This window comes from Telopea speciosissima, chromosome 11 (assembly GCF_018873765.1).
Source record: "Telopea speciosissima isolate NSW1024214 ecotype Mountain lineage chromosome 11, Tspe_v1, whole genome shotgun sequence".
Lineage (NCBI taxonomy): Eukaryota > Viridiplantae > Streptophyta > Magnoliopsida > Proteales > Proteaceae > Telopea > Telopea speciosissima.
Window position 1 is genome coordinate 20,810,691 of NC_057926.1, and position 72,089 is coordinate 20,882,779.

Consider the following 72,089-nt stretch of genomic DNA (forward strand, 5'->3'; position numbering starts at 1 on the left):
AGAGAGAAAAGGGGATGCACAATCACGCAATCATAAATAGTCCATGGTGCATGTCATTAGTAATTCATTTACCACCTAACACACAATACTAAGTCAATGGGTATATCCTACTGCAATAACTCGGGAAGACACTATGGATCCTTCCATTCTCACCACAATGCAACCTCAATTATTACTATAGGGCCCGCACCGGTCGTAGCCATCACCACCCAGAGACAGACCCCGATAACCATTACTACCCCTGCCTGGCCTCTCTAACTCTCCACAGGCAGCAGGTGCTCTGGCTACCCAACACCTAAACCCTCGTTGGTAAGGGTCGTTGCATAGGGAACTGAGCCTAACCATAGATATACTACATGAATCCTATCGTGTTGAGAGGTATATCCAGGTGTGTCAACGTCCCATTTCATCTAACACCCGGGTACCAGCACAACACGGTGCATATAGGCAAGAATGAGATGCAAAGATATAGTTCCACGTAATACGGGGGTTCCGGTGCCAGTACTTCCTAGCACCGTAACCCAATACAAATCCATATCATCCTAATCATCATCATCATCATCATCGAGTAAGAATAAATGCAAATATGCAATCATGTTTGAATGATAATGTCACAATATAATTCATAAATACATGAAAAAACAATAGTAAACAAGTTCAGACAGTCACCCAAACCCAATCACCAATTACTTCAAATAGAATTTGTATAAGCTCAACGATTCCCGCTCAAAATCACTCCATTGCGTATATGTTGGCGCCTATGGAAGTGAATAAGAGTGTGAGAGAGTGTAGGGGAGGCCTCATAGAGAAACCCCACAGTTTACATAAGTTATAAGCCTTGAAAACTGCATCGGAGGCAACGTTGGACTCAGCAGAGATCTGCCTCTGACCTTGAATCCGACCTTCACTGCAGGCTCTGGCCACATCGGAGGCAACGCCAGACTCAGCAAAGATCTGCCTCCGACCTTGAGTCTGACCTTCCCTGCAGGCTTTGGCCACATCGGAGGTAATGTCGGACTCAGCAGAGATCTACCTCCGATGCAACCCAGGTGCGATTTCAAGGTCCTTACAAGCCCAGGGTTGTCCCATTTGGTTTTTTAAGTCTCAAGGGACAAGGGAGGGGGTATCCTATGGTCTATTAAGGTCTTAGAAGTACCCATCATCAAATGATTGAGGGATTTAAAGGATCAAAAGCTCAAAATCTAGATTTGGGGTTTCCTTTGGTAGTTAAAACTCTAGAATCAAAATAGGTTCAGTAGGAGGTTAAAATAGAGGTCTTTATAGGACTGAAATACATTAACGGAGTCCCAAAAACATAGCTTAGGCTAAGCCATTTGGCTCTAAGAGGAAACCTAAACTCAAGACTGAAACAAGGAGAGCCATCTAAGCTCAAAACTAAAACATGGAGGGTCTCCTAAGCTCAACCGAAAAGAGAAAAGAGAAGGGAGAGAGACAAGAGTGTTTTTGGCCTACCTAATTTGAGGTACACAAGAGGTTCTCCTTGTAAATCCAAGCTCAAGTAGTCGATCCCACCTTCTTCTCCTTCTTCTCCTCCTTGCTGCCTTCTCTCTTCAAAGCTCTCCTCTCCTTTCACGATTAGGTTAGGAAAAAAAATTGAGAAAGACTAAGGAATAGCCTTAACTCTCATATCTATAGATGTGCGTTACTAAGGCCTGTTTGGCTAGGGCCTCTTAGCTATAAATCTAGGGCTTGTTTGGGTAGGGTAGTTTAAATGCCCACTTAGGTGTTGTTTGGGTAGGGTCTTTTAATGAACCATAAACATATTACCCATCTAAACTCATTACTCACCTAAACTCAATTAAACACCATTAAGACACAACTTGGGCCCAATGGGCTTCATTTTAGAATAAAGCTTGGGTCTTATTTGGCTAAGGTCTTTTAATGTCTAATGTACATTAACCTATTTCAAGCATGACTTAGGCCCAAGGGCCCACTTAAGAGGTCACCAAAATAGAAGGGAGGCTAGGGTAGTAGTCAACCACGACAAGGCACCAACAGCATCCTCGATAATGGGCATGTTGGCCCCACATAAGGTCTCACTCAAATTAGTCATAGCAACAGCATCGGATGCAGGGTCGAATGCACATAGGGCCCTGCATCTTATGCAATAGAAAGGGTAGATAAAGTATCAAAAAGGTCTGGGCTTGGACCCACATCTCAGACTTTAAGGGGAAGGAAACAAGCAAAAAAATAGGTTTAGTAATTTACCATTTGACCATCATGGCGAAAGACACACCGGCAAACAAGGCAGCATAGTCTACTCACCACAAGGATAAATAATAAATAAATAGGCTCTCGGGTACGGGTGTAACATTCCCCCAACCTTATAAGAAATTTCATCCTCAAAATTTGACGTGCCTGGGGATCCGAATGGATGAGGATACTTCGACCGCCCAACAACTCCTTGTCTCTAAGCAAACGATCAAAACAAATCCTAGGCTCAATTGGGTTAAAGGTTAATGTGTCTAAGAGTCCAGGAAGGTTCAAACTTCAGATACAAACCATAAGGAAACAAAAGGTCTAACTAAACCTCTGTACTACGCCCAATATTAAACTTTCTTTAACTAGGGTCGCAAGGTTAGGTTTGTACTACTTTTCTTACAAGGCTTTGCTTTGAAGACTTTCACTTCTGATTCCCCAATACTTAAGTCAACTTTAGAATGAATTAGAATATTGATGGAATCTCCTATTGTTCACTCCTAATACGGAGGGAATGCATTGGTGACCCATTACTCCACTCATACCTATTGTTGAGTAAAGTTCTGTCGAATCCTTCAGTTCCAGTTTTTAAAGCCAAACAACCACACAAGACTACAAGACCAACTCCTGACAAAATAACTTACAACAAGTTTCATCTCAGGAGCTATTACTCACTTCATAGCCTCTATTCTAGATCGACTCTCCTAAGCGATGCTCAAGGTCAGGCAAGATTTAAGAATTAGCTCTCTAGAGGATCACTCAGGGCCAATACTGAAATCTCCAACTAATACTTCCAAGTGGTGCTCAGGGTCGAACAAGACCAAGGGTGGACACGCCCAAGGGTACTTGGAACTAAAACTCAGACTCTCTAGCTGTTTTCTCAAGGAAGCCCGAGCTAAAAACTAAGGCCGCAAAATAAAATGTACCTCTCTCTAAAGACTAGGCTACTCAATAAAACCTTTCGTGAGTCACTTACTGACAGTTGGACTAGGTACAGAGAGTTACTACAACAACGGTGACCAAATAAACTAGGTGTTAAACCTTATGATCAACAATACAAGCATAAGATAACACAAGAGGATTTGACCAAATTCAACATTGACATACTCGCAAGACAAGGCTAAAACACGAATAAGGGGAACAATAAAGTGCAAAAGGATTGGAGGAGGGTTGGTCATGAAAAGTCAGCAAAAATAGGTTTAAGGAGGGATTGGCTGCAGCCAGTAACCTGCATCCGATCGTAAATCCGATCCGAGCTACAGCATAGAAAACATCGGATGCAAGATCAGATTAAACCAGAGTGTGCATCCGATGTCAAAATTTTCTTTTAGAACACAGCCCGTAGCTTGCCCTCTCATTCAAAATTTTTTTTTTCTATGTTTGGGGTTTTTGTTAAAATTTTCCCTCCAAGAGTGTTTGGATTCTTTCATTTTACCTAAGGTAGGGTCATTTGCACAACCCATTCATTTCTTAGCACTGCTGTCCACGATTCTAGGGTATGGCTTGGGGGAAGCCAAACCCAAAATTGAAAATACCCCACTACTTTGGCCAAAATCGTGGAAGGGTTTTTATAAAAGCATTATTTCTAATAGTTTGCTAATGCTCAACTCTTTGTAACCTCATTTATGCTCTTACATTTTTTTCCCAGGAGTTTAGGTAAGGATTTTGGATTTTTTTCCCATTCTAAACCGAACTTCTTTCCCTTTGTTGGAGATATATTTAAATTATTCATTTAAGGTTGTTAATAGCCTTGTTGATTGCTTGTTTGAAAATATTTGCACATCCTAAATACATTCTAGCACTACCATTTTCAAAACTAAGTAAAGGTTTGGATGAACTAAACCCAAAAATGAAAAACTTGTACTGTTTGGGGAAAAAGTGGCAGAGGTTTCTTTAAGTATATTATTTTCATTTGTTTGTTCATGATTAAATGTTAAAACTCCCTTTAAGCCATTAAACCATTCACCCCTGTGTTTTAGGCCAAGATTTGTAGATTTTAAATCTTACTTTGTGCAAAAGTTCCTACACTGTTTTGGAGAAAAAGTAATAGGGCATATATAATTTCTGTTTTTCATTGTTTACTAGCTAGATGGATTGCATAATATCTCCACCATGTACTTGATCATTTATTCTATACCTCATACTTGGATTTGGGGAAGGGTTTTAATCTTAAACTAAGATCTTATTGATCCCACTTAATTCAAATGTAGTGGATTGTATTCATGCCTCTTGATTGGTTTAAGTTCTTTTTTTTTTTCTACAAAGCTTATCTTCACTTAAGTGCACACTTACACCACCTATCCCAAGTTATGTTTTCAATTGAACATAAGAGGAAAGTATAAAATCTTTGGCATGTTTTCCTCAATTCCCTTAGTCTTAGTAAGGGGATAAAAATTCTCTTTTTGCTGTATATTTTTTTTTTTTGAAAAGAAAAATGGATAAAGGAAAACTTCATTAGGGTTTGGAATTATAATCCCCCCCCCCAAATCTGAAAACACTTCTACTGTTATAGTCTAGATGATTACCTAAATTCATAACTTTCTTTTTCCTTGTTTATTTAAGAACAATAGTTTGAAACACTATTCAAGTAATTGAATCATTCATTTAAGAATCTAAACTAAGACTTTGGATTTTTTTTATACATATTATAGTTAAAATTTTTGCTCTGTTTTGGGAAGAAATGTAGCATGTGTTTGTATGATCACCTTTTAGGATTTTCACTTTATTTAAAGTATGAGTAATCCTAGTCATACTCTTGGTTGTTTACATTACTTCTAGATCAAAAATTTAGAATACAAAAAAAGGACTGTTTCTTTCTCATTCAACTCTTGGTAAAATGTGGTGGATCCATGTATTTGGTCATTAAATATTTTTATTTATTTATTTATTTATTTTTTCCACTAATTTTAAACTTGATTAACACAAGCACACACTTGCACTACTTGCTGTATTTTCTTTTCAGGCATTAGATCAAGCATATAAGTGAAATAGGGAATTAATCCCGTATTCACATTGGGCCCCATTGCTGTTTTTTTTTTTTTTTTTTCTCTTGAAATAAGATAGGTTTATGTTTTGCCCTACTGCTGTATCTATACATATATATCCCTTTGTATATATATAAGGTTCAAGGTGTGGGAAGTCCTAGTCATGTTCTTAGTTATCCCTATGACTTTCTAGGTTGAGTTTGAAAAGAAAACCTCAACTCAAAACTATACTTGATTTCCCCTAGCATTTCTAGGTTAAGATTGAAAGAAGAACTTCAACATTAACAAGGTTTTTTATTCTTTTCTCTCTTTTTCTGATTGTACCTGTATGACTTAAATGTGATATTTACATCATTAATAAGTAACCCCATCTTAATCCTAGCATGGACATTTTATCTAATTCCCCTACATATTCGGTTTATGCAAGAGCTTTGATAGAATAAGCTCAAAATTGAAACCTTACTGTTTTGGGGGAAACAACCTTGTGGTAGGAGTACTCCCATCTTTTATTGATCATTTCATAAATTTGCTATTTAAACCCAACTACACGTCTTTGGACCATTAAGATAGGTTTCTTGAGGAAAGCTTAAAAATTAAGATCTCTCTCTAGAGGTGAATTCTTTCTAAGTCTTCTTGGCTAAGGTGAGAGAATGATAGCTCTTCAAATTTGTATTCATGTTTGTCTTCGTTAAATTTTTTTTTTTTTTTTAAAGTGTATTGGTATAATATTACTAAGGGAATAAAACTCTCTATTTCCTCTTCACATTAAACTTAGGAGACAAGGCACTTCCCATTGATGTATTTTGAACATGGATTATGATAGGCATACATATTTTTGTCTACTCATTACAAGCCATTACTAGGTTTCAATATTGGGGTTCAAGCTTTCATTCCAATTAACCACAGCTATACTCTTTTCATAGACATCATTGGAATGTATTAGTTGACTGAATCATCCGAGCTTCATTCAGGCATGCCACTTTACAATTGTTATACTTGTCTTCTTGGATTGGATTTATAGTGGTAAGTATCCCATGTTATGATTCCATTATGCTTTACATAAAATAGGATTTCCATTGTGACTAAAGCTGTATCAAACCATACCCAACTGTTGCATAAGATTATGGTGTACAAAGGATCACTAATTACACTTGAGATTCTCCAAATTTTGCTGCTTTGGCATACTTATAATCACCCCATGATTTGCACCACTAGCTTGGTATGTCTTATGTTATTGGGTTACAAGTGGGGTTGAAATAAAGGTTCTCTCTTTAACTAACTAGTCCTCTAGTTGTAATGGCTCTTATATTACTATTTTTCTTGGTAAGCAACATACACCCAACATGCTAAGTTTTATGGAAATCTATCCTAATGACTCTCCCTAGGTTGGATTGCATGGTAAAACCTTTAACCACTTTGTGTTATACCCATTGTTTAATATGCAATAGAATAGCATAATCGTTTTTGCTATACACTGGAGGCAAGGGGAGGTTTATGTAGCAACAGTTGAACTATTAATAAGATCCATCCTCCTTGTTAAAGCACACTGTTATCCTATTATATGCTATTATTGTAAACTATTTTTCATAACAATGACTTCTCCCTAACTTCACACACAAGCCAGTTATTCTCTTGAAAGCTTTTAAATTGAAATCTAGTGGAGTAGAGTAAATCATGAATCTTCACTAGACTCTAGTTGGTACAGAGCATCACGCTCTGATACCATGTTGTCACACCCCTATCCCAACAAGGGATAAAGTACAATATCAGGGTATGATTGGGGTGACACGTGTCATCCCACCTCACCGTCAGGATCTCGATGCAGTGGCCAACTCACAGTCATAAACTAATATTAAAATACAATAATATCAGAGTACGAAAGACAGAAATATTACATTCCAAGATAGGTCAAAGTTTGCGGAAGCGTAAATGAAATAATTATAAGATGTTCATTGGCTAATGATAATAAGTAACATAGTTACAAAATTCCTATGACCATCAAGTAGCTACCAAAAAAGTAAAACATAAAAGTTTATACAAAGCACAAGACTCTCAACAATAACAAAAGGGGAACGATCCCAAGTAACAGTACAGCCCGTAGGCACAATCATCATGGGCAACCATCGTCATGATCCTCAATCACGGTCTCTGGCTCTATAGTAATCATCTGCATCAAAATCTAAAAAGAATGTGCACATGGGGCTTAGCTCCACCGAACTAGTGAGAGAGAAAAGGGGATGTACAATCACAAATAGCCTATGGTGCATGCCATTATTAATTCATTTACCACCTAACACACAATACTAAGTTAATGGGTATATGCTACTGCAATAACTCGGGAAGACACTATGGATCCTTCCATTCTCACCACAATGCAACCTCAATTATTACTATGAGGCCAGCGCCGGTAGTAGCCATCACCACCCAGAGGCAGACCCCGATAACCATTACTACTCCTGGCCTGGCCTCTCTAACTCTCCATAGGCAGCAGGTGCTCTGGCTACCCAACACCTAAACCCCTGTTGGTAAGGATCGTAGCATAGGAAACTGAGCCTAACCATAGATATACTACATGAATCTTATCGTGTTGAGAGGTACATCTGGGTGTGTCAACGTTCCATTCCATCTAACACCCGGGTACCAGCACAACACGGCACATACAGGCAAGAATGAGATGCAATGATATAATTCCATGTAATTCGGGGATTCCGGTTCCAGTACTTCCTGGCACCGTAACCCAATACAAATCCATATCATCCTAATCATCATCATCATCGAATAAGAATAAGAATAAATGCAAATATGCAATCATGTTTGAATGATAATGTCACAATATAATTCATAAATGCATGAATAAGCAATAGTAAATAAGCTCAGACAGTCACCCAAACCCACTCACCAATTACTTCACATAGAATTTGAATAAGCGCAACGATTCCTGCTAAATCACTCCATTGCACATATGTTGGCGCCTATGGAAGTGAATAAGTGTGAGAGAATGTAGGGGAGGCCTCATAGAGAACCCCCATAGTTTACATAAGTTATAAGCCTTGAAAACTGCGTCGGAGGCAACATCGGACTCAGCAGAGATCTGCCTCCGACCTTGAGTCCGACCTTCACTGTAGGCTCTGGCCACATCGGAGGCAACGTCGGACTTAGCAAAGATCTGCCTCCGACCTTGAGTCCAACCTTCCCTGCAGGCTCTAGCCACATTGGGGGCAACGTCGGATTCAGCAAAGATCTGCCTTCGACCTTGAGTCCGACCTTCCCTGCAAGCTCTGGCCACATCGGAGGCAACGTCGGACTTAGCAGAGATCTACCTCCGATGCAACCCAGGTGCAATTTCAAGGTCCTTAAAAGCCCAGGGTTGTCTCATTTGGTTCTTTAAGTCTCAAGGGACAAGGGAGGGGGGTATCCTATGGTCTATTAAGGTCTTAGAAGTACCCATCATCAAATGATTAAGGGATTTAAAGGATCAAAAGCTCAAAATCAAGATTTGGGGTTTCCTTTGGTGGTTGAAACTCTATAATCAAAATAGGTTCAGTAGGAGGTTAAAATAGAGGTCTTTATAGGACTGAAATACATTAACGGAGTCCTAAAAACACAGCTTTGGCTAAACCATTTGGTTCCAAGAGGAAACCCAAACTCAAGACTGAAACAAGGAGAGCCATCTAAGCTCAAATCTAAAACATGGAGGGCCTCCTAAGCTCAACCAAAAAGAGAAAAGAGAAGGGAGAGAGACAAGAGTGTTTTTGGCCTACCTGATTTGAGGTACACAAGAGGTCCTCCTTGTAAATCCAAGCTCAAGCAGCCGATCCCACCTTCTTCTCCTTCTTCTCCTCCTTGCTGCCTCCTCTCTTCAAAGCTCTCCTCTCCTTTCACGATTAGGTTAGGAAAGAAAATAAGAAAGACTAAGGAATTGCCCTAGCTCTCATATCTATAGATGTGCCTTACTAAGGCATGTTTGGCTAGGGCCTCTTAGCTATAAATCTAGGGCTTATTTGGGTAGGGTAGTTTAAATGCCCACTTAGGTGTTGTTTGGGTAGGGTCTCTTAATGAACCACAAACATATTACCCATCTAAACTCATTACTCACCTAAACTCAATTAAACACCATTAAGACACAACTTGGGCCCAATGGGCTTCATTTTAGAATAAAGCTTAGGTCTTGTTTGGCTAAGGTCTTTTAATGTTTAAAGTACATTAACCTATTTCAAGCATGACTTAGGCCCAAGGGCCCACTTAAGAGGTCACCAAAATAGAAGGGAGGCTAGGGTAGTAGTCAATCACGATAAGGCACCAACAGCATCCTCGATAAAGGGCATGTGGGCCCCACATAAGGTCTCACTCAAATTAGCCATAGCAACAACATCGGATGTAGGGTCGGATGCACATAAGACCCTGCATCCTATGCAATAAAAATGGTAGATAAAGTATTAAAAAGGTCTGAGCTTGGACCTACACCTCAGGGACTTTAAGGGAAAGGAAACAAGCAAAAAAATAGGTTTAGTAATTTACCATTTGATCATCACGGCAAAAGACACACTGACAAACAAGGCAGCATAGTCTACTCACCACAAGGATAAATAATAAACAAATAGGCTCTCAGGTGCGGGTGTAGCACAAATGATGTGAAATGAATGCATATGACCTTTGACCTTCTTTAGAACTTTTCTTTAGAACCAAGGCTTACGAAGGTCTTGAATGTTGAAGTCAACCTTGGATGATCGTAATGGAGACTACTAGGCTTCAATCGATAGAACTTTTGAATGACTTTTCACCTCTCACAAAAGTAGTATTTTAGACTATAGTGGATAGGTGAATAACTCACACATGTTCTCTATTTATAGGCTCATTTAAGGCTCTAAAAAGATGTGCATAATGTGCACTAACGGATCTATTTTTGGTCCATTTGGTAGCGCCACATGGCAGTGCCGCACCCAGCCAAGAATCTACCCCACGGAGCTGTGTGGGCAGCACTGCAGGGGACCTAAACAGAGATTTTTTTGTCGGACGGCGTCGTAAATTTCACCGTAGCACCGTCAGATGGGATTTTTTCCTACAAATATCTCCCTCCACCCCTCATTTCCACATTCCAAGTTCCCAACAGAGGGGGGAGCTCCTATGCTCCAACCTTCTGCCTATTTCCCTTCCCGAGCCCTGCTTTCCTTGTCCCGGGGTTCTCCCCCAACTCCTAGCTTTCAAGCTAAGCCTAGTTCCTTTGTCCGAAGTCCGTCAACCCAAGCCCGAGTTTCCAACCCTCCTTCACACCCAATCCCAGAAAAGTCCTTATGGCCTAGTTATTCTTCCCAAGAGCCGAGTGTCTCACTCCCATAACTACCCGACATTGTTACTCTGTCGAAGTAGTTTTCCATTTCACTACCTGACACTGTTACTTTACTGAATTAGTTTCCCATTTAATACCCGATGTTGTTACTTTATTAAATTAGTTTCCCATTTCAGTACCCAACACCGCTACTCTATCCGACAGAGTCCACCTCAATACTCGACGTCGTTACTCTGTCCGACAGAGTTCAACTCAATCGTCGTAAGCCGTTACTTTTTCTGATAAAGGATAAAGTTAGTCATTTGTTTCCACCTGAGCTAGGGGATGTTGCCCATACTACACTTTTCATAATTGCATTGGTTTAAAGCGTCCAGGTATACATTTCTATCATTAATATTTCATTTCAGTACAATATAGTCCTTTAAGCATTCTTACATAGTGTATAGTAGTTAGTATAAATTAGTTTAATTTTAATTAAGCAGTTTGTGCATTATTTTAGCTATACATATAAAACTAGGACATTTATAAAGGGAGAATATTCAAAAATCAACATCTAGTAGAAAGATCGATTTACCTAGGCGAGGTGGGTGCCTAACACCTTCTCACTCTCGTAAGTTGACCATTTACCCCGAATCTCTGACCAGGCCAAAGGAAGTCATATAGCCCTTTACAGGGCTACACCAATGGGTCCTATGCCCTAATCCTAGGTGGTGACTCCATTTCACTTGATTGTATGACCCTCATTCCCAATAAATCATAACCATTGAGAAGACGCATTCCTTCTCTTTCTCCAACCGAGGAGCATAACCAAAATCCCATCCTCCAAACCAAGTGCTAGAGAATGTGTGGTTCCGAGAATGGATCCTCACACATGTGAGACCAAGCTTGTGTTGCTAGAGCTAGCTTTATCAATAAGACAAGTATAAATGTTGTTTCTTCTACATCCTTTCAACACTACTTTATCATTTACAACTAAGCAATGAGATACATCGAAGTTTACCTTGTAACCAACACTACAGTGTTGACTAACACTTAGTAGATTCTAGGCAAGTTTGTTAACAAGATAAACATTTGAGATAATGGTACCTCCGATATCGATGTTTCTGATGCCAATTATCTTTCTTTTATCATTGTCTCCAAATGTTACCCATCCTCCATCATATTTTCTCAGTTTTATGAAGAGTTTTACATTTCTGTCATGTGCTTTGAGCAGCTACTATCAATGTACCATTCAACTTGACATTTGCTCTTTAAGTATACTTACAAAACTGAGTTTCAAATATACATTCATTACAAGAAAAATGGTCTTTTGCCACCGTTTTTTTGCGACGATAGAAAATTTCTGTTGTAAAAATTGTGTTTTGCCATAGGTAAACCTTAAAAAGTATGAGCTTTCACGATGGTAACAAAATACCATCGTATTTAATAACTTATACGATGGAATTATATTTCTGTCATTTGTACTGAGATAGTATACGCAAAAACATTTTTCCCTTGCTAGTATATTATATAATACGACGGAATTATTGATCCCATCGTTAAAAAGTAAATAAATACGACAGAAAAAAAAAATTTCCTGTCGTTAGTTTATTATATAATGCGATGGTATATTTATTTTCCTATCATTTATAGCCTTTTAATTTTTTTCTAATCTATCCATTTATATTTTCGTTTCCCGCTAAGAATACCCAAGTCCTCATTTCATTCCAACCCAGACCCTCATTTCTATTCAATTTCTCCTCACATTTCACCCCACTCCCTCGAGATTCACTGCAACTCTGTATCTTCTCGAATCTGAGCAGCAACGTCTACATTCATTCCTCCCAAAACCCTCATTTCTCTTCAGTTTCTCCTCACATTTCAACCTGCTCCCTCTAGCATCACTGCAACTCTGTATCTTCTCGAATCTGTGAGCAGCAACTTCTTTATTATTCATCCCAAGACCCTCGTTTCTCTTCAGTTTCTCTTCACATTTCCCCCCCCCCCCCCACTCCCTTAAGCTTATCTGCAACTCTGTATCTTGTCGAATCTGTGAGCAGCAACATCTGAATCTTCTCGAATATGTGAGAGAGCAGCAGCGACAGCATAGAGGCGTGCATTCCTTATCACCAACCCACAGGCCTCTCCTCAATTCACTTCACTCCATTCCCTCGAGCTGTCTCTTTTTGAACTGACTATCGCATTTGGGTGAGAAATAACGCCAGAGCAACGACAGCCGCACCAACAAGCATCCTATTCTCGATTGGGTGATCGGACATAGAGTTCTTCTCTGCAACTTTGTCGATGCCATTAAAGAGGTAAGAAATAGGAAATCTCTCTCTCTCTCTCTCAACTAATGTTTGGAAATACCCTTTTCCAGTTATACTACGGTGTGCACCTTTTTGATACTCCGGATTTTTTCTTGATTTGGCTATCGAGGCAACAACTCAACATAATAGTAATTGAGCTGTGTTCTTTGGTTCTAAGCCTGACCCTTATTTGGTGATATGACTTATTTCTTGTTGGATTTTCGATTCTAGTATTGTTCCTAAAACTAATATTGATTCTTTGTTGAATGAGAAGCCTTATATGATTTTAATTGAATGCAAGAGACTTATTTCTTATTGGATTTTGGTTTCTAATATTGCTGTTTTTTATTTTTCGTTTGTTATTTGTGGTAGTTCTGGTTTGGGAAAATTTCGTTGGAACTTAGTTGCATCCTCACAGATTAGGCTGAGACATGGGGTGGCTTCTCCACTCTTGGATGACTCAGATTGCAGAATCTGAGGTTGGAAAACTCTCTTTTTGTTAGGTTATTGTAGTGTGAATTCTACTTTGCGGGAATTTTTTTTTTATTATAATAGGAGGGCCTGTGAGTTTAACCTTTGGAAAGATACCATGCTCCCTATGGATTTTGGGTGAACTAATGCGACAAACACATCTTAAGTTGTACACGAAATCCTTCCCTTTAAAATCGGAAATTGTCATTCAATTTTCTCAATTTTTATTACCTTTTTTCAATGAACACTTTCAATTTGGTATTCTGGGTTCTTTTCTATTCAATTGGAGCTATTTCTGCTTTTTTCTTGTGTGATCATATCATTGACCCTGTAGTGTTGATTTTGCATAAAGCAATAGTAGGATGCTGAAACCTGGATGAAAGCTGTATATTGAACTTGTAACTTATTTTCTAACCTTAAGAAGAAAAAAATCCTAATTTATATAAGAAGTCCAAGGTTTTCAAACTGTTAAAACTATAAGAGTTAAGTTTGTAAATGTTTTCTCTAGTTTTCTTATTGTCTTAACCCACATGTGGTTTGTCTTATATTTTGTAGAATTATTTCCTGAAAGCTTTTATGTCTTCTTACGTATCTTCATCCTACAAAAAGGAATCCAAAATGCACAATTAGTTGGAAGAAGATTAAACTCAGAAGGGAACTAAATAATAATTACTGAACAAAAAGTAGAGGTAAGGGAAGGTAGAGAAAAATAAAGTGGCAGAGAAAAAGAGAGAGAAACTGTACATGGAAAACTCACACAAATGTGGACCAGCTTGTAGAATTTCTTAAATTATTTTAAAAATGAAAATAAGCCAAAGAATGTTCATAACTAATTTTTTTGGGATCATAAATATAAAATTTAATCAAATCCATCACATTTTATAGTCTTTTTGGCCAAAAACCAAAACAAAGTAATCCTATCCATCTGCAAGACAAAAGGAGATTACAGAATTCATGTAGATGAAGAAACAAGAACCTTTTTCAGACAAATATGCAAGAGAGAGAGGGGGGGAGAGAGGTCTTACTTGTTGTGGGGCAGGTGTAGGGCATGGACAGCAAAATTTGTGAGGCTAGGGGAGGGGAAGGAGAAGAAGAAAGAGCTTCTTTTAATTCTATAGGATGAGCAGCAACCATCCTTGGATGAAAAACCTGCAGATTATCTTTAAGAATAAGCTTACACATTCTCTCTCTCTCTCTCTCTCTCTCTCTCATGTTGTTCTCTTGTCCATGTGATGCATTTAGTTTTGGGCTCTACTCATCTCTTTATAGAGACTGTGGTATGATATCTTCATCAGCAAGTCTCAAATTATTCATGTCACTGATCCTTTTCCTAGTAATAGGTGGGAGCATTTAGATGCTAAATCAGTGCTTGAGTTTTTTTTAGAGTTGGGGGGCGAGGGAGGATGAGCTCTGTTTTTGAAATATGGGGGCGGGGGGAAGGAAAGATGAGCATTTTCTTTGCTTGAGTAGCTATTTCTTCCCTAAATACCCTTCATTTCATTTATTTATCAAGAAGTATCTTTTAGTTTATTTCCTAAATTAGTGTTCAAATGTGAACCAAAAGATAATGTTTTTCCATAACACATGCCTCAAACTGGTTACAGAAAGTAAAAGTATATGTAGTTAATATACATGCTTGGAAGAAAGTCAATCTTGTGATCATGGCATGCCTCTATGACACATCAACTTGGACTCCAAAACATTTTGCTTTTAAGATTCTAGGTTTTCGCCCAGGCCTAATTGAAGTTTGTCATTGGATACATGAGAATGGAGTGGTTTGGACAAAGACTCTAAGTTGAGCAGCAATTGAAGATTTGATTATCTTCCAGTTCTCTTGTTTATGTTACATGTTACTGTTTATGCTATTTGAAGGATAAATAATGACCTATTTGTTTGCTTTTTATGTATTTCATTAAGGATGCATGGACATATATAGATGGCTGAAATAATACATGAATGCATGTCAATACATTGGAGGGTGTTTGAATAATCAGATATGTTGCAGATAAATACAACAAATACATTAGCAGATCGAATCATACCAAACCCATGGGAAAAAAAAAACCATAACATAAGCAGAATATTAGAATGAGATATTTATATGGAATAGGTAGGAAGCATTGAAGGCTGAAGCCATCATATATTCTGTCCATAAACTCTAAAAATATGGAAACTCCTGACAAAGAAATTAATACGAAGAACAGAAGGGAAGAGATAGGAAAGTGAAGTCAATTCAATAATCCACATGAATTGCTAGTCTGGAATCCACCAGATTCTCCTGTTGAATTCAAGACGATTCCTACACAGAATCCACATCTGAATACATAGTTGTATATTCTGAAATCCACACACATGAAACAACTTCATCAAGATTCTATTAATTCATTAATCAAATCGTGGGTGGGGCTGCAACACTTCTATATATTTATAGAATAAGGGAATGCTGGTGGATTCAAAATAGGAAAAAACAAATAAAAACAAATTGGGAAACTCCCTAAAATAAAATAAGGGAAAGTTGTCTTGCACTCTACATATATTTCTCTTTCGACTCATATTTAGGTTTGAAGTAGATTGAAATTTGTGAAATTTTTACTTGTTCTCTTGTTAAACCAATCTTTGTCTTTAAGTTTTAACTTTCTACTTCTTCCTTTGTTTATGGGTTTATTGACTAAGTTCCTTGAATTAATATATCTTCCATTTGCTCCAGCAAAAGGAATGTTGACTGATAAATGCTCAACATGATTTTAGTTCATTTGAGATTGGAAAGTTGGGAAAACTGCCTCAGCAGATGGGATGTGGATATCTATTGTTGCTGGTTGTGCATACATCTAGGCTTGTCCTGTGGGTGTGGATGGTGTTCCATCCTTGTTCCTATTGGAGGTGGATATCATATATCTCCACTTTTTTTTAATTAATTCCTAAAAAAATTATAGTATTTGAGACTTTAATGAATGACAAAACTTAGGGAATGTTGGATTCCCCATGGCAAACCAAAACCAAAATCACACACCTAATCCTATTAACCTCTCTCTCTCTCTTCCTTTCTTTTTGGGATTTTAAATTTGTTAATCTTTACTTTGTTTCAGATTTTAAATCCTTCTAATAGTAGAACAAAATGCCACCTAGCTTTTTCTATGGATATGTATGATTGGCACATTGGGATTTTCCATTGCTTTTTTCGCTTTTGAACATATCCAGATTTGGGTTGCTTCTGTTGTCATTTGGGTTTAAATTTCTTCATGTGTATATGTTCTTTTCTTTACTCTACTGAACCAGTGGTCGGAATGTTTCCCCTCTCTCTATAAGTTGTTTGCTCTCTCCCAAAGGTGTCAACTTTGAAGGTAATTCTTCCCGGCCTGGTTTTCTTGGTTCCTACAACATTCTTGTCTTTTCATACTTTTCGGAAAAGTGGGAAATGAATAGTCTTTTGACAAGGCTTCTTTGTTTTTCGGTCATTGTAGTTGAAACTTTAATGGCTATAAAAGCTTGCTTGGAGGATCCTCATGGTGTTCTAGATGATTGGAATGGAGATTTTGTTGACCCATGTAGCTGGACTATGGTCACCTGTTCTTTTGGAATTCTGGTCATTGCATTGTAAGTACTATTATAGAAAACCAGTTGTGCTTCATTTGTGAGTTTCAGAAGTAATAAGAGAATCAGGAAGAGTCTTTACACAAGAACTTGAAATTGCTAGCATCTTGAAAATTTCCTTATTTATTTCTACCATTTCTATTTAAACTTAAATGTTGCTCATCAATACTTTTTCTTAAGTGATTGAGAGCTACCAAGTTGGAACTTCCCATTCTCAAGTTGGTTGTAAACATTTCACGAGAATGGTAAGTTCCTATTAGAATTTATCAATCTCATGTTGATTGTACATTTCATAGGAAGGTGTTGAATCAAAGCAGGATTTTGAGAGAATTGCCATCCTTATATGCACTAACTTGCAAAATCCGAAAGTTACAGTCTTCCCATTTCTTGTGTCCCTTTTGGCATCAAGTGATTACTCTCAGAAGTCAGTAGTCCTGTTTTCCTATCTAAATTATAACTTGATGAATTTTATTGCTTTCAGGCAGCTCTATAAGCACCAAGAGTTCTGAATCTTAATAAGAAGAAGTATTTCTTTGGACTATATGGTGAGGACCCTCTTCTCTGATTCTTCTAATTAAGCTGATAATTTCAGTTTGTACTAAGAAGATACTTTCATTTAAGAACTATTATCCATTGTTTTTTATTGCAGGGATGATGTGTTTTTGGAGCCAATTAGACCTTTTAGCTTAATGAAGGTGAACTAAATGAGTTGTAAATATAGATATTGACAAATTTAGGATGTTGTGTAATAGTATTTTATTCTTGAAAAAATTTTGTATTTGCCATTTATTGAAATGAAAGTTGTACATTCTTGCATCTATGTGATGATGTTTTTCTCCCCTTTTGAATTGTAGATGTATTTACAAGAATTTATTATGTAAATTAAAATATATTTTTTGAATGTTATATTTATTTACGATGGAATTTTATTTCCATCGTATAAATACAAGTGTAAGCAATGAATGGGCCGTCATAAATGGGCTATTTACTACGGAAATTATTTTTTACTACGAAAATTATCCGTCGCAAAAGGCCAAATTTGTTGTAATTATTGGTACCCATAATCTCATGGATTCGTCATTGTTAGGATCAAAAGTTCCTTTAGGTATCCAACCCTTCTTATCATTATGGTTTTTATTTGAAACATAATTCTTGGGTCATTGATATCTAGGATCACATATATTAAATAGAGATGGTATTTTTTCTTGTCTTTGTGATCTTTGATGATCAAGAGAGTTTTAGGGTTTTCTACCTATTTGGGATCTTTGAGGTGCATAAGATCTATAAGAGCCATATTGTCTCGGATAATAGTTGTATATGACCTATGAGCCTGTAGACGTCGAGTCTTTTCTTTCCATCATGTATGGAGCTTGAGGCTGATGGAATTGTCTTTGTGGCCTTTGAGGTCTATTTTTCCTTTGGGAAGTGTATTGGAAAGCATGATAGTTTTGAGTTCTATACCTTTGATTATCTCTTCCTTTGTTTCTTGAGGGAGGTGCATGAAAAGTTAATGTTTGACCTTGTTTTGCTCTCTCCTCTTTTATGTATACCATTTTTTCTTTTCCATTGGCATGTTATGGGATTCTCTCATTGTAGTGAAGTCTTTCTTTGTCTTATGGTGTCTTTTGTGGTGTACTAAGAAGAGCGTCTAAGGACTTTTGTCCTTTAGTGAAGGTAAGCAAAGCCGATATCAATTTTTCTTTTTCCTCTTCAAGTTTGGCAATATAGGCATGTAAATCATCTACTGTATTATGTAAATCTATGACTTCCTTTTCTAGTATAGAATTTGAAGCCTCTAGTTTACGGCTTACCTCATAGAAAGTCTCAAATCCTTTTTCAATATCGTTCTCATCTATATCATCAGTGTCTATATCATCAAGTGAGTCACTATTTCTAGAATTAGAATTGAGATAGATTGAACTTGCCTCCATATCATCTTCAAGTGCCATAAGAGCTAAGTGATCATGTCATTAAGAGATAAAAAATAAACCTTAATTAAATTAGTTAGAATAGTGATAAATAGGGATTGAATTCACGGGGAATTGAAAGGCTAAATTTACTAAAATGATATGAAAGTGGTTTTGAAAAACAATTTGTAAAATTTAAAACTAAATTAACGACTGATTAACAAAAGTGAGAAATTATGAGAAAGATAGCCTTTAGGTTCTAAATCCCCTTTGACATGACTACTTAACTCTGGCACATACTTTGGTTCATTATAACTACAAGCCTAATGCAACCACACAATGATAATTTTAGTTCATCCTAGTTATAACATATCTTGCTGATCACTATTGTCTTTCGCATACACTTAGCATGCTTAGTTCAGTCAATTATAAGCTATCATCAATGTAACCAAAATTTTGATAAAAACTATTGTTTGAATAGAAAATATGAATCACAGAAGCACATTCTTTAAACTAAATAATTCAATTAAAATCACCCACAAAGGGATGCTCAACATCAAACAATCAAGTATGGTTAAACCAGAAATTAAATAACAATTATCAAAGGTTGATCTACACCTAAAAGCAAAGGGAACTTAGCCACTCATGGTGCTAATTGACAGGGGGCAGCAACAGTGATCTTCCATGGAACACAATACACAGGTGGAGAGTTGGAGCAATGTTGATGGCGGCAGCGGTTGTAGAGATGATGGTGTGGCAACTAATGATGGTGTTGATCTCTGCGCAATGCTATCCAGAAAAATTTGCGGAGGAGAGAGAGATTAGAAAAAGAAGAAAAATTATGGAGTGATGGAAGGGGCTGCCTTTGTGAGGATCCAGACTCTCGGAGCCAGGCGAGTTTTTTTTTCACAGCAGTTCGGATGGGTGTTTGAGGGGTTATGCTCCTCGGTTGGAGAGAGAGAAGGAATGCGTCTTCTCAAAGTTCATGAGTTATCAGCGGATGGGGGTCATACAATTAAATTAAATGGAGTCACCATCTAGGATTGGGGCCTAGGACCAATTGGTGTAACCCTGTGAAGGGCTACAGGACTTCATTTGGTCTGGTCAGACATTCGGGGCAAGTGGTCAGGTTACGAGAGTGGGAAGGTGTTAAGCACCCACCTCACCTGGGTAAACCAGTCTTTCTACTAGATGCTGATTTTTTAATATTCTTCCTTCATAATGTGGAGCAGCCTAGTGGAAGCTGCGGGTCGGGAGAATCGAGAACACTTTAATTCGTCATGGAGTTGATCAATCGAACAAGCACTAACAGTTGCAGGGGGGAAACTCTTCTTGAGATCCAAGACTAATGTCTTAATTTTATTCAACCTTCACTACCTTCTGCCATTCATGGAGGATTACATATAGGCTTAGAGCTGAGTACATGTAAGGAAGAAAAGAAAAATAAGAATCCAATCTTCAATCAGCCCAATATACTCTCAATCAAAACATAAGAATCCAATCTTCTCTTCAATCAGTCCAATATACTCTCAATCAAAAAAATGAGAATCCAATCTTCTCTTCAATCAACCCAATATACTCTCAATCAGAAAATAAGAATAAAAACTTCTCTTAAATAGAAATTCCCCGATTGGCAAGTTTGACACACTATTGGAAATTTCATATTCAAATCTTCCATGTATAGATCGTCATCCAATAGGAAATAATTCTATAGAAGCTTCAATGCTTCATTGCTTCCATAATAAGAACCACTTTAGTTAGGAAACTATGTGAACCAAGGTTTCCATTAAAATCCTGTTCCAATTAGGAAAGTGTATCTCCATAGCAGATCCCGTACTTTCCATAATAGGAACCTTCCAATTAATGTAGGGTATTGCTGAGATGGTTGATAGGAACTTCCAACAATAGAAGATGCAAATCTGGCCTGCATCATAATGTCCTATTTCTACATGTACAACTAAAATGATGCACACACTACTTAATTAAATTAACTACTGTACACTACACAGTCATAATTTAGAAGTCTACATTGCTATGGAATTAAAATTCGATGAAAGAATTAAATACCTATATGCATTACAACCAATGCAGTTATACGAGACGAACCGCGTCCCCCAGCTTAGGTGGAGGAAAAAGACTGGCTTTATCCTTCGTCAGACAGAGTAACGGCGTGGAAAGTAATTACTTGGATATCGGGCAGAATAATAACGTCAAAAAATAATTGGAGAGTACATACCTGGATGACGGGCAGCGTAACGGCGTACGGGTGTCGGGTACTCGGACCTCGCACAAAATAACGGCATTGGAAACATTCGGAACCTAGACTTGTTCAAATATTGGGCAAAGTAATGGTGCACGAGTGTTGGGTACTAGGACCTCAGACTTGACGGCGTCAAAAAGCACTTCAGAAATCGGGCATTAGGACAATAGGCAGGGTGACTAGGCCATGGGTGGCCCAGGGTTTTGGGAGAAAAACGGGTTAGGGAAGGCGGGTCCGGAGGACCCGAACTCCAGACAAAGGGACGAGGCTCCAAAGCTCGAAATCAGATAGGGGTAGGGTCTCGAAACTAGGAAAAAGGAAAAAAACTAAAAACTGGAGCTCTGGGGTCCCCCCCCCTCTCCTCAACTTGAGACTTGTTGAAATGAGGGGTGGGGGCTATTTATAGCCAAAAATCCATCTAGTGGCACCGTAGGATAAAAAAATGTCATTTGGGGTACCCAACGGCACCGCGACACCCCCGTGCCATGCCACTAGGGCAGGCCCTCCAAGCTGCAGCGCTACCGGGTAGTACCGCTGCCAGGTGCAGCACTGTCGTGCAGTGCCGCAGTTGCGCACGATGCCTCTGGGTCAGGGGTTCAAGGGAAGGCATCGTGTGGGGTCATTCTGGGGATGCGGGGGGGACCACGGGTGGAAACAAGGTGGAACAGTGGGTGTCCGAGTCACTCCGAAGGAAAAGAGTATTTAAAGGGCATTGGTAGTCTTTCGCGTCCAGTTGTCGTCATCACTAGGGGTGGCAAAATCTAGCGTCTACAGTTTGCCCCTCTTTGGTTAAGACCTGTGCCAACAGCTGAAGAGCAAAGACAAAAGACTTCTTGATTTTGTCACCAGGAGCATGCATCACTGCCACTTTGCTTGTAGGTGGCGGAGTTGAACGATAAAACTGTATTTCAGTAAGTCATTCGACAAAGAGCAACTGTTACCGTCACTTTGCTCATAGGCGACGGTCGTGGGGTAATCGATGGATCTACCCATGACTAAGAAGAACTCCTCGCAATTGGCTTAAAAATAGCTAAAATGGGGGAAAAGGGACCTTAAAAAATTGGGGTGAGACCCTCAAAAACCCCTCTTCCTCAGTTTTTTCGTGTTTTGGAGGGTTGGAGACCCTCCTATTTATAGGGGTGAACCCCACATTCGCGGCACCGTGGACGCCCTCCGCGGCGTCGTGGAGGAAGATCACTTAGCGCCATAAATGACATCATCTAGATGACCCAGGTCTAAAGATTCAATATCCAGATTTTGGGCTTTTATGGGCCTTTTGGCAGTTCTCATGGGTTTTTTTTAGGGTTCTTCTAGGGATTTAAAGGTCATGGGTGCAATTCCTTCCATTCGTGTCCTATTTGTCATCATTGTCAAGGGTGGTGGCAAAATTTCAGTGTCTACACCTTGAAGCTTGGGTTGGCCTGCAACCAAGCCAAACTAAAAATACAGCAGTTTTGGCTTGGGCCGGTGGATTGTGATCAGTCGCCCCTGCTATTTTTGGTACACTGTTGCACCTATGACTACCCTTTGTGCCCTTTGTCACACCCCACTTCCCACTACCAGGGTAGTGTGGCTAAGATGCACTAAATGCACCCAAACACACCCTAGATCACGAAAGTAGTAGATAGCCCTAACAAACCCTAACCCAACACATCTAACATCAGTATAACTGTTTGTGTTTTATCCAAATACCATCTCAAAGTTTTCAAGCAGATATAATAGCAAATCTATTAAAATTATTACATCTCAGGGTAAAGTTGTCAAGTAAGTTGGGATCAAGCCCACCGAATACATCTCAAGACAAGATGATAGTAAAGAAAAAGAGTCCATGAGGAATCCATCCTCGATCACATCACTGAGCCTCGTAGGCACAATCATCGCATCCACAATCGTCACTATGTCCATCAGACTTGGAACCCACCAATCATCTCCATAGTACATCGTATCAGTAGCACCATCAGTGCCCAACCTACATCAACATCTTAAAAAAAGGTATACACATAGTATGAGCTTCACTAAGCCTAGCAAAAGAATTAAACCACACAAGCATGCACAATAATTTATGAATAATATAGCACATGATGCATGGATTCATTTTATTTAATAATAACCTAGCAACAATACCAAGTCATGGGTATAATGCTATTGCAACACTCTAGGTAGCATCCTTAGCTCATGATTGGTGGAGCCCAACAATGGAAAACCCGAGTTGCGAGTGAGAGCCTACAGTACTGGACTCCTCCAGGGATTGTTCGCAAACCCCCAAGTCAATCCCCATACCAACCTCGGTCCCAAAGATACAATCAAAAGGAAAATTATCCTCTCCAACTCCTTAAAGGGTGGCAGTGCGGCAACGCTAGGTGGAGATGTCAACACTTGGCAGCTGTTACATCCAACGGTCCATATCAATGAGATCTGATTGTTGGATGCGGCAGCTACCAGGTGTCAACATCTCCACCTAGCACTGCCGCACTGCCACACTTTATGAATTGGAAAGGATAATGATCCCGGTCGAAACCCGAACTTGGTCCACTTCCAGAAGAAATAATCATCATACAACGGATGTGGTATCTCGGTATATCTCATCAAGCATACCACGTAGGGTTGTCCAACACATGAACCCCTGTTAGAAAGGGTTATAGCATAGAGTTGTTTCAATCTAACCATCATGCATATAATATTAAATGAATAGCATGAATACATATATGCGTAGGGGCTGAGATCATGGTACCGGAACATACATCGACCACACTATCCTCCGGTCTCCCCTACCATATATATAGGCATACCAAAAGCATGGCAATACAGTACCGGAATTCCCATTGGCCACATTGTAATCCCATTTCCATCCTAGTGCAAGATGAAAATCTATTATCCACTTGGCAATCATGGGCCCGACATTACCCTCGGTTTCTGGATCCCAATCCACATGCATGATGCTTTAATAACTATGATATCATCAATCAATATGCAAATAACCAATGAAATACTTCAATATGTCTCGAACAGGAGTTTTAAATGATAAACAGAAATGATACGCAATGATACATGATGCCTATTCAATAAAATAACCTAAGCATGCATGATAAGGAAATTTGACGAACAGTATGCAAGCATTTATCGGACTAACTAAAATGGCATAAACATCCCATAAATTAAATCAATGGTTAATCCACTTACTATCTCCTTGTATTTGGTGATTTAACGCCATACTTCACCTTCCAATAGCACCCGCTAAGCCTCACCGAAGGTTGAATCGAATCCTAGATACAAAACAACAACCATAACCTTATCCCAACTAAATGGGGTTAGCTATATAGATCTGATAGAGGTTAAAATAATAGTAGGAAAAAAGAGAAGTAAAAAGCAGTAAAAAGAAAGAAAGAAAAATGAAGAAGTCAAAGTAGCATCCCAGAGACATCCTCCTACAACGGTGGGTCAGCTACACAAGTCCTTGTCCTCCAAACAACTCTATTTGTAGTCATAGTAGGATTGAGCCCTATCAGACGCATGTCCTTTCTTACCACTTCTCCAATAGTCATTTTAGGCCTGCCCCTACCACTTTTAGCTCCATTCCAAACTGAATCTAGTCACTCCCTTACTGGTGCATCCATGGGTCTCCTTTGTACATGACCATGCCACCTCAAGCGACTCTCATGGAGTTTATCCTGGATTGGTGCAACACCCAATTCGGTTTTAATAACATCATTTCTTATTTTATCTCTCCTAGTCTTGCCGCACATCCTCCTCAACATCCTCATCTCCGCTAGACTCATCTTATCTATATTACTCTTCTTAACTGCCCAACACCGCTCCATATGTCATAACTGGTCTTATTACTATCCTGTAGAATTTTCCCTTGAGCTTAATAGGCATGTGTTTTTCATATAACACTCTCGATGCACCTCTCCACTTCATCCATCCTATCTTAATTCTGTGGGAAACATCATCTTCTATATCGCCCTCCTTGTTAAGGGTTGATTTCGAGTATCTAAAGCAATCACTTTGTAGTAGCTCTCGCTCCTCAAGTTTCACCACTTCATCACCTCTACTAGTTTGACTAAAGTTACATATCATACATTCTATCTTGGTTCTGCTTAACTTAAAACCTCTTGATTCCAAATTGGATCTCCATAACTCCAGTTTCGCATTAATCCCTTCCACTGTCTCATCTATCAAAACAATATCATCCGTGAATAGCATACACCAAGAGGGACCTTATCTTGGATGTGCCTAGTTAGGTCATCCATGATGAGTGTAAACAAATAAGGGCTTAGCGCTGATCCTTGGTGTAACCCAATTGTAATTGGAAATTCATTACTTTGGCCCTCTGCAGTTCGAACACTCGTCACCACGCTTTCAAACATGTCCTTAATTATATCCACAAGATTACTTGAGCTCCCTCTCTTCCTTAGGACATGCCAAATGAGTTCTCTAAGGACTCTGTCATAGGCCTTTTCTAGGTCGATAAAGATGATGTGGATGTTCCTTTTATAAGCTCTAAAAATTTCCATAAGTCTCCTTAGAAGTTAAATTGCTTTTGTCATGGATCTCCCTGGCATAAAACCAAATTGATTCTCCGATATATCAGTATCTCTTCTTAGATGTGCTTTAATGATTTTTTCCCATAGTTTCATGGTATGACTCATTAGTTTTATGCCTCTATAGTAATTGCAGTTTTAGATATCACCTTAAAATCGGGACTACAGTACTTCTCCTCCAATCATCTGGCATTTTTTTGGTACTCAAAATCTTTTTAAACAGCTTGGTTAGCCAAGATACCCCCTGACTCCTAAGCTCTTCCACACTTCAATTAGGATCACATCTAGTCCCGGTGTGTTGCCCATCTTCATCTTTCGTAGGGTCTCTTTAACTGCGGCCTCACCAACTCGTTGTAGATGTCCATGACGTGTGTTGACTCCAATACTACTCCTTTCCACTTCGAATCATAAATAATAATTATAAAAGAACTATTTAATTAACAACATTCTTAATCTATTAATTTAAGATCATGAACCCAAGAAGTTCCAATTTGATCAAGGGTTTGGTCCTCAAGGTGTGGCGGTTAACAAGGGGTCAATGGGTATCACTTAGGTGTAGCAATGCACAAAAATTAGGGAGGCGATTGATGGATGATCTGCCTCCAAATTCTAAGAGTCTAGCGCATACTCACGACACTTGGATCCCATCATCCCACATAAATCCCAGGTTCACATACCATTCTCGTATCTCATAACATATCCATAACCATTCACCAACCACGCACATATCCCATCACATAATCATATAACCGTTCACATTACCAACTCATGTTCATGATCACAATCACATTCTCGCAATAATAATTGAAAGTAAATGTAAATCCAACATAACTAACAATCATCAAGACCGCTACCCACATGAAAATTCCAAGTCCCACACCCACATAACATAAGGATTTGCAAAGTAAACAGGTATAACATGTATATGAATGGAAAACACACACATTATGAACATAAACACTCTAAAAATTAAGTCAAGCATCCAATTTCTTCACCTTGTGTTTCAAGTCAAATATCTGATTCTTAGCCTGAAACCCTAGGCACCGGCACGTCCTCGTGTGTCATAGGGTGCCCTAGTATAGGTATAACATTAATTAAAATGCTAAACAGATTCTCCAAAAGAAGGAAAACCAACAAGGGGTCCATAAAGGTCAATAAGGGAAACTGGAAGATGTACTTGGCACTATATCTGCCGATTTCCATCTGCCGGTTAGAGGCAGAACCAAACCGGCAGATTGGTCTCTTGGGCACATCTATCATTTATGTCCGACTGCATCTACAGTTTTTAGTAAATTGTACATTTCTTTCCTTGGTTTTGTGAGGTTGTGATTTTAGCTCAAAAAGGGCATACCTAAGGATCCTTCAAGCATTTCTAGTCATGAGGCCCACCTCAAACATGGGTTAAATGCTCGCCTATTAGTTGGGTTCCCAACCTTGGGGTTTTTAATGGATTCCATAACACAACATTAAAAGATAAGTACATGGAGTTGTATAGGGAGGTCCAAGGATTCATTTAAGATCTACAAGCTTGGCTTAAAACATAGCCAAGGAGGATTTGCTAGCAAACCCTAAAATAAACCCTAATTTACCCATCTCCATTCTAGGATTGCATGAATGGTCTAGATCATTAAATGGAGGTGAAGATGGAAGCATCCTAGGTTCATTTAACCCATCAAGCAGGCATTATACCTTCCATTAATGGTTTCTTCAATAGGATGGTGAAACCATTGATGGTAGTTCACTTACCATATAACCCAAGAGTGAAGAAATCATGGAGGGGAGAGAGAGCTAGGGTTAGGAGAGGGGCTTACCAAATGGGGTGGAGAGATGAGTGATTCCTTCTCCCCCTTCTTCCTTCTTTCGCCTTCTTCTCTTCTTCCTCTCCCAAAATCGATTTGGGGCTGTCTTGTAAAGAAATACCCAAATGCCAAGAGATTCCAAAGCCTAAAGGGTTTAGGGGCTGTTTGGTTGTACTTAAAACCCTAAGGTCTCTTTTGGCTTGTTGGGCCTTGTAATACAACTTAAGCCCACAACTCAAGTTTTAACTTAATAAAAATCCTCCTAAGGTCCTAAGCCCATGATTAAATAATGTAACCTATAAACAATTAAACTACTACTGTAATAACACACAAGTACATTCTTAGCAACTCACCTAGTTGAAGACTTCCTCTGGTATTCCGCTGAGTTTCCCTCAATGCACATGTCGCATCAGCACTCAATGTCAATGTTACAAGGTACTGGGTTTTTCTCGCGGAACTCCTCTCTTAGGGCTATTGTTAGGAGGTTAATCTATTAAATCATCATCGATGAATTTTCCCCAATCGCGGTTGATAAATCTGTCCTCAACCACTAACCCCATGTGCCGATCAACGAACCTATGAATTGGCTTAACAATCATAGCAAACAATTCACCGGCGTAAACTGCCACCTCGTCTACATGGAAAATAGAATAAAAATTAATTAGTACGGCCTTGAATGCGGGTATAACACTAAAATCCACAACCAGGCTCTTCTGACAAAATTTGCTTGGAGACTTTGATTTCATCTTACCTCTACTTGGTGTCTCTTTTTGAAAAGCCTCCATTTTCCACACTCGGAGTATCCTTGGGACAGGAAGTTTCTAAAAGTAAGGTTGATTTGGCGCATGGGAACTAGTGAAAAGATCAAGATATGGGGAGATAATTGGGTTCCCTCCATACCTTGGTTTTAAGATTCGACACACCAAACCTGAAAATTGCTCCTTATCTTGGGTCTGAGAGCTAATTGACTAGGAGAACATAGTTTCGAATCGAAATCTGATTAACTCTATTTTTCACCATGAAGACAGAGATGCTAATCTTGATCATTCATCTCAGCCTTTGCCATCATGAGGATTTGAGGACTATCAAATCTGGGTGGCTCAAAAGATGGAAATTTTTTTGTGAAGTCAGCGTACCATTACGTTTACAATCTGGAAGATGAATCCATGTTATCTCGTCCCTTTACTTCAGCGAACATTTCCAGACAATCTCCTCAAGCACTGTGGAATCAGATTTGAAACTGCAAGTCTCTACCTCAAATCAAAAGTTTCTTACGGAAAGCAACTGCTGGATGCCTAGCTTCAGTATGGCCTCATTCCATCGGAGAGATCTATCGATCCATCTTGTCCCAAGTGTGGAGCCCCTCAGGAAAAAATCGACCATATTCTCCTATCCTGCCCATTGGCTCAGGCGGTTTGGTTTGGATCTCACATCGCTCATATGTCGTTACAAAATTCCATCCTCTCAGGTCATGATTGGATTTCAAGTTGGGCCTCTCTATTAGTATTAGGGACATTGGAATCGAAAATTTTGATATCCCTCTCTACATTCATTCCTTGGTATATTTGGAAAGCTAGAAATGAATTCATATTTAGAAGTAACCAAGAACCCCCCCCCCCCCCCAACCAGCTCACCCCCTAGAGGTTCTTATGAAACCTCAACAGGCCTTCACAGAATTCTCCAAACCATTTCCCCAGCTGCATCATTGAGCTCTGACAAATCAGCCGGAGGGTTGTGTTTTGTGATAAGGGACCATAGAGGTTATCTCTCTTGTGCTAGATCTGATCCGGTGAGCTTTCCATCAATTCTGGAAGGAAAAGGTTTATCCATCAGTTCTGGTTCGATCAAGCCATTGGGGAATGCATTGATTTTCTTGAAGTGAATTCGAACAGCAAAGACACCATCTAATTCATTCATTATTCTAGGAGAACCCCCCCCCCCCCTTCTAGTGATATCTCCCCTATTGTAAACGACATCAGGCATCTCAGTTCTTCCTTCCAGTTTATTTCCTTTTCTTATGTACCTAGAGAGACTGACAGCATTGCTGACGCTTTAGCTCGGAAGGTTCTATCCATTATGAGCAGGATAGATTTGCCTATTTCCACTCCTTGGCTCCAAGAGACATGTCTCTTGGAACTCTTGGAAGCCTCAGCCTTTGCATGTTCCAATAGATCGTCTTTTTCCCAAAAAATAAACATAAAAAGCAAAAAAAGGTATATATCCTATTTATATATATAATTACACCTTGCATCTACCAGAACTGGAACATGAACTGATCGCCCCAAACCAAACCTACCCTGACCTTTGAATTGATTAGTTCAGGCAAAAGGTTTATCTTTAGGGGGGTAAGCTAACTCAGGGTAAACACTCAAAAAGTCTTGAAAAATGGTCATGGTTCCACAGAACATGAACCTGCCAGAGGACAACTGTGCTGACCTACCCAACTCCAACTTGAAACCTAAGTATGCTGTGTATTAAACTGCCTCATTTGTAGTGAACCCAACCACCCATCCATAGGACTGCTACAGATGGATCAGCCCTTTCCCTTACAAAAATTTCAAGCTTCATTAGATCTTGGAGCTATATATCATAGGAAGGGTGATGCCTCTCCTTGATTATAACCATCCCTTCCCATAACACGCACATTCACACATTACATCCCAAACTATCAATATCACCATCATCAGAAGATCTCTTATTCCGACTGCCCTTGTAACTTGACAGATACTTAGTAGTGCCGAGAAGAGGAGCAATGTCGCGCTCACTCTTGATTGCCTTCTCTCCATGGGTGCTAAGATGGTCACATCGTACCAGTATTTGTAGCACATCCTTCATAGAAGGCCTAGTAGAAGGTAATGTACCGGTACAGATGAGGCCGAGTTTGAAGACCACACTCATCTCATCCAAATTACAAGGTTCCTTAATCCTCTCATCAAGGGCATCGATGATCGATTTGCCATCTTGGAAGTGACGCCATGCCCACTCAGCCAGACAACCATGCTCATCTCCACCGTTGGCTTCTCTTCCTGTTGCCAATTCCAGCAGCACCACTCCAAAGCTGTAGACATCAATCTTCTCATTCACTTTGGTTGTGTATCCAAATTCTGTAGACCCAATTACCAAAGTATGTCTTAGTATTAACACAAGGAATTCCAGGTTTTGCTGTTAAGGAAAAATTCAAAATTGAGAACAGAGTGAATTTCGAAATTTCGAAAGCTACACTCACCTGGAGCAATGTAGCCAAAAGAACCGGCGACGGCAACAGACATTGTGTTAGGCTCCCCTGGCTTAAGCAACAGCTTGGCAAGCCCGAAATCTGCGATCCTTGCCTTGAATTCAGAGTCTAGTAGTATGTTGCTTGACTTGACATCACGATGAATTATCGGCGGAGAGCAATCATGGTGCATGTAACAAAGCCCTTGTGCGGATCCAACAGCAATCTGCAACCTAGTAGGCCAATCCAAAACAGCAGGATGGACTGAACCAGACCGTATCGATCCTCCGTTCTTGTTGTGGAGCCATCGATCCAAGCTCCTATTCTCCAAGTATTCATAAACAAGAAGCTTCGAGTTCTCATTTGAGATACAGCACAACAACTTCACTATGCTGGAATGTCGAATTGTTCCCAATATCTGAACCTCTGCTTCGAATTCCTTATGCTTCTGATCTGAAATTTTGCAATTCCATATCTTCTTAACAGCAACAGCTTCGCCAGCATGATTGAGAGGAACACGATAAACTTTCCCCGACCCACCACTGCCAATTAGATTACTCTCAGTCAAATTGAACAAGATGTCTGATTCTGTGAAGCCCAACCTCTGAAATGAGGTGACTTTCCATGTAGCAAGCTCATTTCTTAGCTTTCTCCTCCTGAAGTCTCTGATCAAGAACAGGGTGGATAGAACAATAACAATAAACATAACCCCTGCGAGACCTAGAAGTATGGCAAGTAATCGGGACGATAAAGTTTTCGAACCTTTGGAGATCAATTTGCAGGACTGAAGGTTTAGGTTGTGGTTATCAGCACAGAGGCTTGGGTTGTTCAAGAAGCTTTCATCATATGCCTGGTTTTCAAATGCAGATGGGATCTTTCCTGTGAGTTGATTTGAAGAAAGGTTGAGGTAAGTGAGCCTCAAGAGGCCAATTTCAGTCGGAATATCGCCGGATAATTCATTTTGCGATAAGTCGAGACTGTTGAGATCAGGCAATAACCCAATCTGAGATGGGATTTGGCCAGAGAGTTGATTTCTACTAAAATTCAATGTGGTCAGATACTTCCAAGAAACTATCCCAGATGGAATTGGACCAGAAAGATTATTCCCATCAAGACAAAGAGTATTAAGTTGAAGTAAGTCTGCTAAACCTGAGGGAATATTTCCGGAAAAGAGATTGTTACTTGCGGTGAAGACCTGAAGATTCCTTGAAGCAGAGATTTTTGAAGGAATTCTGCCGGAGAACCTATTGTTGCTTATCTCCAATCGCGATAAATTCCCCGCAAGCTCGCTCGGAAGCTCGCCAGAAAACCAGTTGTCCTGTATCATCAAAGTCGACAAACTCTCCGACGACCAGAAAGATCCCGGAATCATGCCGGAAAACCTATTCCTGTAAATCTTTACCGTCGTCAAAGTACTGCAATTCGCAAACGATTTTGGCAATCCTCCGGTGAAGTTATTTGAATAAGCCGAAACGCCGATAAAAACCCCACCTGCACATAGATTTTCCGGCAAGCTCCCAGTAAGGCGGTTGTTGTCCACCTCAAGAGTTTGAAGCTTTGAATGAAGGCCTAATTCAGGAGGAAGAACACCAGTCAAGTTGTTCCAGAAGAGCCGGATTTCTTGCAGCGTCGCAATTCGGCCTAAACCCGCCGGAATCTCACCGGACAATTGGTTTCCATACATATCAAAATACGTCAAGTTCTGCAACTTTCCAAAATCTTCCGGTATCCTTCCGATCAATCTGTTGACGGAGATATCTATGTAGCTCAAATTTACAGTTTCGATGGTACTCGGTATCTCACCAGACAAATGGTTAAAATAAAGATACAAATGAGTTAAATTCTTCAATAGAAGCAACCCACTTGGGATCGTTCCATTCAAGTTGTTATTCGATAGATCCAACAATTCTAGCTCCGCCAATTCACCAATTGTCTCCGGAATCTCTCCAATCAAATTGGTTGTCACCATTAAAAACGTCTTTAACTTTTTCAACTGCATGAACTCCACTGGAATTTTTGCCGCAGTGAACGGATTGCCAGACATAACAAGAGATTCGAGGTTCGCCAAATTCCCGATTTCCGGTGGGAAAGAGCCATTGAAGAGATTATAATCGAGAAACAGATGCTGCAAATTCGATAACAACCCGATCGCCGGCGGAATATTACCAGTGAAATTGTTGGCTCCGAGGTTGAGATATTGGACACCGGAGAGCTTATTGATGTCGGCAGGAATTGTACCGATGAAGAGGTTTTGAGAGAGGTCGAGGTAGTTGAGATTGGAGCAGTTGTAGAGAAGGGTTGGGAATTCTCCAGGGATGTTGTTGTAGGAGAGGTCGATAAGGGTCAGCTCCTTGAGGTTGCAGATGAACGGTGGAATTTGTTCGGCGATGCCTGTGCTCTTGAGGTAGAGTTCTGTGACTGAACCGCCGGAGCAGTAGATTTCCGGCCATCTGCAGGGGTCGCTTGAAGAGTTCCAGTGTTGGAGTGATGAGGGATTTCCCCAGGATTGCTTGAGTTTCAGTAAGATGGAGAGTTCTGAGTTGGAGTTCTGTGATATTACAAGGAAGGGTAAGGAGAGGATGAGGAGAAGGAACAGAGGTAGAGGAATTCTAATAGAAGGTAAGCATATTTTTGACATCTTAGGTTAACTCGTTTGTTTCGTTGAGGTGTTTAGGTTTCGGAGCTGGGCCTCGTCCACTCTCCGACGAAGTTTACGTGTGAATGAGGAAGAAGGCTTCTGCTTTTTAACATTGGAGGATTGTGGAAATGACACTGAGAATTAACTTATTTACAGTTCTTTGCCACTACTATAGCAGTCAACTTGAATAGAATTCTGCACTTTTTTGTTTTTTTCTTGAAAAAAATTACATGATTAGCTATTTTTGGATTTTCATTTACAAAACTATCCATGTTATGTTTGAGTTAACAAAAATAAACAAAAACAAGCTTAGCTTTACAAAACAGTGACTCTCCTTCTTTTCTCGATAGTTTCCTTCTAAAAAAATCTCTTTTTTATTCTTTTGTTACTTGGGGTAGCAGAGAATGGCGGTGGTTAGGACAAGGGTAGGGTTGCAGGGAACGGAGGATGCCTGGGTGAGAAGATAATGATAGAGATAAAAATATCTAAAAAAGTAAATGTGGGAGGGAGAGACACCATTTTGTCAGTTTTATAAACCTTAACTTGTTGTTGTCTATTTTTATTTACTCAAACATAAGGTGAACAGTTTTATAAATGAAAATCCAAAAGTAACTAATCATGTAATTTTATTTTTTATCTTTTTTGTTTGGTTAAAATAGAATCGTGTACTCGTGTTACATGATAGCGTTTCTATTAGGGGTTTTTTTTATCACGTGCCGTAGGCAACCCTGCACTCAAGCTTAGTGCGATGCTTATGACTGCGCATTCTCAGAGATTAATGCCTTTCTATGGGACACGGTAGTTATTTCATGCAATTTTATGCCTTGATGTAGGGACCGTACACTGCACACGATTGGTAGTTTTATTTTTTATATTTTTTTATTATGTAAGTCCCACCTTTTAGGATTTAAAGTCCACGATTTCTTCCATTAGATCATGGTTTGTTTTAAGTCAACCCGTTAGATCAGAATATTTGATCAAATTTAAGTTAGGTTTAGGGATCAGTCGGTGCTGCGGTTTAAAGGTAGCTTTCCTCGTCACTTTCAAAGGAGCAGGTTGATTTAGTTGACTAGTCGGGTAATGAGTAGGGTCCACGTTGTGTATCACATGGGTAGAGGAAGAAGAAAAGGAAGATTCGGTAAGTTATCTATTTAAGTAGTCATCAAAAGGAAAGTCGGGTTCAATCGGGTCGAGAATTTTGTGAAAAACATGGAGTTCTAAATCTAAACCAAGAATTTACTTTATTTTTTTTGGTAAACACAACCAAGAATTTACTTGGTTGAAAAAAGAAAAAAAACGTGTTATGAATATGGGAAAAAGGATTCTATACGGTGCGTGGCTCTTGTACCTAGACATAGAATGGGATGAAATATCTACATTACCCCCTATGAAAGACGGAAATCTAGCCTCCATTGATCATTTCATGAGCACTCCCATTGGTATGTGCTGATGTACGAGCCACACTTTTGAACATAAAACTATTGCCCTATGAATATATAGGGTTGAACATGGAATATAATTGTTTTAAATTCCATTTATTTTCAAAATTGTCACTTCATGTAATTTTTTTGGGGGCAAGAACATTTCAGGGGTCATGTATGTGTAGTACCTGCACTAGTGTGGGGCCAATGAGAACACGCACATAAGAATCATTATGGATGAGATTTTTTTATTTCACGCATTCTTGTGTCTGACAGTCTGGTCATAGGGATCACAAGAACAGGTAGTGTTCTTTTCTTTTTCTTTTTTTTTTTATTTCAACTCTTCAAAGAGTATTTTTCTTTGTTGAATATCAATATACTCCTATTTTTAAGAAAGAAATTCTTTTGATTGATTATTATTTAATTTAAGATTGAGATATTGATACAATCTATCCTATGCATATATTATTATCATATTTTTGTTGTTAAGTCATGATTTAATTTTGATATCCCAGGAACACGTAAGCTGGAGTGGATAACCCATGAAAATTTTAAGAAACAAGTACCACATCATGTGTTTTTCTAAGATTTAAAATTTTGAGTATTGCATAATCTATATATTAACAATTTGTATTTGTGCAGCTTAACAAAACCTTATTTCAACTAAATGTGTTAAATTGCATGAACATTATATTAGATATATTAATTTTTGGGGGAGAAGTTCTCTGTGCAGCAGCGCAGGCTGCACCCAAACACATGGGCTGCCCATTGAGGGGGGCGGGGTGGTCATTTCGCCCACCCCCATGTGTCAAGCTGCAGCCTGCGCTGCTGCACAGAGAATATTTGGCCTAACTTTTAATATAAAGGTCAAAGTTTCAACATATTTTTCATTTATAATTAATATATTAAATGAAGTAACAATTTTCATAGACAACGTAAGTATCTGTCATATGGCCTTAGGAAGAAGCTGAAATTTTGTAGACAAGTAAACCCTAGAGGCTCATGTTCACAAGTCAAGTTACAAATAATTTTGAAAATCTAATAAAACAAAAATTATTGATAATCCATGAAAATCTTAAGAAACAAATACCAGATCATGTGTTTTTCTACGATTAAAAATTTTGAGTATTGCATAATCAATATATTAACAATTTGTATATTGTAAACCCTTATTTCAAGTAAATGTGTTAAATTGCATGAACATTATATTAGATATATTAGCCTTTTATATAAAGGTCAAAGCTTCAACATATTTTTCATTTATAAAAAGGTCATACCTAGTGCACAAGGCTCTTGCATTTTAGTAGGGTCTGAGGATGGTCAAATGTACGCAGCCTTACCCCTGTGTTCAGAGAGGTTGTTTCTACGACTTGAACCCATGACCAAGTGTTCATCAAGTGAGCACTTGACCACCATATTTTTCATTTATAATTAATATATTAAATGAGGGAACAATTTTCATAGACGACACAAGTATTTATCATATGGCCTTAGGAAGAAGCTAAAATTTTGTAGATATGTAGACCCTAGAGGCTCATGTTCACATGTCAAGTTACATATAACTTTGAAAATCTAATAAAAAATTTAAAAAAAAAATTATTGAAAAGAAATGCATGACCGAAAACACAAGTCATAAGAGGCAAATCACACACTGTTACCATCATATTACACTCGAACTTACACTTTTTGCAAAGAATTTTCCACTAGAGCTTTCGTCTTGCTCAAACCCAAAACTTGGCCCTTCTCCTCAAGCTAGGATGGCGTTTATTATTTGAGCCACAGTCAGTTTGGGCCAAGCTTCAAAAAGCCAAGTATTTCCCTCAGACCTCTCTCTTTGACCCTACAACCATGCGGAAAAAAGGGTCATGGTGCTGGAACAGTATTTCTAGGATCATTAAGCCCCTCCAAGCTATCTGCTTTAGGAGGATTGGTAATGGTTACAACAATTACTTTTGGATCGATTCCTAGGTATCCTCTATTCCTTCCTTTACCATTAAACCTGGCTCCTCTCAGAGGGTGTACGCCGAGAAAGTTGACCTGTTTCTCTCAAACTTTTTGTGGAAGGAGAATCTTATCAGGGATACTATACCATCCTTGATGCCTCATATCCTCAACATCCCCTATTTTGACACCCCTGACTCTTGGTGGTGCACTCTTACCAAGGATGGTCGCTTTAAAACAAAATTAGCAGCCTCTTTTCTTTTAAGCAACTCTTTATCTGATTTTGCTTCTATAGCTTGGTGGAAATTTTTTTGGAAGCTCAAACTTCATCCTAAGTTAAAATTTTTCTTCTGGCGTGTATTACATGCAGGGATTCCAGTTAAGGATTATATTTCGAAATGGACTTAGATCGATCCCACTTGGGCTCTCTGTGACACTTGTAATGAGACCCTTTGGCATATCTTCCTCTCTTGTGACTGGGTTATGCACATCTAGGTAGCTGGTCCTTTGGGTATGAGGAATGAATTCATTTCATTCCCCTCTCTCAGACATTTCTGCACTTCTGTCTTGCTTGGCCGGCAGCTTGACAAGGCCTCTCTTATTTGGTTTTTTTCTGTTTTTATTATTACTTGCTATTTTATTTGGTAGGTTAGAAACAATTCTGTGTTTAATTCTGTAGGTCCTAACCCTGGCCAGGTTCTGAGAAGAATAAACCAGTGGTTAATGGATTCGAACTTTATCCCACCCCCTCTTTATAAATTGGATGATTTATCTTCTTGTTATTCGGATATTACTAACATTGCTCCAACTCCTAGGTTTGATTTACCTATATTAGATTTTCCTGTTTTATTATACGCAGGGTTTGATTCCGAAGACATAGGTAAACCTGGATGGGCATTTGGCTTTTTTGATAGATGGGAAACTTCTTTTTCTGACAGATGGACGAAGTAAAAACAACCATTTTTTGGAACCAGAGTTGACTGGAATACTCAAGGCTTAGATTTTGCTGGCTTGAGAGGTTTAAACCTGAAAGAAGTTTGGTGCTCTAATGAGGTGCTACCACGACTTCTTTCAACTCCATCCCTAGCCTTTTGAAGTCATTCCTTACTTTTTGAAGATTTTGGATCGAACAAATGATGTCCTTTATAAACAAATTGCTAACCCCTCCCTAATTACTTGGTTTAAATGCTTTATTAATTCTGTTCCCATACCCCTTACTGTCAGGACTATTGTACAAATGGTATCCTTTAATTCTCTTATAAATACTTTCTTTCCATAAAAAATAAAAATAAAAAAGAATTTTCCACTAGTCATTTAGGAACAAGTCTTCTTAATGTGTATACCTAAATTAGCCACATCGATATATAAGTGACATTGCAAATATGATCATTAAAAATCTAGAGATTGTCTAAATAGAGCACATTCAAATTAAAATAATTTAATCTCACATTTAATGTCATACCTTTCCTGTCTATATTCATGCAGAGCTCCATTGCAAAGTTCGGGCCTAGCCATTAATCGGGAAGCAATGGGAACGACGAAACCTGTGACTGCAAAAGATTTTATTGAAAATGAATCCTAATGATTCATTGGGTGGGATGGCGAAACAAACCAGGAACCAAATCATTTATTCTGAGAGGTCGTGGGCTAGCCCTACGAATGAAACAGATATTGAAAGAGTAAACACTCCATTGTAATCCTTTGTACCCCGGTAGTCTCAATTTTATTCAATTCCACGAGTCCATGATTTACCCTCTGGCAATCTTAGATTGATCGATCTAAATTTGGGTATTTGAGTTAGAAACCTTTAGTCTATCTATCAACAAAAGTTTAAGTATTTTAACTTAATATTACGAGTAGAAAAAAATTTCTTACGATGAATTATTATCTCTACATGGGTCTATTGTTTTTCCAAATGTCAAAAGTCATGCATTCCACTATGGGGCAAAACGATGTGTCCATTCCGATTATTGGATAGAGATAACATGGTCTAAATTAGGTACGTGCCAAATTTCTGTAATTCAAACAAATACCTCCTTTACCAAAAAAAAAAAATTAAAAAATCAAATGCCCCCTTAATATTGGCATGCAGCCCTATATGTTTATCCATGTGTATAAGTATTTTAGATAATATTATGCACTCTCTCAACAATGAGTGAGAATTCTACCCAAAAAAATTATTAATGAGATTAATTTAAATTATAAAAAGTTAATAAAATTAATATTTAAATTTATTGTGTAATATTTAAAAATCACATTCCATTTTTTTTTTTTTTTTTTTGGTAAACCTGAATTTATTCAAAAGCAGAAAAAGAACTCCTGGAAGGAGGGATACAAATCTCTCTTAGCCAGGGATTGGACAACGGCTATACTGTCATACTCTGCATAGACAAGGCCTTCCTGGCTAGGGCATTGGCAACAAAATTTGCCTCCTGTTGATACACGACCTGATCTAATCTCCAAAGTCCCGAGTTGACCTGCAAAACCGTACCCGAGTTAATGCTAGCCGGTCTGGGCCGGCTGATTGAGCTCTGATGCCTAAATCAGATCGCGCACACATAGACAATCTAAGAACTTAAGAAGACTGAACTTCCAAAAATCCTCCCATGAACTATGACATACCAGGCTATATATAGGTTCCATGCCGCAGACCGTCATAGGCTTTTATCGGTTGTAGACCCTTAGTTGGGTCTAGAAAGTGTTGAGGTGGAGCTCCATTTGAATGGACACCTGTCTCGGGGGGTCATGTCGAATGCATGACCCTAGCTCACATGTTTGGCGTGATCTAGGTGGAGTGATCCTTCCTTCTCCGATGTCTCCTCAATTCTCGGTCTCGATATGCTCGGCTCAGTCGACACATATCCGAGCATTTCCTGGGGTCGGCCAGGTACAAGCCGTCCTTGATATCGGACCAATTCTAGGTATTGTGGTTCGACCTTCCGCCTCAGCCTGCACTGCTTCGACCAATGCTCAGGTCGGTCTGGCCGATCCGATCTAGAAAGAGGACACGCGTCATAAAATCATTGGTGGGGTACAAATAGGTATATCATATGCCCCCACTCACCTAGTCCATTTATGGACTGGGTGAGTACAGCCTAGCCTTTATCTCCTCCCTTGTTCTTTCCAACTCTTTGCCCGAGCCAAAATATACCGAGCTGTGCTCGATCGGAATTATGTCTCTGCTACCAGCCTCGAGCTTTGGGCCATCAGTCACCCACGTGTCGAATCATCATGATGATGGCTCGGGTAACCAGATCATCATCGAATCGCGTCCATCCGTTGGGACCTTTCTCGATCATTGGATCTCCACATCCCCCGGCTATAAATAGGAGAACAGTTGAGTTTCATTTTCATCTGCGGTTTGTTTTTGAAGGTCGCGCTGCTCCTTTGATCGGGTAATTTATAAGGTCGGTGCGGCACCTTTCCTTCGACGAGGCATTTTCTGATCACGTCCGCCACAAGTACGCTCCTTTGCCCTTCTATGGCCTATAGTGGTAGTGAATACAAATTGCCTAAGGTAAGTCCCTCAGTCAAAGGCTATAGTCACGACTCCGACCCAAACACGTCCAGTACCCTAAACGTTGAGGATCTCCTCAGCCCTTCCTCTGATGACCTCAGCAATGTTTGACCCTACCAAAACGTCGTCGTGGAGCCCGATTGTGAGATCCATAACACTTTGGCTTCCTGCCCTGACCCAGCTACGCATATTCAAATGGCTGGCCTGGCTGCGGGGGCCGAGGAAGAGGCAGAGGTAGACATCTTGGCCGTGGAGAGCCAAGGGTCTTTTGATCATGGTGTTCAAAATAAGGTCACCCCTGAAGGTCAGACCGGCTCTAAAGAGGTGGAGGAAGAAGATAGTGACGCTGAGAATGACGAGGATGATGGTATCAAAGACGATGATGATGATGGTGACGATGCTGCGCCAGACGAACCGGAACAGAGTGTGTGCAACATAGCTAGCATTCTGCGCTCGTCTGACCTTGCTCGGATTAGGAAATAATATTCCATTCCTAATGAGGTCGCCCTAAGACTTCCCTCGAAGGAGGAGATGGCATGCCATACCCAAGCCCCATGGGTTAGCCTGTATGATATGTCCTTTTATATGGACTGAGGCTCCCCGCCTTGAGTCTTGTAAAAGACATTTTTGACCATTGGCTCCTCACCCCCTACCAGTTGGTTTCGAACTCTTAGAGGATCATTCTGGGGTTTTATGTGTTCTTCAAACGCATTGGTGTTGAGCCGAGCTTACCGCTTTTTTCAAATTATTTTATGCTTAAAAAATGTAACTTGGATGGGTGGTATTACTTCACTCGTCGTAACTTCGGGAAGAATAGGAAGGGAGTTTCCCTTTTTGTGGCCATGCCAACGTCTGTCAAAAAGTGGAAAGATCGGTTCTTCAACACCGACTTTCCTGGGTCGCCCTTCAGATCGGAATGGCTCAAGGTCAAAAGGAGAGTCGTGAACCACCCTTTTTCCTTGAATAGCGGGGAAGAGAGGGCCATCGCCCAACCAGCAAAGGCAAAAAGGTCTGACGTCCAGAAGCTGAACTTCGATGATTTTCTTCAAGCAATGAATTTAGGTGAGTTAAGATTAGCTCGGTCCTTGGTCTCACCTCAGCCTCTACTTGTGTTCTGACACTGATTTTATCACTTTTGCAGTGACTTTCAAACTTGATACTGAGAAGCTTGCTCGTGCCGCCCTCTAGAAGAAGAGAAATATTGTCACGCCCCTATCCCAATGTAAGATATTTTTCCACATAGGGGTATGACTGGGACAATCACACATCATCCCAACACCTACCAGGATCGCAGACACAATATCCCGAGCCACAGTCCACTCTATCATCACTTCTTGATAACAGAAAGGAACGTACAGAAGGAATAAACCGTTCCAAATACAGAGTTAGCGGAAGCGAAATTAAATTCAATTATGTGAAATTATAGAGCATCGGTTCTCTAATGATAACACATATAACAATTCTAACATAAGTAATCATTCATTACTCTCCCTATAAATAAACATGCAGTTTATACATGGATGTGGAAAGGAATATAGAAATTAAATAATAAACAATTGCCCCAATGGCACAAATCCTTGGGTGTACGTCTACATCCAAGTCACGATCGTCAACTCCACTTGATTTGCATCCAACGGTGCTTGTCAAGACGCTATCTGCATATGAACTAAAAAGTGGTTGTACAACGAGGTTAGCTACACTAGCTAGTGAGGGAGCAAAGGGGAATGCGCACATCACACAATCAATATCAAACGGAATGATGTTAGATTCATTTTCCACTTAACACACAAATCCTATCTGTCAAGTATATGCTACTATGATAGCTCGGGAGACATTGATGATCACTTATCCTATCGCCCCAATGAATCCTCAACTATCACCTGGGGACCTGCGCTGGTAGAAGCCATCATGGCCACCCAGTGGCAAACCCCGATAGCCATCACTATCCCTGCCCTGGCCTCTCCCACCTCCACAGACTGCAGGTGCTCAGACTATCCAACACATAAACCCCTGTTGGCAAGGGTCGTAGCATAAGGGAGCAAGCATCCTAGCCACAGATATACTATATGCAGGTCCTAGTGTCCCGCGAGGTATTCCGGGTGCATCAACGTCCCATTCCATCTAGTACCCGGGTACCAGCATAGCACGACACATACAGTTCAGAATGACATACAACAGTTTTCATAATTTAATAAAGTGGGGTTCCGGTACCGGCACACCTGGCACCGTAGCCCGATACAATGGTGAGCATGCTATCATAATCACAACAGATCACAATTAAATAAAATGCAATGCGCACCATGCTTATAAATATACTTAGCATGCTTATTATTAACAAATATATAATATTCAAACCCAACAAAGTCACCCATAACCCACTCACTAGGCATAGGTGTCATCGAGCGTGATTGGCATGAATCTCCCAGAGCATCGGGTGTCATCCGGCGTGGTTCACATGAATCTCACCAGTGCACCAACCTAACATACAAAAGAAAGCATTAAAATAGGTATAGGAGGGTCCCATGCTAGGCCCCAAATGGTTAAAACCAAGTTTCAACCAAGATAGCACGAGCTAACTCATGGGCGGTCTCAGCAGAGGTGAGTCCGTCCCTGACTCCGTTCAGGCTAAAAGGTAAAACCAGAGCGAGCGAACCCACGAGCGGAACTTCTTACTTGAGTTCGGTGGTTGATCCATTTGACATCTGAGACAATCCTAAAAGGGAGTGGATCCATGGGCGGATATGCATCTTGGGTCTCCCCTGCATCCGTTCGATTTCCTGAGATAGACCCAAGAGCAACAGGCTTCGGGTGGAGGCAAACAGAGTGAATCCGTGCCTTCGTCCACTCAGGGCCAACACAGAGGGTTTACACTGGGTGGATTGACGGGTGGTACCCTGATAGATGGATCCGGTCATTCGCCCGCTAGCAATCTCTTACGAGATTTGTAGGAGTTTCAGCTCTAGCTTAGAGCTTGGAGCTCCATAGCATCTCAGGAACAGGGGAGGGGTGTCTAAGCATTCCTAGGGTCACTAGAACCTAGGCTTGAGCTCATGGATTCAAGATCCACAAGGTTAGGTCTAAAACCTAAGTTCTCCAACAAAGGCTGAAATTGTAGTACCAAGGGGGTTAAACCAGACCTAGGTCAGCTCCATTAGAGCTCCAACTAGGGACCGAGCTCTACCTTGAGTCCCAAATGGAACTCTAGGTCACCCAAGCTCAAGGATTCTACCAAAATCAAAGGGAAAAGGGGAAGAACCAGGTTTGAGGAGCTTACCTTGGGGAGGAGCTCCAATGGGGGGGATCTAGGGCTAGGTGAGCCCCCTTTCTCTTTTCCCTTTCTTTCCATCTCTTCTCCTTCACCTTCTTCTTCCTTCTTGGTCCAATCAGCAAGAGAAGGAGATGTGGGCCAGCCAGCCATTTTGGCATAGCTCCCATCTTCTTCCCTTCCCCTCTCATTCCTCTTCCACTCCTACTTCTTCCCTCTTTCTTCCTCCTTCTTCTCTTTCTCTTATCTCTTCTCCTCCATGGTTTTGGGGAGGGGGAGGGATAAGAGAATAAAAGAGGTTCTTTTAGTTTTAACGGGGGTAGAAGGGACCTTAGGGAGTGTTTGGTTAGGGGTCTTTAGGATGTGTTTTAGGTCCTTAGGCTTTAAAATAGGTTTTGGGTTAGGCATTAGGTCACGTTTCGCTCAAGCCATAGACCATTAGGTCCATATAGCCAATTAGGTCCTGTTTGGGGTTCACCCTAAGTCCATTGGACTCAATTATCCACTAGGGCCTGTTTGGTTTTAGGTTAAGTCATTAAAACCCATTATTCATCTAAGTTAGGCTTTGTGAGTCCCACTTTCAAGGTCCACCCAACCACCCAAGGGTAAGGGTAGGGGTCCACATGGTCCAAGGGTTCAATTAAGGTGTTTGGGACACGGGGATGTCGGTCCCATAGGAAAATAACCCAAAAAGGCTGATGACAACACGAGCGGATTATCGATCGAACTCACCAGTAGTGGATCCAGTCGTGACTCTGGTGCTGTTGTCATGGCCCAAACATCAAGGAAATCGGCGGGGCTTTGGCCCATACTTCCAAAACTTCGAGGGGCATCTTTCTATGGTATTTCGAGCTCAAGGCCATCAGGGTTTACTAGTGCCACCATGGCATTGCCTCTAAGGTAAAGGTCCAAACTGCCCTGGGTATAAGGGGATATCTGGGGTACGGGTGTAACAAAAATCGTCGGGGACGCTGGGAAGGATAAGGTGAACAGGCGAGGAAAGAACCTGTCATTAGCTTTTCTGATGATGACATGGAAAACATCAGTTGGCCCCATGATGATGCAGTGGTTATACAGGTGGTGATTGATAATAGATCGGTTCATAAGATCCTTGTGGACACGGGTGTGTCGATTGACATGATGTCCTACGAAGCATTTCGACAGTTCGAACTCACAGATGCCGATCTTAAACCGGATGGTACCAATTTATATGGATTCTCTGGAGCGTCCACAACTATTAAAGGGATGATTCAGATGACCTTGATAGCCGGGACCTACCTGAATACGAAGACCATAAGGGTGAATTTTATGGTGGTGAAGATTGTCTCGGCTTTCAATGTGATCCTCGGCCAACCGTCCTTAAATTCTCTGGGAGCCATTGTCTACACGAAACTTCTGTTGATGAAATTCCCGACTAAGAGCGGGGTAGTACTGTGCCGAGCCAACAAAAAAAATTCAAGGGAGTGTTATGTAGCTTTCGTGAAGATGACGAAAGGCAATTGCCGAGTAATGGCTTGTAGCATTGAAGTGCCCGATTAAAGAGATGAAGAAGACGAGCGAAGGGGTGAACCAGTGGAGGAACTCGTCGCAGTACAACTGGAGATGAACCCTAACAAAACTGTACACATTGGCAGCCAGCTGAACCCGCAGCAACGAAAGCAGATGGTTGATTTCCTCAGGGCAAATGCCGATGTGTTCGCCTGGTCGGCAGCCGACATGCCAGGAATACCACGCTATGTAGTCAAGCATAGGCTGTGGTCAACCTGACCAAAAGCCCAATGTAACAAAAGCGTCAAAACTTTACCATGGATAGAATTGTAGCGATAGAAGAGGAAGTCAAAAATTTCAAAAGCTCGGGCTTCATCCGTCCCATCAAGTTCCCTACTTGGTTAGCAAATGTAGTTATGGTTCCAAAAGCAAATGGAAAATGGAGAATGTACGTAGATTACTCTGACCTCAACAAGGCCTGCCCGAAGGATAATTACCCGTTACCCCGAATTGATTAGCTCATCGACACGACAGCAGGGTATGAGATGTTGTCTTTCATGGATGTTACACCCGTGCCCGGATTTATTATTTAATAATGATTTCTCTCTCGTGTGACGTGTAGATTCTACTGCCGTGTATGCTGGCGAGTTGTTTTCACTTGTGGTCAAACCTAGCCACATGATCATTGACCAGCTTACGGGCCTGTCTGTAGAGGAGAGGTTCCTTAACCGGCAGTGGAGAAGATTTATCAATGGTGATTTCGTCGATCATCCTCCTAGCACGAGTCCACAAAGCGAGGAGTATCGAAAGGCGGTCCCTGTATCCCCACAGTTAGACACCTCCTTTGGTGATGAGCTTAATATCGTGATTAGGAAACTATTCGGGATCATGAAGGATACATCATGATGATCGAGGGGTAAGGCACTGACCTGGTGAATGATACTGTACCCTACTCTAGTTGACCTTGAAATGTTGGCCAAAGCCCAGTCGATTTCCTTAAGTTTCTACCTTTACAGCAACAACGGATGCACTAGTGGACTCACCAAGACTGAATCCACCCGTTAGTCCGCCCGTGCTATTTTTGGACTCTCTGTGTTTTTATTGCATGGGACCCACACCCCATGCCTCGGACACCCTATTTTAGCCTTTTGGACGAGGTTGGTCTCATCCTTGGTTTCCTTGGTTTGTGGGTTTGCCATTTGGGTGGACCCATTGGCTAAATAAACCTCTTAATGGGTTTTAACCTTAAAGGCCTAAATCCAAACATACCCTAGAAGGGAGATTAGTCTTAAAAACCAAGACTTAGCTCTCAAGTCTCATTTACTTCTCTACCTACCCAAAAAGTTGGAGACTTGGAGCATTGAAGGCCTTGGTGGAGGGAAACTTGAAGGGAGCTGTGGAGGTGGAGGATCATCCACATATCCAACCTTAAGGTAAATGACCTCACCTACCTCTCTCTCTTTTCCATTTTCGGGTTCGGAGATCCCTTTGAAATCGATTCCAAGCTTGGGGTTTCTCATAAAAACCCAATAAACCCTAGTTAATGCTCCTTTGAGACTCACATTCCCTGTTCTCAATGCCTCCATGGCTTTGAATGACCCTTATGCTGTTCAAGCATCTAAACCTAGCTTAGGTTTGGAAAGAATGTTGGAGATGGATCCAAGTCCCTTGAATCCTCTTACCTCCTTGAAGAGTCATGTGTATTGGACCTCCAACGAAGGTCTGAGCTCACCGCCCCATCCCTAGAACCCCTAAGGATCCATGAATGAAGGGCTGGAGGTGATAATGTTTGCAGCTTTTCAAAGGGATGGCAGCCGATGAACGACCAGACTCACTGTCGTGTATCAGTCCGTTAGTCCGTTCAGCCTAACCTGGTTGTTCCTCTGGGCGGAGCCACGAGCGGACCCACCTAGATGAATTCGCCTGTAGCTCAAGTTGCTCTCGGGTGTATCTCAGGTTTTGAACGGATGCACGAGTGGATCCATGTTCCGCATCTGCCCGTGAGTCCGTTCCATGTATTTTCTAGATATAGCTTGGACGGATCAACGATTGGACTCACCTGGCTGACTCCGTTCCTTCATCCGCTCCTGTTGCTTTGACCCAAACTTCATTTAATTTGTTGGGACCCTTTGTGGGACCCACCTATATACTTCTAACACTACTTTCATGCATTCTCAGACTTCAGAATCTATACGAGAGTACGTGTACTAGAGCAAACCTCACCGAACGGCAAACCAACAAATAGTGAGTGGGTTTTGGGTGATGTTTGGGCTTGACATATACATATATAGATGTAATCATAGGGAATATATAATGGTTTTTGTGCTTGCATTCATTTTTGCCATGTTGCATTTGCATATAAAACCATGCTGGATATGATTGATGGAATACTGATATGATGTTTTACATTGTTATATCGGGTCACGGTGCCGAGCGTGCCGGTGTCAGAACCCCGAAGGTCTTATTATTTTATTGTTTGCCATCCTGGTCTATATGCGCTGTGCCGTACTGATACCCGGGTGCTAGATGGAATGGGACGTTGATGCACCCAGAATACCTCTCAGAACGATAGAAATGCATGTAGTATACCTGTGGTTAGGATTTATACTCCCTTGTGCTATGACCCTTGCCAACAGGGGTTTATGTGTTGGATAGTCGGAGGACCTGATGTCTGTGGAGGTAGGAGAGGCCAGGTCAGGGGTAGTAACGGCTATCAGGGTCTGCCACTGGGTGGTCATGATGGCTTCTACCAGCGTAGGTCCCTTATGATAATTGAGGTTTCATTGGGGCAATAGGATAAGTGACCCTCAGTGTCTCCCGAGTTATCACAGTAGCATATACCATAACTTAGACGGTTTGTTAGGTGGAAAATATGTATTTAACATTTCATGCATCATGGACTATGTGTGATTGTGTGTATGTGCATTCCCCTTTCCCCTCACTGGCTCAGTGAAGCTAACCCCCTGTGTACACAATTTTTTTTTAGATTCTGATGCAGGTGATGGATATTTGGCCAGCCTAGATGTACAGTCGGCGGAGTATGATTGTGTTGGCACAGAGGAGCCAGAGTACGTGTCAGAGGAACACGACGATGGTTGCCCCTGTGATGATTGTGCTTATGGGCACTGATGTTGTTGGGCTGTTGTCCCCACCTTTTGATTCTTTTGGGGCATTGTGCCCTTTATAAACATTTACTGTAATAACTTATTATAGTTTTGAGTAGTTATGTCATGGTCAGCTGACGTCAGTACTAACTATTATATTATCACCTAGACAGCTGAACATACTGTAACTGCTTATGAAATTTAATGCTTCCGCTCTTTATAACTCTGACAATGATTGGAACATTTATTCCTTTTTGCTCAAATGTATTTATTTGGGTGGGCCCTTGGGTGGTGACTATGCGCTGGGACACTTTGTCGTTGATTCTGGTAGTTATTAGGGTGATGTGTGTCATCCTAATCATCCTCTTGATTGTGCTTATGGCATAAGCTTGGGATAGGGGCGTAACAATGGATGCTTACTCGGGTTATAACCAAATAAATGCATGAGGCCGATGAATCCTTGACAGCGTTCCGAACCGAGCAAGGAAATTTCTACTACAAAGCAATGCCTTTTAGTTTAAAAAACACTGGAGTGATTTATCAACACATGGTCAACACGATCTTCAAAGATCAAATTGGCAGGAATATGGAGGTTTATGTTGACGACATGCTGGTCAAGAGCAGGAGGTCAGAAGATCACATTGCCGATCTTGACGAGGTGTTCGGCGTCCTCAGGAAGCACCAAATGAAGCTTAACCCAGCAAAATGCGCGTTCGAGGTCGGCTCGGGAAAATTCCTCGACTACATGGTGTCTAAACGCGGCATTGAGGCTAATCCCGCTAAAATCAGGGCAATCAGAGAAATGCAACCGCTACAGATGGTGAAAGAGGTCCAGCGATTGACCAGGAGGGTCGTCGCCCTCAACAAGTTCATGTCATGAGCTAGGGATAAATGCCACCCATTTTTCAAAGCTCTGAAGGGGCTGAGGGACCCGCGGGACTTTAGTTGGACAGAGGAATGTCAAGAAGCTTTCGAGGCCCTAAAGAATTATTTGGAGAACCCCCCGTTACTAGTCCGACCAAACCATGGAGAGGACCTACAAATGTATTTAGCCGCATCTAAGGTTGCGGTAAGTGCTGTACTGATAAAAGAAGATTGCTCAGCCCGGCTCCAGAGGCAAGTTTACTATAGTATTCATGTGTTGGTGAACGCTGAGGTGAGGTATTCTCATATTGAAAAGCTAGCTTTCGCTTTAGTCACCGCATCAAGAAGATTGCGTTCATATTTCCAAGCTCATGTGATTGTCATCATGACAAACCAACCTCTGAAAAAGATCCTGCACCGACCCAACCTTTCGGGACGACTCGTCGGTTGGGCAATGGAGTTAAGCGAACATCAGATAGAGTTCCAGCCATGACCCGTTATCAAAGCCCAAGCATTGGCTGATTTTGTGGTAGAATGTACTTTCCCCGAGGATGATCTGAGACCAGGACCAAGCTGACTAAGAAACCTTGTTGGACACTTTTTGTGGACGGTTCAAGTGGGATCAATGGCGGCGGAGCCTGGCTAATCTTGACTAGTCCGGAGGGATTCAAGATCCGTTATGCACTACGGTTTTTATTTCCGGCCTTCAACAATGAAGCCGAGTATGAAGGGCTCCTGGCAGGGCTAAGAGTCTCACGAGCTGTTCTGGCATCAAGAATTATAGTCCATAGCGACTCTTAGCTTATTGTGAATTAAGTGAGAGGTGATTATAAGGCCAAGGAGGATCGAATGGCAAAATATCTGGCGAAAGTCAAAGAATTGATCGGGCAATTTGAGAGTTTTGAAATTCAACAGATACCATAGGAGGAGAATAGTTCGGCCGATGCACTATCAAGGCTAATTACGACTAAGGGACTTATATTGGACCAAACTGTTTATGTTGAAGAGTTGAGCAAACCATCGTACTGAATTGACGAAGTTAACAGTATAGAGGAGGGACCGAGCTGGATGGACCCCATTGTTTGATACTTGAAAGATGATGTTTTACCAGCAAACAGGGATGAAGCGCGCATTGTCCCTCGAAGAGCTACGAACTATACGTACATAGATGGGGTATTGTACAAAAGATCGGTCTCGAGCCCCCTGCTACGTTGTCTTGGACCAAACTGGACCCAATATGCTTTAGAAGAGGTTCACAAAAGGATTTGCGGTAGTTACATGGCAGGAAGATCCCTAGCTTTCAAAATACTGAGACAAGGGTTTTATTGGCCCAAGATGCAACAAGAAGCCAAGGATTATGTCTGGCGATGCGAACAGTGCCAGTTGCATGGGTCGGTGCCGCGCCGACCTTCTACATATCTAACGCCCATGCTCTGCCCAATCCCTTTTGCCATGTGGGGAATGGATTTGCTCGACAATTTTACCCCAGCCTCAGGGAACAGGAAGTATTTGGACGTGGCTATAGATTATTTTACCAAATGCGTTGAGGCCAAACCCCTAGCGATGATCACCGATAAAAATACGGAGAAGTTCTTTAGAGACAAAATTATTTATCGGTTTGGCTTGCCTTAGGTCCTGCTTACAGATAACGGGAAACAGTTTGACAATCGAGCATTCTGAGCTTTTTGTGACATGGACCTGATCGAGTTTCGAAATACGTCGATGGCACACCCCCAGTGTAATGGTCAGGTGGAGGTCACGAACCGAACAATCAAGGACTGCTTGAAGAAGAGGTTGTTGGATGCTAAGGCAAAATGGGTGGAGGAGCTCGCTAGCGTGTTATGGTCCTATAGGACAACCGTTAGAACACCCATAGGAGAAACGCCGTTCCGATTGGCTTGTGGAACGGAGGCTTTAGCTCCAGTCGAGGTAGTGGCAACCTCACATCGGGTAGCATGTTTTGATGAAGGACTCAATGAAGAGGGACTCCGGACAAATGTAGATTTTTTAGAAGAAGTTCGTGAGGATGCAAGGACCAAAAATGAAGCCTATTAAAACCCCAAGGGCGACATTAAGCTTGCTCCGACAGGCAGCCCAAAGGGGACAATATCATGAGTCAAATTCCCACAGACGGCGTCAATCTGTTGATACACGACCTGATCTAATCTCCAAAGTCCCGAGTTGACCTGCAAAATCGTACCTGAGTCAATGCTAGCCGGTCTGGGGCAGCTGATTGAGCTCCGATGCCTAAATCAGATCGTGCACACACAGATAATCCAAGAACTTAAGAAGACTGAACTTCCAAAAATCCTCCCATGAACTATGACATACCTGGCTATTTATAGGTTCCGTGCCACAGACCGTCATAGGCTTTTATCATTTGTAGACCCTTATTTGGGTCTAGAAAGTGTTGAGGAGGAGCTCCATTTGAATGGACACCTGTCTCAGGGGGTCATGCCGAACGCATGACCCTAGCTCACATGTTTGGTGCGATCTGGGTGAAGTGATCCTTCCTTCTCCAATGTCTCCCCAATTCTCGGTCCTGATATGCTCGGCTCGATTGACACATATCTGAGCATTTCCTAGGGCCGGCCAGGTACAAGCCGTCCTTGATATCGGACCAATTCTAGGTATTGCGGTTCGACCTTCCGCCTCAGCCTACTGCTTCAACTAATGCTTATGTTGGTCTGGCCGATTCGATCTAGAAAGAGGACACGTGTCATAACATCATTGGTGGGGTACAAATAAGTATATCACCTCCCTAGGAATAAACAAAAATTTACACTCTAGAAAGTATTAGGCGAAAAACAGGATATCTGAAATTATGGCCTGCTCTGCCAAAGTTCTGATTTTTCCAGGAGTATGGATCTAATCAATGGTTGCGTTACTGTGTGACTCCACCTCAAGGTAATCGACCCAGTACTACAAATTTTCTCATCCACCGTTAGGCCAAACCCGACCCACTTTCTATCGAAGTTTCAAGTGACGACTTTGAGATAAGGATATGACGTTCGAAATATGAACGTTTCGTGGAAGTTTCAGAATTTGCACTAAAAAAAATTAGAGGAAGTTTGGATATTTGAGTGAATGACTTTGACCAGCCATTTTGTAAAAAAAACTTTGACCAGCCAGCCTTTGTTTACTAAGGAACCGTTGGTCCAACAACCAAAGCAGATTCTTTTGACTTTCTTCGATTCCACTCATCCATTGGTTTGGCTTTCCAGAGTAGAAAAGAAAAAACAAAAGGTTCCCCTGTCTGAACCTTCCCTCACACCTCCCCCACTTACACCTTCCTCGCTCAAATCCCTCAATATTTAATGGTTTTTAACTTTTTAGTCTACTCCTACCCAAAAACACCTTTTTACTCTTCTAGATGAAAAATAACTCATTAGCTTGACTGGAGTCAAGCCTAGACGCTAGTAATCAAGGTTCAAACTGTAGGTATCGGATTGGGTATCGGTTATTAACAAAATCTTTTTGGATCAGGATTGGATCGATATAAATCGATTGGATTGGTCAAAACACCTTCAAAATCATTTTTTTATGGATCAGTTCATGTATCGATCAAAATTGGTGGATGTTTTGATTTTAAGATCGGATCAGTTGATATTATCTGAATCGAATCAGATTAATATCGGTTGGTATCGATCAGCATCAATCAATATCGGTCAAAATAATATAAAAAAAAATCTAAAAACTTTGAAAAAATAAAATAAAAAATCCAATTGGATCGGATCAATCGATCCAACTGAGTTGGCCGATCCAAGGAACGATCCAATCAAACCTTATTATATCGGTCTAATCTCAAGGTTGGCCTCGACTGATACCTGTCCAATCCAACCAATATCGGCCAATCCAATCCAAGATTCAGAACCATGCAGTAGCTCTTCCCTACCATTGTTGTCCGAACCTTCCCTCCATTTTGCGCAGACATTAATGGTTTTTAACTTTTTAGAGTACTAGATAGAAAATAACTCATCAACTTGCCTTGGAGTCAAGTCTTCCCCCTGAGCTTGTGGGTCTTTTTTGTTTGTTTTTTTTTTGTGAATGGCTTGTGGGTCTTATGAATAGTATTGAAATTATTTGAACGGTTATTCTATTTATATTTTAGGTTTTTGGTAAAAATGAAATTCATTCATAAGAACATTGAGAATGCCCAGTTGTTGAGCCCTGTGGCTCCTCCAATCCTAGAGTCGAATTCAATCAAACTATTGTACATGTTACCGATAGGATTTTCTTTACTAAGAGTGAGCAAAAGGGTTGATCTCGAACCCCAAAGGGTAGCTATAATATCCCTGGTTTTTTAAGATAGTTTGGTCATAGCTTAAACTTTAGGAGATGACGTGGTAGTTAAGAGTCAACGTTGGACTTATCAAAGTCAAAAGTTCCACACTATATTATATTGTCATATAATTAAATTAAATAAATATTTTAGGTGTTTGATTCTGATTTGAGTTTTTATGATTGTTGTGCTTGAAATATTAATTGTATGTATAATATTGGGTTTACTCGAATTTAGTAAGTAGGTTATGAGATAGGCTAGTGTAATGGTAAGTGATGAACCCCAAATAAAGCTGATCAATCGGGGATTGCCACGTGGCAAAATCAGACGTGGTAGGGTGAACACCCCCTTGGGCGAGCTCCCCCTTGGGCGAACTCCTCCTTGGGTGAGCTCCTCCTTTGGCACGGACCCCTGTGCACATGGACAGACGTGCGCTGAAACACCGCGGACAAGATCAGAGCACCGCTGCCTCCAACTGCAAGACGTGCACTACCTCTAGGACTCTAGGCCACCGCCTATCAGTCAACGTACCCACAACGGACTCAAACACCCAGAACCTATCCACAGTCTATCCATCTAAGACACCAAGTCCATCAGGGTACAATGTCTATACGGAAGATGACCTACCAAGAGCAAACCCTGCTATTCAGGGACTCTATCAGCTATCAAAGACATTTCACATCAATTGGGACTCTCCACATCACCACCCCCTGCTATAAAAGGGAAAGTATTCTATCTCATCATCCATCTTGAATTCAATTCACTCATCTGTTTGCTCAGAGAGATCTAACTTTGGCATCGGAGGGTCCTAGGCCGGAACCATATCGGTTCTCCTTTGTCACCCAAGGTCTTTTGCAGGTTACGGCACTCGAAGGACCGCTGAACGATTTCTTGATGCAACAGTAAGAATTTTGAATCTTAAATCTTGTTAGGAAAGGGAGATTTCTAAGAATATTTGGAAGATAATTTTAGGGTTTTCAATTTAAGATTGGGATAAATACGCATACTCCCATAAGTGGACCAAATAAGACACATGCGCCACTAATTTTCTGACAATTCCACTTGGACCTCCCAAAATTTCAGTACACACCCCTACTTTACAACATAAGGCCATTTTAGTCCATTCCGTTAATTTCAGACGAAAACTGCTAACGGGATGAAATGAATGTACAATTTTACCCCTTAGCAATTAGCCCTTAAGTTGTTAAACAAACAACAAGAAAAGTGAAAATATACAATACCTAAAACACCCTCCCTTCTCTTTTTGCCCTTTCTTCCTTTCTCTTTCTCACTTTCCCTTTCGCGATCTGTACTGTAAAACCTACCTAGAGCTTAGCAATGGCGCGCCCCTTTCATCTTCTCCGTTCAGTTAAATTGGTAGAAGTTCGAAGTTCGGAGGCGCTGCTACTCGTCGGAGACGACGACGATGCAAGCCTTTCGCGATCAAAGAATAAGGACATTCCCATATCCCTAAACCCTACCTGGAGTTCAATGGCGCCCTCATCTTCTCCGATCTGTCAAATTGGTGGAGGTTTGGAGTTCGGCGGCACTGCTACTCGTCGGAGTGTACCCAAGCACAAGTAAGCATCTTGCACTTTACACTCTCTTTGTATCTCTCGTTCACTCTCTATACGATCTTGATTTTTTCCTTGTTAATTTGATTTGTCCATTTTGGGGCTACAATAGAATGAGTTCAAGAAGTTGGAGTAGGAAATACTCCACTTGAGCACCTGCGCAGCAAAGAACACTTTGTTGTTAGAAAACTAAGAATGTGCAAATCCGAAGCAAAGAGAACTTGAGCTCCTAATTCAACCAACAGTGTAAAAGCCCCATTTGTCTGGTAATAACTTGATGCAAAATCAGAATAGCAAAGAAAATTTTCTAACTTCTAACTTCCACCATTGGCTTTGATGAATGGCAACTAGACAACTTCCACAATAGCATATTTATTTTAAATAAAATAAAATATTGAAGTACCCAAATGTACTATTACTAATTCTTAGGTTTTGAGTGATTCTAGTCGATTCTAACTAAATTAGAATCAATTAAAGTTTTAGTTGGTCAACAAATTTTTTTCTTTTGCATCTCTTGAAACTGTTTACAAGTTTATTGTATCTCTTACTCCTCCAAGAGTTCACTCCACCTTTTTTTTTTTTTTGATAAGTTCACTCCACCTCTTTGCAACTCTTATTTTACAAAAATATATTTTCATTAAAAAATGACTTGATTCAAGGGTTTTTTTTTTTTAGGCCTCTAACTTTCGTTTGAGATTGAAAACGAAAGCAAGTGATCAAAAGTTAAAGCACTTTGGTGTGAGTTGGAGTAAGTAGTCCTAATTACTTTCACAAATCAACCCCCACCCTCCAAAAAAATGAATACAAAATAATAAAAAAAACTCTCTATCTCTCCCCTTCTCTCTCTCATTATAAAATAGGGTTATAAAAGGATCGGATTCGGCTTGGATAGTGCTATATCCGCATCCGCATCCGATTAGCTATCGGACAGATTCGGATAGTGCTAAACGAATACGGTCATAGATACAGATCGGATATTTTATCCGTTTACATGTAAATATAGCTTTTCGGATAGCTATAGCCTATCTATATCCGTATCCGTTTAGTTTTCGGATGAATTCGGATAGTGCTAAATGGATACGAAGACGAATTTCGATTATTCATTTACACCCGTATTATAAAGTATAATATATTTTTTTAACACCGTTGGACCCAATATCCCTTCGACGGTACCAAAAGTGAGAAAATTTTCAAAAGGTTGAATTTTTTATTTGTTTTTTGGTAACAAAAGGTTGAATTTCATGCTCACTAAAATTTAATTTCTTTGATGAAATAAAACCTAAAGTATTTAGAGTTAATGGATTTTAAAATGTCAAATCAGAAGAAGGATATAATAGAGAAATTGTACAGAGTCTGATGCTTTATTATCAAAATAAAAACAGAGTCTGATGCTTACCAAACAAAGAAAACAGAGTCTGATGCTTCACGTCTTGGCAACTTCCTTGGCATCAACTGCGCAAGACGGCATTGTTCTTACGTAATACCTTTAAAAAGGCCTAATAGTTTTTGTCTGGGGCGCTCCAGTGACGTGAGAGCACCAATGAGAGAAGAGGTTACTGGAGAATGGACGTAAGGTGCAAGTTTGGTTCTGTTGGCCAGATCCCGTTCTGGTCTGCCCTCAGCCCAAACATGGCCTGGGCTGAAATGCCCTGACCCTAAGGGTAGATTAGGATTGGGAATTTCTGACCCTGAGTTAAGACCAGGCTGGGTCAACTCTCGTGCTGAGCCCAACCCAACTCCTACGTCTCCTAAAGATAATTCTGATTGATTTATCACTATGACAACTTAATAGTACTACTTTAATAGGAAGGTATTTATACCATATCTTAATAGCCCATGGTACCTTAGGTTAAAATAGATAGAATTTCAAACCATGTGGTTAAGGATTTTTATCCGCTGTTGTAACTGCAGCGCTACTATACTCATTGTGCGGCGCTTCAGGTCCCAAGTGTGTCATGTGGGGCCCGTTGTGCATACATGGCACCTGCAGCCCTGCTGTTATAGCAGCGGATTAAAGTCCTATGGTTAACATACTTTATCTCCTAGTCAGCGTAGTGAATATTAAGGTTGTGTTTGGTATGCGTTCTATGTCTATTTTGCATTCTCAAATGATAAAAACAACTATTTTTATCATTCGAGAATGCAAAATCGACTAGAATGCATACCAAATGTTGCCTAAAATTGTGAAATAGCTTTATATGAACTAAAATGTCCAAGCCATAAAAGAAAGAACATAGCATTATAGTTGTTAGGCCCCATGGTTAGGGTCAACCAAGGTCAGCCCAACTAGGCCCTGAGGGTGGATCAAGATTGGATTTTTAAAGCTAAAGTCAGGATCGGTCGGGCCTGGGCCCAACTAAAGGGATTTAAGATTGGGCTGGTGTTTTAAAAAGCCCAACCTAACCTAACCCTGTTTAAGCCCAAGAGTGGAGTCATCCAGCTGGCCCCACACCCTCACACCCTTTCTCCTCTCGTTAATCTCATGGACCGCTCTAATCATTGAAGGATCCTTACACTTTGTTTCCGGATCAAAATCCTTTTCAATGAGGATATCACCCAATAAGTGCCCAATGAAGTATCAAACGGCTGGGCGTGCTGGCACACATCCCGGCACATGCCCAGTCAGCGCACCCAGCCGTTGAATGCTCTGGGGGGGGGGGGGGGGCACTCATTGGATGCGCTCCTCATTGGAGTTGATTCAGATCCTCCGTTTCCAGGCAAAGGGCAACTGAAACATGTACTTCAAGTCTACAGTTGTCTCCTCGCAGAGGTGGTCAGTGTTGAAAACGTAATAGGGTTCCACTTTATCTCTTCTTCTTTGTCATTACGAAGCACAATAGAGCAAATCCAAAAGGAAAACAATCTCAAACAATAATAATTATGAACTGGTTTACATTGTTAATATACTACATTAATGGCTGAAAATTACATTCTTAAACCCAGAAGAGCAGTTTCCGAATGAATATAATTTCTCAACACAAACAAAATCTAGTTTTGGTCACAATGGTTAATGAACCATGCACCTTGAGGCATCTGGAGTCTGTGAGGGATACTTCTATTCTGAGATCATTTATCTGAACATTTAAACAGCCAAAAAGCTTTAGATTTTCATAAGCTAATTTCTCTGAAAATCCGTTACATTGTTATCATTTATCTGCTGCTTAATTTAATGATGCAAAAGTACAACCAGTAGACAAAAATCCAAAAATGGTTTCAGACTCTGAACCAGAGATAAAGAATATGACAAGGCGACGAACTCCTTAAAGCAAATTAAGAATGTTAAGATCCATAATTACACACTACATCCCTTCATGGTTGTAGGTATTATGAATACGATCTCACATTTTCATTGTTTAACAACAACAATATGGCTAACAGAGGATTAGGATTTCCTTTTTTCCAAGTTTTGTTTTATGTAGACTGAAATCCTGCAGTTGAATTTCTACGTCGCGGAACATATACAACCAAAGTAAAGATGGGCTTCAAGCTTGAATTCCAGAACGCAAGCCAAACTGAATAAGGTTCAACCTTGAAATTCAGCCCCTAGCCTAGAGGGAGATGAGATGCCATCATAGAATTCAGGAGTTCCAATGCTCTCCTCTGATGTTGATGTTAAACACAGTCTAACATGTTTAACAGTAATAAGGGCTAAGAGAGGTTTCTAATAAAATAATAAAGTATCATATTAAGCAGTGAAATCCTGTAGTTAAATTTCCTCATCTAAGAGTAACATATACAGCAAACTGAAGATACAGCTCAAGCTATAATCTGGGCCTAGTAGCCTAGAATAAGATGATAAGCTAAAGAATTGTATAATTCCCAAAGCTTGGTCTCCTTCTATATACAAAGCTACCTTACATGTTTAACAATGGAGATGTGATGCCACTCAACTATGGAAAGGTTCATATATTCCATACTGAAAAATCACAAGATATTAACTGATCCATGGACCAAAGAACAGAGTATCACATGAAAACCCAGAACAATAGGCATGCATTCCATGCTGAAATTGTAAGATTTCCATAAAGTGGAGTGGCATAGTCCCACTTTATTTTTAACAAAATCGGTTTAGTTGTGTTGATGGGAGCTGCCTTAATTGTATGAGTCCAGTTACTATGTGTGAACCTAAAGTATTGTTTCCTTAATGGGAAAGAAACCCTAGTTTCTATGTAGGGTTGGTCCCTACCCTCACCACTATAAACAGTTGTCACTGGCCTATTAAGTGACTACTACTGAGAAAATCTAAAGTTGAGTGAAAGAGGGTAGACCAGACCAACGCAGTCCATGTGCGACAAGGATCGTCAAGAATTTGGCTTCCACAACCATGGATCAAGGTACGCGAAGAACACCTCTGTAATTTTGTATGCTTATTGATCTCCATGAGTATTCCGCATATATTATTCTATCAATGGTATCAGAGTCTGATCATGGTTGATCAATGTGGCTACAGTTATTAATTATTGTAATTATTGCATGTGTGATTGGATCCAATCCATCGAGAAAAAAAAAAAAAGGGGGGTTGATGGTGGGTCACGGCCATGGTCGAAACCATGGCTGCAACGCCCACATGAGGCAAATCGGTGGCTACACGAAGTTTGAATCACTGTTGGAGCTTCGTCGGAACTCCGTGATTGATCACCAGTTTTTTCCCAGGCTATCTTCCTCTGGTTCGGCCGCCACAAGGGGCGGCAGTTTATGCCTTGAAACCCCAAAGGTTTTTTTTTCTCTGTTTCATTGCAACCGTAGGGTTATTCTGGCATATGAGACTGGCATCATGGTCGCCGACAAAAGGCAGACCAATCCCCAATGTTTTATGGATCTATTTTTGATCAAGTTTTGATCTAAATAAATAAATAAATAATAATAATAATAACTCTGATCACCGTTCTATGGATCCAGTATTGGATGTCCCTGGAATGGTCACCGACATCTTAAGACTGTTCACCAGAATTTTATTTTGGACCTCGTCGATATTGGCCGCATCAAGCAGTGAACGGACGGTGGTTGTAGGGTTTGAATACCCTGTTTCGTTTAACTGTGAAAGTGGGAAGAAAGAGGAATATCCCTCCCCTAACTCCATTAAAAATAATAATATATAAATAATGCTAAAGTCCTTGCTAAGCTTCTCTCCAAGACCCTATGGTTGTGATCGTCGGAGGACGGTGATCGTTCACCGATGTCTCTTGAGGCCACTGGCATCCTAGTTTGGCTGTGTCGGAGGCGGCGGTGATGGTTTTTTTTCTTTCCTTTCTTGAAACCCTGAAACGAAGGGTTTTCTGTTTTCTCGGTTTCACGTTTTGGGGAAGAAAGGAGGTGAAAAGTTTGTTTTATTATAAAATAATAATAACAAAAAAAGGTCTTTGATAAGATATGTTTTGGTTTTATAATAACGATGGTGGATAATTTTCTGTTTTTGTTTTATTACAACGATAATGGATGAGTTTTTATTTATTTATTTATTTATTCATTTATATAATGATAATTGAAAGCTTTTGTTTTATTGTCATTATGATGGCGTTGTGCTAACATCTACCGGTCCATGATGCTAAAATGCACTGCGGGTCGGGTCGACCCACAAACCCAACCCAAAGACAAGATCCACTTACCCGTATTCTTGACTCATGACCTGTTCCGATTGATCCTTTGATCAGTCAACCTTTGACCGGTCTGGTTTTGTTCTGATTCAGGAGCGGTTCAACTCCTAATTCATATCTAGTTCAATCCTCTTTTGGGTTCTTCTAGTTGGTGCAATTATGAATCAATTTTTATTAGAATTTAAAGTTGTTACATCTTGTTGTGTCATGAGATATTTGTATTATTCTGTTTTAATTTTTACTTATCTTGTGATGGTACACATTATAACAATAGGGTATATGTGTATATACCTCGTGATTGTTTGTTTCTGTCACGATAGGAAACATTATTGAATGCCAGCACTTGGGAACATTGTGTATTCCATATTACCTCGTGATGTTCATTTTGAAACAATAGGAACAGTTTAAGGGATTAATTTGTGTCTCATTATGTTTCAAATTGACATACGATAGGAAATCTTTTATGCATGATAACACTTGCAATTTTTCTATTGTATTTGTTACGTGCTTAAAGAGAACTTTTAATATAAATAAAATGAACCCATTCAATTTTTTGGTGGCTTATTATTATAAAGTCCATTAAATTGAAAATGCATAATATGGATATTAGCCTGTATTAATTTTATTTGTTAAAGACTTATCATTGTTTTATGCCATGTCTAGCACATTGTCATATTGACTGGTCGGACCGGTGGGATGATGAAATTATGTACTCTAAGCCAGTTATATGGTTCGACCAGTGGGACAATGTAATTATGAACTTTGTTCAGATTTTGGCTCAATTTTATCTGTTTTGGTTCAATTCAAGTTATGGATTATTCGTAGAAATTGATTTGGTTCATTCTATTTACAGAAGTAATTTCTGATTGATATTTTTTAAATTATTTTAAGGCTTTTTTTTAAAGCCATTTTTGAACTGTTTTGATCCTGAATTTAAAGAGTACCTTGAATCGATGAGAATATAAACATTTAAGTCAAGGGTAATTTAATATTCCATACAGTGTCAGGAACATGTTAAAGTGTACTCTCAATTTGAGAGACATTAAATTAAACTCCCACATAAGGGTCTGGTTGCATTAAGTATCCCTTTGACCTTTAAGGTATTGTTTGGATACATAAAGTAAATTTTGGTGCATATTGGTTGTTTTAATTGATTAATTATTTATGCTTTGTTTTTTCTCATGCTATGTCACATACATGTACTTTTACAACATCACATTTTTGGATTATTTTATGTGTGGATTCAGTGCCATTAAAGTTGTGACATCTAAGTAAGTCACAAGTCGGTAAGTAAAACCATATGTGTATTATAATACATAAGGAACTCGTGACATTTTGTATTGTCATGAGATATTATGATCAATGAAGTACATTTTTGGTTATTTGTGACATTTAGGAAAACACATATTTAATATCTGGTATTTACAAATTTGTCATTGAGGGAATATTGGTGCCACATGTTCCATCATTTTATATCCTATAAAGTTATTTTAGACAATCTTATAAATATGTGAAGACATTGAAATTTTATTTTTTGTAACTTCTGTATAAGATGAACATGATGATGTCCATGTATTGAAGTTTTGGATCATTAAAGTAGTAAGCTTGGGCTTATAAAGTTACGGATTAAATACTTCCATCATAGTTTTCATGAAACCTACTTAAAAAGTCTTATAAATGGATTGACCATAAATTGTTTATGGAAGTGAATCAGAAATCCTACGCTTTTAAGTTTGAAATAATTTCTGAAATCTAGATATGACTTTATGATTATTGAGTTTGGCTTCATTTCTAGAAATCTTTCATGTAGATTGGTTCTAATATCATTTCTGATCTTAAAAATCATTTATCAAGAAACATTTGTGGATTACTTTTTGTTCTTACAATCATTATTTTGGAACCTCTACGATGTCGTAATTATAAATCTATTGACTTGTTAGTCCTATTATTGTGCACTGGTATGTCTGTCATTGTATTCCACTAGGTTGGGTCGACTCAATAATCCGGCCCATCGACTTGTTTTTGGGCCAGTAGACTCGTTGTCAGTATGATCTTTTGATTTTGACTAGTTTTAGTCTTTTGGTTTAAGACAGAGATTCGAACAAGGTTGATATGTTCAATAGTGAACAAGTACGTTCTAGATCTTATATGAAGTTTTATTATGGTGTCACCATGGTAAGATAGAATTCTATCCTACCATGGGTGATAGATGCATTACATTGATTTATATGTAATACACTTGCATCTTCATTAATCTTTAGCCAATTTGATGTATTTCTTATTTGCTCATTGGTGTTATATAGTTTATGACATTCAGTTTCGTCATGAGGAATTGCATGTAGCCTATTCATGATGTTGGGATCCTGTGATAATTTTAAACGTCATAAAAAGATTAATTTAGGTGAGATTTCTGTTAATATATTGGCTATGTGTGTTTTATGATAAAAATAATATTGATGTAAATTATTGAAATAAAATGGACATTCAATAACAATCCAAGTCTATGGGATTCATGACTTAAGTGATTATGCTTCCACTTAGTGGACTAGTTACTTGGATTGTGAGATCATCATTGACTATTCGGATGGATTGCAGTCAATAAAACCATATGGCGAATGATGTGTTCTTGCCATCACAGGTGAGTCATCATTTGGTCGATTTCGCTTGTTGGTGTTAGGGTGACGTTTTGGGCTTCGCTACTTGGGAGGTTCTTGTCTTGCCACCACAAGTGACAGAATCTTTAGAGTGGTGTTGTTGCAAGCGTCTTGTCTTGCATGTGAGAGATTCCACTGCGTGTTGGACGATCTTGCCACCACAGGTGTGACCCCGATGACGTCGGATCTTTTTTCAGTTGTTATTTTCCTACAGTTACTGAAAATAAAATTGGGATAAATCTGATTAATAAGCCCTAATTAATCAGTTTCAGTTATATTATTGGAATATTAATATGCCTTCAGTTATTACATATTGTATGTTTTGGTAAATTTTGTGTGATCATGTTTACCAGCTTTAACTTCCCAATTATCTTTCATTAAAATCTTGAATGGTTTCAATTTAGGGAATGGAACGAATTCTTTAATGTTTTCTGTGGCTACAGTGAGAATGGATTTTGTAATTTTAGAATTGACAAACCTCCCAAGCCATTGGCTGACAGTTTCATTGAAGATAAAGGTCTTTATGAAAAGTGGGAGGAGTCAAATCGATTATGTCTGATAGTCATGATATACATTATGGACATGACCATCAAGAAAAGTATCATTTTGATTGAGAGTGCTAAGAAACAGAAACTCATTACACCTATAAACAGAAGATTCATTGTTCATGATGGGCTTTAAAGAACACTTACATGATTTTATGTTGTTTACACCCAGTTCTTATAATAGTGTGAGTGTGTTTGTGAATAGATATTATAAATCAAATCATATAAGTTAAGTTAAATGGAGATAAAATACTTGATAAGTTTTCTTGTATGGTATATTATTCAGTTATTTTTGTCTTAGTTTGATAATATTTATGTAAAGATCAGTGGGTGTTAGATAATCTTTTCTTGTATTTTATAGTGATGATATTTTTGTTGCAAGTAATGATGTTATCCTTTTACTTGAGACAAAACGGTAGTAACCATTTTGATAAGAAGATCTTGGTGAAGTCTCTTATGTTTAGGTATTAAGATTCACCGTAATAGAATTATATGTATTATTGGTTTGTCTCAAAAGATTTCTTATGAAAGAAAACAGATTTACCAACACTCAATGAATTCAGGTCATTAATACTCTTTGTGCATTTAATGTTGGTAGTTCAATGTGACCTCAAGAATACATATGGAGTGACATTGCTTATTTTATATTTGAATAATCTTGGAGTAGCACATTAAGTAACGGTCAAGATGACTTAAAAGACCATATGTGGATATCTGTTTGTGATGACAGATGGTGTTATATGTTAAGAGAGTGTCTTACAGACACCGACTGCTTTTCTCTATGCAAGCAGGGATTTGTGACTTATATGATGTCATTGTTAAGACTTAATAACTGGGGAATTTTTTAACTCAGGGCAATTGATATTTATGCTTCCTTGTAAGAGAGAAAGTATGTGAGTCACAAAACTCAGTAGAGTACATTAGTACAGATAGTATGATTGTTGATCCTCTGACTAAGGGCTTGACTCCAAAAGTTTTCAGGAGTATGTTGGAATATGGAACTTGTTAGTTATTTTGATACATTTTATTAGTGGGAGTTTTGCTTATGTATATAGTTGCAACTGATTTCAGTTTTTTAGTTCTTTGTGATATTTTATTTTCGAGAATATACATGCATCGTTATTATGGCCATTTGTTTATGTGTATACACTTGATTAATTGCCTCATAGAGAATTAATTGAGATCATATGTGGTATATTTACCTCATTCGGTATACGAGGTTCCAGTCAATACACGCACATCCAGTTATTAAGTAAAGGCATACAGATTCTTTTGTGTACACTTGATTACTTGCCTCCTTCAGATATTTGAGGCTATGTGGTGTATTTGTCTCCTATGATATGTGAGGCATTCAGTAAATACACGCACATTTTGTTCAATAGAAGAGCCTCATTTGGTTTCGAGGACGTGTACTAGTATGTTGGGACATTCAGACCCAATCCCAACGAGCTTCCGTATGTGAAGTGTTTACATTTGGGCAACGCTTATGGTAAATGAGACCTCCAGTATTTATCTCATGCGACTCATTCGGCTTCCGAGTCTGGACCAATTTGAAAATTGGCATGTTGATTATTATATCATGCATTTTTCATACCACACTCTCATACTGTACAACCCAAGTCGGTGAGGCCATAAGCACTTTGACGTGTTAGGTCCCATGTCTCTTTAGATGTGATGATCTGCACTGTTGGGTGTTTCTAGTTTCATTCGGACAAAGGCATCAGTTTAAGGTGTACTCCATTCAACATTATCATTTGTGGCCACAATCAGTTTGTCTAAACCGGAGAGTCATTTTAAAAGGTTTTCAAAATAAAAACTTGTGACATATGTAGCCCAAGTGGGAGATTGTAAGATTTTCATAAGGTTTATTTTTAACAAAATCGGTTTAGTTGTGTTGATGGGAACTGCCTTAATTGTATGAGTCCAGTTACTATGTGTGGACCTAAAGTGTTGTTTCCTTAATGGGAAGGAAACCCTAGTTTCTATGCAGGGTTGGTCCCTACCCTCACCACTATAAATAGTTGCCACTGGCCCATTAAGTGACTACTACTGAGAAAACCTAAAGTTGAGTGAAAGAGGTTAGACCAAACCAACGCAGTTCGTGTGCGACAGGGATCATCAAGAATTTGGCTTCCACAGCCATGGATCAAGGTACGCGAAAAACACCTCTATAATTTTGTATGCTCATTGATCTCCATGAGTGTTCCGCATATATTAACTGACACAGGGAACAAGAAGACAGTCTCAAATGAAACCCAAAATTATACAGTTCTGATGATTTCCTTCTGTAGATTTTAAACATGGCGTGTGCTCAACAATAAACAGGGATGTGATACCATTGAATTAGAGAAAGGTTCAAACATTCCCTGTTGAAATTCACATGATATATACTGACCATGGATCAAGAAAAGTAATGTAGGTAAGGCTAGGCTGCAAGAGAGAACAACACTGACACTCTTACGAAAAATCAGGATCGCAGTGATCAAACACCAGAATATAAAAATTATAGTATCTTAAGAACTGGCCAATAGATGGGCCTGTTAACATAATCGAAGGAAGGTCCTTGAGGGTTGTTTATGCGCCAAAATCTCAGAAACAACTACTGGCTGCTTTGAGAGAAATAGCTTGGAACAGAAATTAGAAAGTTAAGAACAACATAATTAGAAAGTGAAGGAAATTTATTTGCAGCCTTCAATCCAGCAGTCTGATGGATTCCAAACTTGGATCGAAGGTAACAACAAGGGAGGGGAATAACATGCTTAAAACTTGGATTGACCTGATGGCCAGATGATCTGGAATCAAAGAATGAAATTTAAGTGATGACGTTGTCAAAACAAACCTATTGCAAGTACTATTTGAACTGTTAATAACTTGTGCAGTGATGGGGAACTACTGAAATATCGCTGGACAAAATAACACTTAAAAAACAAAAGAAAAGAAGAAAAAGATAAGAAGAAGGGATAGGAAGGGATAGAGACTATCTCAGTCTAGGGTCTCTCACCCACTGCCTCTCACTGTAATTGCATCTCACAGCTTCCACACCAAAGCTTTCTCTTCTTTTTTTTTTAAACTAAAAAATTGTGGGGCTAGGCTGCCCTCTTCCCTCTATTTATAGAAGTATGGGTTACAAAATAGAAAGTGTTCGCTACCAAGTAGCTTACAACCAAAATAGAAAATTCCTATAAAATCTAGTTGCCTTGCCATACATCTATTGTGAAAACAACACCCAGAATGGCGATTTGCAGAAGAAAAAACGAAAAATAGAAAGAGAGCACACAACGCACAACACAGATTTACGTGGTTCACCTCCAATATGGAAGCTACGTCCACCGCCGAACAGTAGAACAGGTTTCACTATTTCTCTGAAATGTTACAAAACCCTAAAATCCTCATCTCCACTCTTTCAAAGAGTTAAGAACAATAAATAAGAAAACCCTAACCCAGAAAGTACACAAATGCCCCCAACCCAAAAATGCCCAAAAACTAGGCCGGACCAACAACATAACACATGGCTCAAAAGGTACACATTTCGAAGATCTCGACGAGCCCAACACCACTCCCTGGAGCCTCGCCTGCTTTCGGCATTTCAAGATCGTTTCAAGGCCGAAATGACCCTCCAAAGGTCTCAACCGCACTTTCTGGACTAAATCAGGCTTCACCAACAACAACATCAAAATAGAAACTCCAATTATAGAGAACAAAACAAAAATTGCAACAAACTGAAATTAGAAACCACCCAAGATTCTATTACAATGAAATAAAATATGCTTTCTAAAACTGAAAATAGAAACTAAACTATGGAAGCATTAGGATAGAATCTTTCTCTACTTGATATCTCCAATGGGCCCACAAGATCTTCTAAAAATGCATTCCCACACAAAGCAAATATGGGCTGTGACACTGTGCATGTGAGAACAGTACTATGAACACTGTTTCGGTAATTTCTTCTTCATGTTTTGATCTACATCAAAAAGTAAGACAGAAACCCAGAATAATGTTCATCCATTATATGCCAAGAATCAAGATGAGAGAGAATGATAGTGACTGACTCATTAATAAACCTGAGCCTCAAATTTACAATCTCTTATAATGGAAGAGGTATGTCCCTATTCCATTCTGAAAACAAATAGATAGAATGACAAGGGATGATTGTTCTACTTCCACATACAATGTTTCAATAGGTCAAGGTTAGTTGAGATGATCTCCCAATTGGAAACCACTGAAACATGGTTTGGACTTTGGATCTCGAGCTTGTTACAGATGCTTGTATTTATTTAAGTGAACCAATCAACAAGTGTGTATATGAAAGTAGGGTGGTTGTTACAGAATGGGAATGCAAAAAATCATCACATTTGGTTTGGTCAAAATTTCAGTCCTCCAATTAAAGATACAAGGAGAAGTTAGATGGCATTTTCCCCCTCTAGTTTCCATGATCAAAACATTCAAGGCCAAAACAAAGGCTTAAAAAGCTAATCCAAAAGAAGGGAGGGTTTAAAACAGCCCCCCACTGAAGCAAGGATTTCACACAAATTGCCTAGTTAAAGAAACAAGACAACACAAAGTACTCACTGAACAAAAGAGTTGGTTATTGCCCTTTAAAATAAAGTAATTTCACCTTTACTGACCCAATCCAAGACAATACTAATTTATCATAGATAACACCTTGAGAATACTGCTACCAAAGTTACAGAAACAAATACAAAGGAAAATTCTCAACTTATGAACATTCCTACTTCGATAACCGCATGCTATTCCACGGGAATTTAGCAGTCCCAGAATTTGAAAGACCAAGAACACCATGGCCACCATGTCTTCCTTGCTCACTTGGTTGCTTCTCAGGCTTAAATCTGCTGTCACCCTTGCCATCAAGCCAGTGTGATTCTCTTCCTTTTCCTCCACAATGCTTGTCTTTGACTGCTTATTCTTTCTCTCCTCTTTGACTATATGTATCAGTTAGAGATCTGGAGAGATGGATAATGGATTCTTTAGGCTACGTTTGGTAACAGTCAGAGTAAAGAACAAGTTTTCTTGACCAGAAACGTTCTTTGGCGTTTCTGGTCTGGGAATGCCATTCTGTGTATGAAAATGACCATTTGGTAACGGTCTCAAGAACGAGTTCGGAACGAAAATGGTGTTTGGTAAAACCTGTTCTTCCAAATTTGATATTAATTACAATAATGTCATTTCCTTCTAAATTGTACCAAAAAATAATTGTAAAATCCTTTTCATTTATACCAACGTTAACATAAAATTAAAATATCTCATTAACATAACCAAAGTAATTATAAAAATATGTCAAATTTCAAAGATTTCATTAAAATTGGATTTTTGTGTGGATTAGTGCCATAACTAACTATGCTATGAACAGTTGAAAAGGGCCTTGGTGGATTTGAACTACCATCCCCTTGGAACATACACATGTTCCAAGTGCTCTACCAATTTGAGCTAAAGACCCATCAAGTAAAGCTTGGAATGCATGCTACTAACAGCAATGGCAATTATAAACAACACAAGTGTTTCCTTCTTTTGTTGATCTCAGTGGAAACCACCTTTGCTGATAGCAATGACAAAGGTAACGTATAGCTAGGGTAGTGACAACAACAATTGTAAAAGTGATGGCAAAGGTAACAGCAAGGGCAATGGCAACAACAATGACAATGGCAACAACAAAGGCAATGAAATTGAACTACAACAATGGCAATGACAATTTACTTTCTCCCCTCACCCAAACACACACATATTTAATCTTGCAGCAAATCATGAACAACATACCCATCAGACTTAGAATTTTTTTTTTCACCCTAAGAAACAGATCCATCAACAAACATAAACACAACAAATAAACATGCCCAGATAAGGTAAAGCTAGCAAAGCAGAGAGCCACACAACAAGATAACATACAAGTTACAACCTGCATAAAATGGCCAAGCCATACTTGGCCACTATGACCAGCCTCCACATGCTTACACTTTCCTTAAAGACCTTACACTTATTCAGGGGCCTTTGAAGCTGCACCACATGTGATCTCTTACACTCAAAGCAAGCCTTGTCCATGATGGGAGCTAAAAAAACTAGAATCCTAGACTCCAACCTACCTAATCCAAATTCACAGTTTCCAGACGACGGTACCACTTCTTCATCCAGATGCGAATGGCATTCTCATTCATCTGAAGAAATCTCAGGATCTCCATAGAACTAGAGAAGAAAGTTAAGCACTAGCACCACCATAAATCTAATAACTTAACTGCATTTCATCACCTATTAGTTTGTTTATCTCCACAAGTCCACCCTTAATGCAGAACCCATTTTAGTTTATCCTTCCAAAAATATATTTTTATAAAATTATGCATTTAGGCAATTTTAAGATTAACCAGAGAAGATAAATAAATCAACATTGTTTCTTCCAACCCAACAAACAGAACAACAAGAATTAACAGAATAGAACCATAATTGATGAAATGAGATTTACAAAATAAAGGAAATCAAACAATAGTTAGAACCCTAAAATCAATTTTGTTGAAAAACAGTAGCTAAACTACAGATCGAGCTAGCAACCAATAGTTAGAACCCTAAAATCAATTTTGCTCAGGAAATCCCTAAAATCCATACCTTTCTAAAACCATAAAAAAACTGCAATCAACAGAGACGACCAAGAGAGAGAGACAGAGAGTATTGCTGCAGACAAACTCACCTTGAAGATTCCTCAAGTTGTAGGTCTCCTCTTCTTCCCCACTTGGTCACAAGAGAGAAGCCTTTCTCAACTTCTGCCTGAGAAATCATTAGTTTTTTCCAATGTCTCGATCTTGGCTTCATAAAAATTGTTCTTGTTCTTTATAGACCGTGTCTGAGATGGTCTGTAAAGAACGTTCTTTTTAGCAAGATTCCCTCGGTTCGTTCTTAAAGACCAAAAGAACGAACCGATTACCCAAACACGATTTTGCTTTTTTGTTCTTAAAGAACAAAAAAAAAGGCCAAAGAACGTTCTTGAAACCGTTACCAAACGTAGCCTTAGAGTTACATTGGCCTTCTTCTAATCTGGTTTTGCGATCAGGAGTCCACCTCTCTTCTTCTTCTTTCCTTCCATGTTTAGGGTTTGGACCTTTTCAACTTCAAACCCATACAATGATTCAAGAACTCTCTTGATTTCAATCTTTCCATTTTCACAAGGAAAAGCAAAGAAGAAACAACAATAAATAAATACATTTTACAATCAAGTTCATATATTGGAGGAAATTATAGGTTGTATGTTGGATTACCTTAGAAGCTGAAGGGATAGTTTTGAGAGCAATTTCTTTAATGTTGCTAAAAGATGAGGGCATGAGAACCATAATGGGGAGATTAGCAAACTGGATGACCCGTCTTCCCAATTTGCTACCCATGTCTGTTTACTTCCTTGTCGATTATCTAACTACTGTAGAAAAGAGGATTTTGCCCAGTGTTAGTTTGGAGATTAAATGACTAAGTCACATTCCATTCCTCCAATGAACAAGGAAAGCAAGTCAATGTACAATAGGCATTCAGGGCAGACTATATATTGTAGGTGCCACAACGACCCAACAATTGCCACATCAACCTCCATCCCACCAAACTTACAACCTTTCTTTACAATCTATAGACTTCCCTGATTCTACAGACCTCCATGGTATCTCCTACTTCCCTTTCCTTCTACAGACCTCCATCCAACCCTTATGTTCTTATTTCATTCACTTTTCCCTCACTTCACTTCTATCTTACGCTTAAACCAACAGTTTCAGAAATCTCATTTATTCATTTCCTGGATATGCTGTACATGGCATCATCTAGTGTTGAAAATAGATTGATTGTTCATTCACCTTAATTATCTCTACCATAATAGCAGAGTATATATACACGATTACACTGTGATCTTGTAGGTTCTTAGAGAATATTACAAAGTATGGAAACTAGATATTACAAAGGATATTATCACATGTGATAACACTTGAAAGGTAAGTCTTGGTACTCAAGGAAATGCCACATATGGTAATACTATGAATGGTAAGTCTGTGAAAGGTAAGTCTTCATATCCAAGGATTTGCCACATGTGATATTGCTTAGGATTGCAGGTGCATGCATGGTAAGCGGAGAAAATATGGAGAGAGAGAGGATCTCTCAATTGATACACCCCCTCAAGGTGGGGATTTGATCGGCCGAATCCACAGGTTGTCACGGAGAAAATTGAATCGAGCGGTGCTGAGAGGTTTAGTAAAGACATTGACAATCTGATCATTGGTTAAGATGAACTGGACCTGTAGTTCCGGGGCAGTAACCTTATCCCGAACAAAGTGAAAATCTATCTCTACATGCTTTGTGCGAGCATGAAAGACTGGATTGACGGATAAGTAGGTGGCCCAATATTGTCGCACCAAAGTATAGGAACATCTATGACAGGGATTCCAAGTTCACCAAATAGAGAACGCAGCCAAGTTAGCTCAACATATGCATCTACCACAGCCTTGTACTCATACTCAGTGGAGGACCGAGCCACGGTTTTCTGCTTCTTCGAGGTTCAAGAGATCAAGTTAGTCCCCATATAGATAGCATAACCACCTGTTGACTTTCGATCTGAGCTGTCACCGGCCCAGTCGGCATCAGAGAATGCCAGTAATTGGGTACTATTTG

At 39.7% G+C, this 72,089-nt stretch overlaps 1 protein-coding gene and 2 long non-coding RNA genes across 3 annotated transcripts; all 3 read right to left on the bottom strand.

Annotated features, from left to right (window-relative positions):
• Positions 1-29,937: 29,937 nt before the first annotated feature.
• LOC122646499 (receptor-like protein kinase HSL1) lies at positions 29,938-33,270 on the bottom strand. The gene is made up of 2 exons (XM_043840068.1): positions 30,575-33,270; positions 29,938-30,452 (listed from the first exon to the last, which is right to left on the bottom strand). The coding sequence occupies exons 1-2, from the start codon at positions 33,198-33,200 to the stop codon at positions 29,995-29,997; spliced, it is 3,084 nt and encodes a 1,027-aa protein (XP_043696003.1). The 5' UTR covers positions 33,201-33,270; the 3' UTR covers positions 29,938-29,994.
• Positions 33,271-38,083: 4,813 nt separating this feature from the next.
• Positions 38,084-48,136, bottom strand: LOC122645450. Its single transcript, XR_006330453.1, has 3 exons — positions 48,126-48,136; positions 46,983-46,984; positions 38,084-38,248 (listed from the first exon to the last, which is right to left on the bottom strand). It is a non-coding gene; the product is annotated as an uncharacterized LOC122645450 (long non-coding RNA).
• Positions 48,137-70,525: 22,389 nt separating this feature from the next.
• On the bottom strand, positions 70,526-70,972 carry LOC122646426. The gene is made up of 2 exons (XR_006330617.1): positions 70,706-70,972; positions 70,526-70,599 (listed from the first exon to the last, which is right to left on the bottom strand). It is a non-coding gene; the product is annotated as an uncharacterized LOC122646426 (long non-coding RNA).
• Between the last annotated feature and the right edge of the window lie 1,117 nt (positions 70,973-72,089).

What these genes read in the sequence shown, in the direction of transcription:
- LOC122646499 (XM_043840068.1), bottom strand. Translation starts at nt 33,200, where the DNA reads ATGTCAAAAATATGCTTACCTTCTATTAGAATTCCTCTACCTCTGTTC. An exon ending in TTTTGGCTACATTGCTCCAG is followed by an intron (nt 30,453 to 30,574) that starts GTGAGTGTAGCT and finishes TTGGGTCTACAG; the next exon opens with AATTTGGATACACAACCAAA.